Here is a 71,860-nt window from a genome sequence, read left to right as displayed (position 1 = left end):
ATCAAAAAGCATGTCTAATCAATTGAATTCATAACTGTAACATGTAAACAAAGACACAAGACGTGTCACTCGTATTGTTTTGAATGGGAGAAAGTGTAACGCGCAATATGGCGGAATAAGTCCCGCCTTCAAAATAAGAGCCAATCGCTGACTGGTAAAGTCATCGCGTCACTGCAGCGACCGTTAGAAGCACCGGTTTCTATAGAAACAGTCAGACGCTCGCCTCCGAAACGAGGCACAAGAGACGCGCATTTAGGTCTGCATGCGCATTAGCTTGATCCAGCCTAAAAATTAAAAAAAATGTTGTCATGATTCGAGCGTTTGGGGAAAAAAATTATGAGACAGTTGTTGTCAGATTTCATTGGTGATTTCAAATATGAAATTTAATCGAAAGCTTGGCAAACAGCTTTGGAGAATTTGATGTTTCCCCATTCAAAGAGATAGGAGCTGCACTTGAATGCCCGAGAGGCGTTTCAAAGATGGCCGCCGAGTGAAATGACTTGTCTTAAAGGGACTTTGATGTAAATAACAAAATAAAGCTGGCAACTGTGTTTGCCAGAATAATTCTGTAAAAATACAATAAAAAGAAACATACTTTTATTGCATTTAAAAACCCTTTTGAAGTGCTACACAGGGAATTCTAGGAATAACAGTTTACATTTTTTTCACTGTAAATTATAAGATGATTTGTTCTTTTTACTTCCCAAAATTGTACATTTAACAGTTTTTTTTTACTGTAAAATTACACGAAATGTAAGGTTAGATCTATTACAGGTTTTCTCCATATACAGTAAAACCAAAATTTATTTAGGCACCTTGAACATTTCATTAATTAATACAGTTTATTCACTATAGTTTAAAAAAAAATGGTAATAAAATATGACAATGTTGTGTCAGAAAAAAAATAATCTTAATTATGTCAGATAACACTTGGTCAGGTCAAAGTGTCTGAATAATTTTTGGTCCCAAATTTGTATCATTTTTACTGGTAGTCCACTGTATGAAAAAAAATTGGGTATAATATGTCACAGTTTACTTTATTTTGCTATCCTCAATTACATAAATGAACTATAGTGTCCTGCACCCACTAGTAAAAATATATAAAAAATTATATATAGTGTCTGAATAATTTTTGTTTTGACTGTATTGTACGGGACCTTACCGTTAACCATTTAACAGATTTCGCATTTTACAGTCTTTTACAATTAAAATTAATTTTTTTTAAATGTATTACTTAAAGTATTAGTTCACTTCAGAATTCAAATTTCCTGATCATTTACTCACCCCCATGTCATCCAAGATGTTTATGTCTTTCTTTCTTCAGTCGAAAAGAAATTAAGTTTTTTGAGGAAAACATTCCAGGATTTTTCTCCATATAGTGGACTTCAATGGGTTGAAGGTTTAAATTACAGTTTCAGTGCAGCTTCAAAGGGCTCTACATGATCCCAGACGGGGAATAAGGGTCTTATCTAGTGAAACAATCGGTCATTTTATGAAAAAATAAAAATTCATATACTTTTTAACCACAAATGCTCGTCTTGCACTAGCTCTGCGATCCGCACGCATTACGTAATCGTGTTGGAAAGGTCACACACGTGACGTAGGCAGAAATACCGTGGTAGGGCGAAAAACTCCATCTCATTTTCTCCTAACTTTTTTTTTTTGTAAAGGCCATTTGACTTAATCTTTGCACATTCACTGTAGACACTGTGTAGACACTGGATCGGTACTTCTGTGACCGTTCCAACGTGATTACGTAATGCGTGCGGATCGCAGAGCTAGTGCAAGATGAGCATTTGTGGTTAAAAAGTATATAATTTCTTCTTTTTTTTTTTTTATAAAATGACTGAGCGTTTCGCTGCAATTTGCACATCTTAGATGACATGGGGGTGAGTAAATTATCAGGAAATTTTAATTCAGAAGAGAACTAATCCTTTAATAATTTATTACATTTATTTATTTATTTTTTTACAGCAGGGCCCTATGAAATGTTTCATTTTACTTTTTACAAATTCTGTGTTTCATTTTTCTGGATTTATGGTTTAACACAAAATTAAAAAAAATCCACATGGCTGAAACATCTGAGGAAGTTTGCTGCTGCTTTCAAGTTAACTCGTTTTATTTGAGTCAAAGTCTTAACTGACTGAATAAAACATCACAGCATACTGTCAAGAAGGGTACTTTTTAAAGGGTCAAATCAGGCAAAATTGGCTCCTTGTGGTGTAGTCTGCACACTTTCACTTTACAACACAGAAACATTTACCTGGAAGAGCCTGAGGAATGTGGGAAGAGCTGGCAGATATAAGTGAGTGGGCAAATTCTTCAGAAGTAAATAATGAAGATTGGACATGCCAAAACGCCTCACTCCCAAGCATTCCCAATAATTTCGAAATCATTGCTGAGAATGGCTTCTGATGCTGATCCATGTGGCTTGATTTGGCAGCAAAGTAGAAAAGGAAAGTTTGTTTAGAAGTTTTTTAGATGGGCTTAAATTGTCCACAGCAGCTTTGCACTGTGCAAATGGCAGATTTATGAGGGTAGGATATACCACACAGTGTCTTCATTGTGTTTTGAGCATGTGTTGAGGCATTCTGGGTAGCTGAGGTTAGATGGGAATTTCATCATGTTCACCCAAGAACAAATGAAACCCATAACTTTCACACTTGTTGAAAAGCACGCAAATGCAAACACAACTCTTGCTAAGGCTTTTGCTCATGCTTAAGGTTAGTGATGATCGGAACAAACACCTAACCTCAAGTAGCTATTGAAGTTCAGCATGTAACTCATCCCGAAACATTTGTGCTAAGGTCAAAAATGATACCTCAGATATTGGTGTACTATTTTTTGAAGTAGCCTTTGGTGTACTATTTTTTGAAGTTACAGCTACAATATCATCAAAATGTGCAAAAATTGTACCTCTAATGGTACACGGAGCATTCAAAGGAACACCTTTCAGACCCTAAAGGGTACATATTAGTACTTTAAGGTGCACTAGTGAAGGATAAAGATATTATTATTGCACACTTTTATGACAGAGGCCAGAAAATGAAGGGGGTCATTGCCCTTGGCCACCAAGCTACCACCAAAACACACTCGCAACTGTCATTATTATTATTATTTTTTTAACATAACTTGCTACTTAGAGCTTTTTTCAACTGCTTACACACATTTTCAAAACTTTGCCTCTTTTTTTCAAAGCTTTACACACAAATCCAAGAATTGCACACACAAAATGCCCCACATCTCTTGCAATATGAAGCACTGCATTCAAAGTATCACAAACACATCTCAAAAGCAAACATTTGTCTTACATTGCAAACACCTTTGCCATAATAATCTATTTTTGGATATATCATATACACACAGTTATTCAAAACCTAAAGCTCTTCTTTCATGAGCTCCTGGGTACATTTCTGTACAAGATTGAAAGTAATTGGCAGAGAGATGGTGAAAAAATTCACAGTAAACACGGAAGTAAGATTGAAACCAAACTATTTATTTTTTTACTGTAAGCATTTGTGGTTGTGAATACAGTATTACACAGAACAAAAGAAAAGAAATACATCAACCATGTGTAGTACAGAAACAATGGTTGTGTTTGAAAAAGGAAATCAAGACACTTCCTGTTAGATTTGTGTGTTAAATAGAGAATTGTGTGTTATGTTTTGCAAAAAGTGTTTTATGAAATTGAAAACCGAGTCAAAGGCCGAGAATTAGCGTATGGTTTTGCAGATTTGGCATGTGGTTCTAGTGTTTGAGTGTCAGGTTTCAGAAATTGTCTGACAAGTAAGGATTTTGTGTGTAAGCAGTTGAAAAAAACCTGTAAATATTTAATAACAACATATTTTTTTAATGTCATATACTTGAGTATCAGAAAGAAAGAAAAAAATCACATTTTCACAAATATAAAATTTTACATTTCACATTTTAGTCATGTTGTACTCAAATTCCTATATTTTAACTAAAATGCTCAAACATAATGCAAATGTAAAGCAAGTACTGCCTTTTCAAAAATAGATTTTGTTGGCAAATATGGCAGATGTGAAGTGTGTCAACATTTGACTTCAAAGTAAATACTGGAAATGTGAATAATCTCTGAATCAGGTGAATAACTGTAAATGAGTAATATGAGTAATCAGCTCTACGAAAACTCTTTAATATGCATGACGCAGTATTTAAATACTGCTATTGGCGCTGAACAACTCTTGCACCATTAACCCTCTACTGCACACATGTTGATGGCAGATAAAAAAAATATTCCACATCATTTTTTGGTGCGTTTGGGAACATTTTATTGATAAAACATTTTTTTGACCCACCCTCCCCCCACCCCAAAATAATTTTTGTTGTCTCACAGCAACATTGTGCAACAATAGTACAGAATCAGAGAGAAAATTATCATAAGACAATGCTCAATGTATCATGTAGTGTGTCATGCCATATAATGTACTTCATGTAATAAGATTTCACTCCGTACGAAACTTCAAAAAGCACTTCTTCTCTGCTGTGAAACAGTGGTGTACGTTACAATTTTAGCACATCACTTTGGGTGTTCCTGCACACCCAGGAACCCTGCATCTTCCCTTCATATAACACATTATGGCCAATGTGAGGTATTGTCCAAAACATCCTCAAAAAGTACCCGTTATCGCACAACGTTGCCCTGAGGCAACAAAAAGAAAAACTGAATTTCTGAACATGCAAAATAATAAAAAAAAAAAAAACTTCATAAAACCTGATAAAAGGCTTCTCTACACCTTCATACACACACATATTTTTTTATGTAGAGTTCATTTTAAATAAGATTACTAAAGCAAATAATCTTGCCTTCTACTCACACCATGTGCTCCTGTGACTATGTGTCAAAACAGGACATCCCACCTTTAAATGGTGCTTGATAGTGACTCCCACACCTTACTGGACTGTTCTTTGGTACTTTTTTGACCTTTCTAATTGGTTGTAATCATTTAACGAAAAATGTACTAAACATAGGGCTAAAGAAAACTTTAGCTGGGTAAATGAAATTTCTGTCATTAATTACTCACCCTCATGTCGTTCCACACCCGTCTTGTTCATCTTTGGAACACAAATGATGAAATCAGAGACACGGTCGCTTTATATTATGAACTGATTGAATTTAGGCTTCTATTCACATATAAATATTCATCAACTCACACATTAGTTATGGTAAACGGAAGCTGTTTGTTTGAAATGTGCGAGAGCCAATGTGGTTCATTCTTGTGTGTTACGCAGCACGTTTGAGCTTCTTCAAGAGTTTTTTTCTTGCACGTCAATCATGTTCCGTTGAGCTTATGTTTATGTTCACTGATCAATGTTTATATGTGAATAAAAGCCTAAATTAAATCTGTTCATCATATAAAGTCTCTTTAGAAAATTTGGACTAAACCACTCAGTTCACATGGATTAGTTTTACGATCTCTTTATGAACTTTTTGAAGCCTCAAAGTGGTAGTTGCGTAGCTGTAAATGGAGGGACAGAAAGCTCTCAGGTTTCATCAAAAATATCTTAATTTGTGTTCTGAAGATGAACGAAAGTCTTACAGGTTTGGAATGACATGAGGGTGAGTAATTAATGACAGAAATTTCATTTTTGTGTGAACTAACCCTTTAATGCCACAGACATGAGTGACACCTCAAACCGTGCAGCTTATTGAAAGGTGCATTATTGCTTTTCTGTGATAATATTTACAGTATTTGCTTGGATGGTGATAAAACAGGAGAAAATATCTCACTGAAGGAGAGATCTAAGCCATAAAATGTACTTTTACATATAATCCAGCAGTTTCCAGTTGAAATGAACACTAGTGGCAGTAAAACATCTATGCATTTTATTAATTTTCATGCAAATTATGATTACAGGGGCAGATTATCGATTAATAAAGACTTACTTTCGTGCAGTTCCTTGCAAAATGCCCTCAAAACACAAATACATTTTGACACTTGCATTACATTACCAACTCCATATGTATTATTGTTTTTGTGACAGTAAACTGTTCGTTAGCTCATCTGGTACAGCGTTGCTCTTGAGATTCAGAGCGCTTGAGAATGAGTCCCATGAAACATGACTCACAATAAAAGAGCTCAAAGACTTGTAGAAGCAGCTAAAATTGCATAGTTGCGACAGCAAATGTGTTATCTCACGTATGCTTTTGTTAACACTATTGCTTAGGTTTAGTGTAGGTGATATGTTAATTTCAAACACGACAGAGCAATAATCTTTTAGCTCCACTCACCATACATTTCATTCCTGAACTGCCATTACAAAAAAAAAATAATAATTTTGAAACCATGAAATCGATCTAAGATCTACTTTTATAACTGATGTTAGTTTAACATGGAAAGGGCAGCCAGTAGCTCTTTGGTAAGCTCTGCTGGTGCTTATAATTCTGTCTTTGAAAACAATCATTGGGATTGGTATGACAAATGATTTGAGGATTATTTTACACAGAAAAGCCTGATTCATGTGGATATGGGCGCCTGTCCTAAAGTCTGAAAACAGGGAGGAATTACATCAAAGTCTTGAGAATAATGACTGATGTTGACCAGTGAGTTTGGTAGCTTTCCTTGGCAGCTCCGCTCTCCTTCTTTTCTCTTTTTCTTTATTACTCTATCTTTTTTCTTTCTCCATCCACCCACACATCCTTCCACGTGCTTCCCAGGCCTTGGCAAAAAGCAACTACTGCAAAACTAACAGCCTGGGCCTGTTTGTCTGCCAGTAGGGTAGGAATCATATTTCCAGAAAAATGACAGATGAAAAACTGCCTCGGATACACAAACACTCAATTCTATTGTGTTGAATGTCTGAGGTTCAGGGCCATATCACTCAAGGAGCTGCAAAAATATTTTAAATACGGGAGAGCCTTTGCTCCAGGGTTGGCCGGAGGCAAAGCCGGCTGTAGTGCACAATGATGGTGGTCTAGTTACTGAAATTATAGTAGATACACATTATTTGAGCTCTGTGAGTTATTTGTCTTTGGATGAGTTGGTTTTCAGAAATAGGTGAAAATTCCTGAACCTGCATGACAAGAATTTAAAGTAATAGTTCACAGAAAAATTAAAAGTTTTGTCATTTACTCACCCTCATGTCGTTCCAAACCTTTAAGACTTTATCTCATGCATGAAACACAAATGGAGCTGTTTTGCTAGTTTTAATGGGGATAAAAAAGGGCACAAAAGCATGTTAATAGCATTGTTTTAGCACACTCACATTCAGGATTGGCACCTTTATAGAACAAAACGCCCACTTTTCACTGATCCAATCAGTTATGGTGAACACAAAGCCCCGTCCTACATTACTTTTCTCACTGAATACAGTTTCTTTTACTTGGAAACATGTTACATAATGACACTGAGGTTACACTTTATTTTACAGTACATACACTTACATTTTAATTACAGTGTAGTTACCCAAAAAGTACTGGTAACTACATGAGTTAAGGTTAGGTTTAGGGATAGGATCAGGGTCAGTACCTAGTTATAACCCAGTTATTGTTATTGTTATAATAAGTACATTATAACATGTGGAACAGGACTGTAAAATAAAATGCTAACGAAATTGGAATAGGTTGAAATTATTAGGGAAGAGGTCAAAAGATTTTGGAGCCATAGCCATAGCCTTAGTTTGATTTACTTGATCCTGTTAGATCTCCTCTCCTATTGCTTCTTGCCTACACACGCACAAACAAAATATAATTTATTACCTGTCAGCATCATTACTCCAGTCTTCAGTGTCACATGATCCTTCAGAAATCATGTTAATATGATGATTTGCTGATCAAGAAACATTTCTTATTATTATCAATGTTGAAAACAACAAAAAACTTAATGTTTTTGAGTAAGGCGTGATATTTGTTTTTCAGGATTCTTTGAAGAATTTTCAAAAGAACATTTATTAGAATTCTTTTGTAACTGTCAGTTTAAACATGAAGAGGTGTTAGAATCAGAATTTAAACAGTTCTTTTTCCCACAGTTATTCTATAAGTGTCTGTCTTAGTGGTCAGCATTCCTGAGCGAGGCCCCAGGCACTGCGCTCACATTCCTCCTGACCACACTTGGTTAAATCCTGCTGCTTCCCTTCAGCTCTGCGTAGAGCAATCCCAGAAGCCAACAGCTGACCGCAACAGAGTCTTTAAAATGTGTCCGGGTTATAATCAAACTAGTGCTTGGGGGGTCAAAGGGCAAATCCAAGTCTTAAAAATGACGCTGCAGAGGTGGGCAAAAACTTTCACATTCACTCTATAGAGAAAAAAAAAGATGTCACAGATCTTAAAATAAATATAGGCTACTGTAAATTTCTTTTGAGTTTAAATGATTTGAAAAGTTTGAGCTGAGCATTGATTACAAGGCCTCAAAAAACTTTGACTTAACGCCTGACCACCCAGAATGTCCAAGCAACCACAAAGCAACAAGCTAAAAACCACTCAGAACACTATATAGCAATGGCATCGCAATCACGCACAATTCTGATAATATCATAGATGGAACCAACAAGTGTGCTATATTTAATCTCCAAACCGTTTCCACTATCAGCCTCACTTTCAGTTTTACTGGTCAGGAAATTCTGTTCTTATTTATAGTGCCTAATGTAACTGCACATCATGTAAAATAATAAAGTTATTATTATAATAAAAGTGCTTCTCTTAACTGTCTCTTTAGTGACATTAGAGTCATTAGATTTGGGTCATAAAAAAAAACTCTTTGAATTTGTGTTAAGACATTAAGTCATGAGCAGTTGTACATTAACATTTAAAAAGTGTGAAACTGGGAGTTATAATGTTACAAAATTAATTCTGTTCTTTTGAACTTTCTATTCAAACGTTTGGAAGTGTAAATAAACAGAAATAGAATAAATAAAAACTCAGAGAGGAAAGCCCTTGTTTCAACATTAGTGGTCTATGACATGGGTTTTTCAATATCTGATGATATAATGATAGCCTATATAACACAATTTAATGATAACAAATGAGAAGATTTCTCAATTATGAAATACCTTTTACAATATTTACTCAACACTGAATTGCTTCACAAGCACATTGTTAATTGGCTAAGTGGGCAAACATACCAGCTGATACAGATAACTTCAAAACAGTCAAAACTGTCTCATAAATTGGCCTTAGTCAGCATCACTTGCCATCACAGAAAGCTTTGCCTGTGGTCTGAGGGTGGCAGCACCTTCTTTACTCAAGACTGTCAGAAATCTCAAGTGTGTGATTCCCACACCAAAATGTGAGCAAAATCTTTCTTACCGACAGCGTTTAAATTTCCCTTGTTCTTATAAGAACTGATCACTGAAAGGTTCTTTTCGGAACCCAAATGGTTTCTCTATGGAATTGATGTGAAACCCCCCTTTTGGAACTTTTATTTTTAGTCACAGTGTTTTAAAAATATAAACAGTGTTGAAGATGCACAAGATCTGTGATGTCAAAATGGCAGGACGTGACGGGGAAACTCAAGAGTGCTCAGCTCATTTCCAGCAAAGCAGCTGTGTCAGATCCTGACGCTCCACACGCACTTGAGCATCCACCGTGTAACTACGTGTTCCTCCACGCTGGCACTGCGCCCACCGAAAACACCCCTTAACCCCACGACTTCTGACCTTATGACCTCTCTACCACTCGCCTACAACCACAGCTGCTTCCCACAGATTGGATAAGATTGTATATTTGTGTAAATTGCAGAATTGTTTCTTTTTTCCCCCCAGCCCTTTATGATTTGAATTACTCAGGATGCAGGGTGCACAAAACTGCAGAGAGCAATGAAAAATAAATTCTTTCCTTATACTCAGAAGCAATTTCTTAGTTACTCTAACACTACATATATATGTTTATATGTATATATATATATGTGGTTTTTTTTATAGATAACTGAGGAACTGTGAACATTGGAAAACATTCCTGAGGTAAATGTAAATTATGTGACATATGTGTTATGTGTTTTATTTTTCCTGCCCTCTTTTGATTGACAGAATATATATTGGCCCTGACTATCGGCTGTTTATAGTGTAAAAAATTGCTTTTATTGGTCAATACTGGTTATATTGGCCAATATATCGGTGCATCTCTAATATGCATCTCTAGTATATATATATATATATATATACCCTACACACAATCAAGTCGCACCTTCTGCAGATACTTCAATTTAAAGTGAAAGTTTATTTGCATTATTTGCAGACAGCTTCGGTCATGTTTTATTTTGCCTTGGGGCGGAGCCAGGACTGATTTAAAAAACAACTTGGTGCATGAAACCCCTACTTTTACCAGCAGAAAACATCTATCTTTTTCCTCATCTGTAAGTGTGGGAACATAAAAAAAGGCTATGGTTGGTTTGTATTCAACTTTTCTTCAGGGACAATGTGATGATATGAGTATTTGATAACAAAACACGATAAGATCCGGTGGAAGACGAAGGGTTTGGTTGAATGTGTTCAGATATTGAAAACCCAGCTATGGATATCTCTCTATGTTGTGACATGCCTGAGATTATTAATGATAGCCGTGTCCATGATTGTTGACAGGAGAGCTGTCCAGACAAGATTTCAGAGCATAATGCAACATAATAATATGACCTACATTATTATCCTAACAAATAATATACCTGGATTAACAACATTAAGATGTTTCCCTCAATCTTATACTGACTGTAGGATTTCTCATTACCAGTATTTGGCATTATTTACACTATACATGAATATTTGCTTCCTCTAAATTAAGTAACAGGTAGGAATTGTTGGCTGTTGTTTCTTTTCTTTCATTTTTCCAAAAATACTTACTACAATCACAGAAAGCCAGACAGCTGCCTTCCACCTCAGATCAAAGGAAGTAAACTCAAGTCAAGAACAATCCGTGTGACCGCTGGTATCCTGTGGCAGTACTGTCACACAGCTGTAGGGGAATTCACAGATAAAGAGCCAAAGACCAGATATGATGAATAAAGGCCCGGAGTCAGAGTTTAAAAAAAAAATGAATTGAAGAAAATTGTACTAAAGAATAGTTTGGCGTTTCATCCACAGAAGTCAGCTTCAATACTCACAAGGAGTTCGTAGGCCGCTCTGCATACATTCACATTTCCACAACAATACAGAGTCCACTAACTACGTCATTACCTCAGGTTAAATGATTCTGACTGGTTAAAAAACAGATAAAGTTAGAAATTGTCCTCACAAGGAGTAATAGAAATAAGCATGTCTCCATAGATTATACAGATGACAACAAAACCCTGGTTTAGGCACGGAGTGACCTCCGAGGTCATAGAACTGCTCTTTTATGTGCCAATTTGTTGATGATGAAAAATCATCCAGGGTGCAAGTTGTCAGTTGTTAATTTCACCAATGCTGATCTGTAACAAAGGATATTAGCACACAGATACACAGCTACTTTAAGGTTGAAGTTGGTTGAGCAGGACATTTCCCCAAAACATACTGATAACATGTTCTCAACACTCAGAGTAAGAGGTACAGACACTCTGTTTGAAGATGAAAAGTAAAATAAATGCTTTAACATACGTTGAAGAAGTCATTCAAATAATTAGAAGGATAAATGTGGATTAATAACTTGGATTAATAAGTTATAACTTATATATATATATATATATATATATATAGAAGCAGCAGTGAATTCCAGAAGCCACCCCGCTTCACAGCTCATATCCAAAAACAAGAATTTTATCAGTCTGCAAACTCATCTTTTCCTCAGCACAATGCATTCTGGATTCTTGCTTTGTCAATTGAGGATAAGGAGCAATTTAGATAAGAGTATCTCAGGATCTGTGGAAACAAGCAAAGGCCTTTGAAAGTACTTGCTGAAGAGTACTGTAGTTCAGGGGTATTCAATATACAATGTTATTTCGACTTAACCAAAGAATGAGGAAGTTCACAGTAAAATTCACACTGCTTTGAAGTGAGACGTTAAAGGTTTTCCATAAAATGAAAGCGAAAGCGGATATTTGCTGTCAAGGTTAAAAAACAAAACAAATAGTATTGTATCTCTTCTGAAGCTAAAAAAGCAAATGAACAGACCAAAATTTAATGTCATTTATGAAAATTTTTTGGATTACATGCCCAAAATAATATTTGGGCATATAATCCATATGGCTCCAGGGGGTTAATAAAGGCCTTCTGAAGCAAAGCGATGCATTTTTGTAAGAAAAATAACCATATTTGTATCTTTATAAGAATCACTGGCTTCCATACACGAGTCGATTCAGGGCGAAGAGTAAACTTTGACTCCACGCATGGCGTATTGACGAACACGGAAGCACAGAGAATAGAGCAAAACAAAACAAAACACCAGTCACAAATTAGAAGTCTAAAACGAAAATTTTTAAAGAGAAATGTTTGAGGATCTTGAGTTTGTTGCCCAGCCCTATTTGTTTGAACTGCGAGAGGCATCTACTCTCAAGTAAGCTTACGCTACTCCTACATCCTACGTCATAAGCCGGAACTCAACTCTCTCGTGAACGCGTGGACGGACGTTACCGGAAGCTAGTGATTATAATCTATAAAGTTATAAATATGGATATTTTTCTAACAAAAATGCATTGCTTCGTTTCAGAAGGCCTTTATTAACCCCCTGAAGCCGTATATGGATTACTTTTATGATGGATGGATGCGCTTTTGGGCTTCAAAATCTCGGTTACTATTCACTCCCATTATAAAGCTTGGAAGAGCCAGGATATATTTTAATATAACCTGATTGTGTTTGACTGAAAGAAGTCATATACACCTACACTGTAAAAAAATATTTCATGATTTGTTATCACAACATTTTTTCTTTTGCCAAATCAACTTAGATAATTAATGTGGTTCAGATACCATAATATTTTGAGTTTCTGTTGATTAAACCAATTGCCTTCATTGTATTAGCTCAAATTTTTAATTTCAGTGAACTAAAAATTTTAAGGCAACCAGGTAACTTACTTTTTTAAGTTAAACCAACAATTCTTTTTTTACAGTGTAGGATGGCTTGAGGGTTTTTTATTGGATAATTTTCCTTTTTGGGTGAACTAGCCCTTTAAAGTTCATACTTATTTTACAAAACAAAACAAAACAAAAAAAAAGCTTTCATGTAACTTCAGAAGACATGGAATATAGTGCATGGACTACTTTTACTGCACCATTTCTTGGTCACTAAAAATTGTATGGAAAAGAGCTCCATAAAGGGGAAAAACATTGCAATGCTGATGATAATTTTCCAATATTGTGTTAGTGTAGTAAAACAGATATATACAGAATTTGAAAAGTAAAAAAAAAAAATGGCACAGTAGAAACAGTCTCTCTTGTTGAGCCATTCAAGATCTCCTTCAGATTGTGGCTCTGGAAATAAACAAAGCAAGTACAGGAATGTATGTGATGTGGAGCGTTTGGTTTTGTGGGTGTGTGTGTAATGGAATAAGTCTTATTGGTAAGTAAAAGTTTTCTGCGATAAAAAAGCGACACAGACATCAAAGCAATATTTCTATACATATTTTCAAAAGAGCTTCCTGTTGTTCATCCAGGCTTCCATATGTTTCAGAGTCATCTCAAAAATAAAGGAAACAGCAGGGATTGGTTTCTTAGAGACCATTAGACATCATGTAATGACAGGCCTCATTCTCCAACCCCCAAAACCAACAGAACAGACGCAAGGCCAAGAAAAAGGAGGAGAGCGCAAGAGGCCGAGAAAAGGGAGAACAAAAGAGGGGTGAGAGGGATGGGAAGGGTGGAGAGGTTTGGGAAATTGCCCCATTAAAGACAGAGATGAATCTCTGGTGGATCCCGGGGTCTACCAAATTACTGGCTACGTAGAGGTTAATGCCAGAATAACGTTGAGAGGAAATTAACTGATGTGTGGTTCTCACTGTAATTCGAACATTTAGTGTTTAGTATATGTATAGCTAAGCACCGACGCCTTTCTCTAACACATCTGCAGTTCACAATGCATTCTGTATTTATAAATATCTCCATGTGTAGACACATTAAAGAGCGTGCACATTTACCAGCACTTCAAACGATGTCACAAAGGCGGCTGTAAAACATTACACATAGAATGCAAATCTATTCCATTATACTCATGTTGCCTACACTGAATGTGGGCTTGCATGCATGACTGTTTTCAAAGCTGATTTCAACAATATGCAAATCCTTTTCTCTTGAGATTTTATCTCAGTACTGTGAGAAAAGGTTGGTTTTTTGGTTATGCTCATTTGAATGAAATCGAGTGCCATGTTTCTGATTTTTGAAAAACACCATGAATGATGCCAAAATGTGAGGAACATGAATGTTCTTAGAGCAGTGCATTCAAAAAAACATTTTTTTATGAACTGAAGAAAATGTGTGTGTTGCTTGCCTGTGCAAAAGCCAACATCATGATGCTAGAGTGTTACAAGTGGTTGCTAGGGCATTGCTACACAGTTGCTAAGGTATTTTGAGTTTTCTAGAGTGTCTTTTCAGTTAATAGGCTTTTGGGTGGTTGCTAGGGCATTGCTATGGGGCTATCTCAATGATTTTTAGCGTGTTGCTGTGAAGTTGATATAGTGTTTTGGGTGGTTGTTAGGGTGTTGCTATGCTGCTATGGTGTTCTAAGTGATTTCTAACATGTTGCTATGCAGTTGATATAGTGTTTTTGGTGGTTGTTAGGGTGTTGCTATGGAGCTTCTAAGGTGTTCTAAGTGATTTCTAGCATGTTGCTATGCAGTTGATATAGTGTTTTTGGTGGTTGTTAGGGTGTTGCTATGCTGCTAAGGTGTTCTAAGTGATTTCTAGCGTGTTGCTATGCAGTTGATATAGTGTTTTTGGTGGTTGTTAGGGTGTTGCTATGGAGCTGCTAAGGTGTTCTAAGTGATTTCTAACGTGTTGCTATGCAGTTGATATAGTGTTTTTGGTGGTTGTTAGGGTGTTGCTATGTTGCTATGGTGTTCTAAGTGATTTCTAGCGTGTTGCTATGCAGTTGATATAGTGTTTTTGGTGGTTGTTAGGGTGTTGCTATGCTGCTATGGTGTTCTAAGTGATTTCTAGCGTGTTGCTATGCAGTTGATATAGTGTTTTTGGTGGTTGTTAGGGTGTTGCTATGGAGCTGCTAAGGTGTTCTAAGTGATTTCTAGCGTGTTGCTGTGCAGTTGATATAGTGTTTTGGGTGGTTGTTAGGGTGTTGCTATGGAGCTGCTAAGGTGTTCTAAGTGATTTCTAGCATGTTGCTATGCAGTTGATAATGTTTTGGGTGGTTGTTAGGGTGTTGCTATGCAGCTGCTAAGGTGTTCTGAGTGCTTTCTAGCATGTTGCTATGCAGTTGATATAGTGTTTTTGGTGGTTGTTAGGGTGTTGCTATGCTGCTAAGGTGTTCTAAGTGATTTCTAGCGTGTTTCTATGCAGTCGATATAGTGTTTAGCCTAAAACACAACATCAACTGCATAGCAACATGCTAGAAATCACTGATAACACCTTAGCAACTGCATAACAATGCCCTAGCAATCATCTAAAACTTTCTGTGGTTGCTATGTTTTAACCTAAACACTATGTTGACTGCAAAGCAACATGCAAATATGTTATAAGTGATTTCTAGCAACACCCTAGCAACCACCTAAAAGCTTTTTTGTGGTTGCTAGAGGACTGGTATGCAGTTACTAAGGTGTTTTGAGTGATTTCTAGCATGTTGCCATGTAGTGTTTTGGGCAGTTTCTAGGACATTGCTATGAGGTAGCTATTGTGTTCCAAGTGATTTCTAGCGTATTACTTTGCAATTTATACACTGTTTTGGGTGGTTGCTAGGGTGTTATTATGTAGATGATAAGATGTTTGAGTAATTTCTAGCATGCTGCTGTGCAGTTGATATAGTGTTTTGGGTGGTTGCTAAGGCATTGCTATGGTGTACTACATGATTTCTAGCATGTTTGCTATGCCTAAAATCTTTTGGTCTTAGCAAACATCACAATTATTCAATATCCAAGCAAAACTGACTACTTTTAGTAGAAATTCCCTGGAACTATGGAACAGCATTGAATAAGTCTTGAGGAAATAGCCTTTTATGCGCAGGAGCCTAAACAAGAGGTCAAAACATAATCAGCAAAAGATAAAAAAGGAAATAAAACAAATCTGAGAAATAACAGGATGTTCTTGATTACAGACTCGATAACAGTGGTGTATGGAGATCCTCACTGTTAGCGCTATCAGCTCAGACACTGATAGCAACTGACCCCCTGTTTCCCAAATGCAGATTGGCACATTTTTAATACTGTCCAGTATTAAGGAGTAGTTTTCTACATCTTAGTAGTAGTATTTCATGTTATATTAAAACATAAAACAATGCTTATGCTTTTCATATCCAGAAGGGCCAGTGTTGCTACAGATAACATTATCAAAGTTCCTGAGAATTGTAACTTTACTACCATCTAAAATAGTTAGCCACAGAAAGGGTGCTGAAAGTCACAGATACTCCACCCTGAAAACCACAGTTTCAAGATGCAATAGTTCACGTTACTAGCAGCAGCATAATGCTGCAAACACAAATGTGAGAACTGTGCTCAGTAACAGGTTGCATTTAGTGGAACACAAGCGCATTTACAATCTAGCTAAGCCACTGTAACACCTACAGCACTTGTGTTGGGCTTTTGCAGAAGCTGTTAAACAACAGTGCATTTATTTCTGTCAGAATTTCTCAGAAAGTTTATACAGGGTAAAAAAACAACAAAAAACCCTGCTTTGGCCGCACTCTTGGTGATTACTGCTATATGCTGTCTATTTAAATCATTCAAATATTTTCATTTGAAAATCTGACTGGTCAATCATTGGTCGATATTTTTACATTTAATATTTTCACTGATTTCACATATAGCTGTGCTTGTTTCATGTCTCTTGAATCAATATGTGGTCTTGTATAAGCATAAGGTGCCTCATTATAAATGGTTGCTTTTTATGAACAGAGCAAATCTAAACAATCACCATGGGCAAAAATTGGTGTAGCTTTTGCAAAATGTATCTTTAACAAAATGAGGATGAACTGGATGGTCAGATGACACCATATGTGTTGGATCATGGACAATATGGTTTGTCAGTTCCTCAGCGTGAACTGGAGGTGGGAAGGAATTACTCATAGCAGCTAACTTTCACATATGTGATAGATTTCACATCTAAGTTCACCTGTTACACCTGTGAATTGTGTTTCCACCTGGAGCTCACTGGTCACTGCCACTACTATTCGCCTACAAACTATTAGTTGGTACGTCCATTGGCAACTAACCTGATGGAAGATGTTTGCACAATTTCGCTTTATAACACCTGAGCTGAGAGAAGAAAGATCTTATTGTTTCTGATTTTTATAATGAGGCGCCATCTGAAAAATGGCCAACTATCACAGCCAAACTTCCATTTGAGAAAAAAATGGGAAAACAGCCAAACTTCCATCTGAGAAAAAAAAAAGTGAGAAAAGACACCATAAGGTGAGAGATCAGTTTCAGGTAAAGTGTGTCTGTTTTTTGTCGTTTTTTTTAGGCAATTGACAGATTCGGTCAACAGATGCCACAAAAAAAAAAAAAAGAAAAAAAAAAAGGAAAACAACAAACTCAGTGACCCTATTTCTCTCTGTTTCCTCAGGAAATCCTACAGGGCCACTTCTGTCTGCTCACTTTAAACATGTCTGACTGCCATTTAAATCCCTAAAGACAAAGCAGAGATGCTGGGAAAAGACTTGGGTATAATATAGAAAAATTACATTTGCTTACATACTACAGTGAGGCATATACTGTATTGCACAGATTGGACTAGTATTACTAGTGTCAGTGAGTCCATTACTATTATTGCTCATTGAAGGTTTATCTTTGTCATAGTGATTATAACTTTGAGGAACAAATTGAGGATAAGGCTGTGATTCTCAACTGGTTTTGCTTCAGGACTATTACAATGGACATCAAGTGGCAACCCAAAACATAAAATTTGTTTATCGTACAACAGTAAAGAAAAATGTCTTTGGTCAAACATTAAAATGTATTATGATTTTGAAGATTGTCAGATGACCTTCTCGTGTTTGACAGATCAGTTTGCATTAACATACTGTAGTGTCTGGCTGGATGCATGACATTTGACATCAACAACAAAAGATATGGAATATTATTATTATTATTGTATTTTCTCCTCCATTTTAAAGCCTGTTTATTTTATTGTACTAACTATGCATGCTTATACTGTTAATTTTTTTTTTTAAATTGTTTTTACTGTGCTGTCTGTAACCCCTTGAGAAAAGACCCGTGACCCACCAGTTGAGAACCGCTGATCATGGAGATAGAGAGGGTTTGAGTGATGTGGTTCATATGAAAAAATAGGTCATCTATTTAGAGTCCCAGAAGAAGTCTGGAGGAAGATGAGAAAGAAAGACCAAAGTCTTGGGTTCACATTTTGGTATAAGGCCCCCATCATCACCATTCACATGTGTATGTAAGCAAAGGCCAGCTGGTCAATTAACTTAACACAGTCCAGATCAGCTTAAAAACCACTATACAATGCAAGAAAAAAAAGTTAGAAAGACATTATAAACATGGCATGTGGCCAGAGGAAGTCTAATGCCAAGACAACATTCAGAGACATTTTGATGGGAACTATACTGTATGTTTAAACTAAATTTCCGTATAGGCATACCTTCAAATAGGCATTAAAGCAACTGAATGTTTTCGCAACTACAATCCAGGAAATTTAGTAGTGTTTTATTGGCTTTTTAATGTTTTGTTTTTTTTACCCAGCATGATTCAAAAAGTAAATCAAGCATAAAACTATGAATGTAATAGCATAAAATATAAATGCTAAACAAAAAAATATATCAATACTTTAATTTAGAAATGCGTGACATCTCGCCCATACATATCAAACAACTTCTAAAAAACACACATTTGTGTAACTGGACTTTTGACTCAAAAACTTAAAATAAAAGAGATATCATTTTCTTGCCCCAGTCTGTTATTCTACAGTATACCATGTCCAACTGGTTCTGTTGTTTACTTCTTTCATAGAATCAATAGGATCTATCGTGGGGTACGGAATTTATTCAAATAAAATGTTAGCCTCTCAGCTAATGGAATTTGTTTATATTCCATCTTAAAGCATGTTTGACATAAAGACATTATGTGAAAGACTTCAGCATTCCAGTGCTGTCTGCCAGCTGAGTATATTTCCTAATTCGCCTCTGTACGAATGTAAACACTCTGACAGCAGTCACAGAAAAGCACATCTGCTCCTAATGAACAATGAAATAATATCTTTATATATTCCTTTTGTCTTTATTGGTGGCAATGAAACTGTAAGTAAAGTACATGTTATGTTAATTTAGGGTGTAATTAAATTTGGTTATATATTATTTTGCATTTGGCAATGTATGCTAAGCTACTAGCATTTGTTAGCCCACTGTGGTTTCAAATACACACCGGCTAAAGCTTAGCTGACAGGGTACGTTCTCAGAACTTTAGCTAATGTTCTGGCAAGGTTCTCTCAAAGTTATGAACAAACGATCTTCCAGTAAAGTTAATAGAACGGTTGTTCAAAGCTATCTGGTCTTTAGCTAGGCTAGTTATCTGGTCGCTAGCTAAAGTTAATGTTCAGAGAACATTCAAAAGTAACATTTCCATAACGTTTGCAAAATGATAAAGTAGAATATTATTTTATAATAACAGAATATTTTTATTAGCTGGGAGACCACAACGTTTCCTTCCTATGACGATCAAAGGATAAACACTGTGTTAAGTTACGCAATGTCACCACAATAAATCACTGCAACCAGCATAATCTCTGGATTTAGCACAGATTAATCCTTGGGCTTGTCTTAAAAAGTGTGCATTGTGAGTGGCCTGTGTATCACTTTTTAACATATAAAAACAACTTTTTTTAAGATTTATACAGCCAAGCTGGATCTCTCTCTAGTGTAGGGCAATACTCCAGTTTTAAAGCCAAAGAACTCCCGAAAAGGAGTTCAGAAAGAGTACACCTTTTGAGTATTTTACAAAAATTCCCCACATTATCCTCGCCTCAGAGTTTTGCCAAATAGTAAACCAACCAAGCTATTTTTTTCTTTGTTAATGAACAGTTCCCTCAGACAACAAGCTTTAATGATTTCCAGAGGCACACTTGAGTCAGCCAATAACAACAATGCCACCAAAGGAAGAGTAATTCACTTCGTGTTGCTGCAGTCCCGTTGTGACCGGAGAGAGGTCCATAGTCCACATGAGATTTCTTACACAGAGTTCATGTGTTCACATAATCTATGAAAGGGTAAAGTCTGGTCGTACAGATCAGCGGGACACAAGCTATGTATAAATCCAGTGTTCCACCCAATATTAAAGGTGGAATTGGGTAATGGAGGGTGAGGTAAGCAGCTGTTTAAGGTGGGAATACATGAACACGGATTTTCCAAACTTTCATTTGGAATGGCAACTGTTATTAAAGAAGAGTCTTTACTACTTTCGCATTATGTAGGCCTTTGACTGCTTAGTTTTGAAAATATTTGTAAGGCTTAACTCAAAAATGTTATATTTTACGATCCATCAGATGCAGAATGCGTTGGAAAAAAAGTGTTTCAATCTGCGTTAATGTTTAGGAATATCAAGCCACAGCGTCTTTCATGAAACCCTATAAACCGTCCTTAAATGCTTTGAAGAGGTTCAGAGCAAATAATGAAACTCTCTTGTGTAATAACTTAAAGCTCATCTTGTAATACCATCCTTGACTGGAGTAAAATGCATCTTTATTAACCATCAAAACGACAAAAGAGCGACTAAATTAAAGATCATGCACTAGTCCATTCTTTAACCATTTAGCATTCCTGTCGCCTGTGGACATAGTTAGTTTCTAGTGATGTAACTGAGTCAAATAATGGATGTTTACAGTTGTTTATATTGAGTAATTCATGCAGTCATCCTAGAATTACCAGCACTGAGTGTTCTGAACCAACCACAACTTACCAACCACCCCATTTCTGCTCCACTCAAGAATCTTTATTACCACTTTGAAGAGGTTTTCATCTTTTAACTGCCAACTTTTTAAAACAAAACAGGATATTTGGATGAGAATAGTCTAAACATTGTATTTTAGCTCCATCTATGGCCCTTAATGTTGTGTGAATTTATATTCACAGGGCTTAAAGCTGCGAACGTTTTCTACGTCACTTTGGATCTTTGTTATGACTTATTTCTCGTTCCTCTTAGCAAATAAACTCTAGATTACAATGTGTATATACGATTCCTCTCAAGAATGTGTTTATATCTGATCTTTTTACTACACCAGACCCCCCTAGTTGTCTTCTCGAATTAAGCACAACTATTTTTTAGAAATGTTTTTGGTCATTGGAGCTGAAACAGCCTCAAGTGCCAAATCATTTGGCGTCTGGATCTGATTATGAGGAAATTACTCAAAAAAACGAGAAGGACCATGTGTGAACATGTGAACTTTCAAGCACTTCTGTGGGGGTGGATGGCATTAGTAACTTAAAAAAAATTGTGCACTGGATTTTTCCCATAGTTCGTGTCTTCTCTTTTTCCGTAAGCAACATACATCACACCCCATGAAGAGAAATTTAGAGATTAGCAGGACTACAGACCACGACAACGGTTGCAAAGGTGACAAAAAAAAAAAGTAAAATCTAGCTGATCAAACCTGCGCCGTTAAAGCCCAAAATACTTTTTTACGGGCACGTTAGCGTATGCATACCGTCAAAAGCGTAGCTTTTCAAAACAGTCTATACTCCATTTGATAGCGTGAGCAAGCGCAGGAGGTGGACACATGCACTCTAGAAAGTTTCATCTTTGTTCAGTGTCTGCGCAATTTTTCTCCAGAAGTTATGACCGGAAAAATGTCTTATATTTTTTAAACTAAAGTTGCGGCTATCTCATAAACCCCTCACACAAGCGTTTGTCAATTCTGTTGTTGATGCAGTCTTCTGTATTTTGTTGTTGTTCCATCTCTTTATTTTAGTTTTCTACTGTGAAACAGCGGCCCGGGCCAGTGTTGCCACATTGTGGAACAACTGATTAGTGCAAAACAAATTCAATGCGTATGTGCGACGGTTACAAAAATTGGCCGGTGCATGTACAGTACATCCGTACTATTCTGCTGACAAAATTTGCATCACGTACACTGTACGCAGACGTATAAGCTTAAAAGGTTAAAAATGAAAATTCTGTCATTTATTACTCACCCTCATGTCGTTCCACACCAGTAAGACCTTCGTTCATCTTCGGAACACAAATTAAGATATTTTTTATTGCAATCCCCAGACAGCAATATGGTGTGGCCCAGATCCGGCCCACATCTGGTACATGTGGATTACACGCGGACCAGATGTGGGCCGGATCTGGGCCGACACTATGTTGCTGTCAGGGTCAGTGAGGCCTCCATTGACAGCAAGATAATTAACACTTTCAAATACCCAGAAAGGCACTAAAGACATATTTTTAAAATAGTTCATGTGACTACAGTGGTTCAATCTTAATGTTATGAAGCGACGAGAATACTTTTTGTGCGCCAAAAAACAAAAACAAAATAATGACTTTATTCAACAATATCTAGTGATGGGCAATTTCAAAACACTGCTTCATGAAGCTTTGAAGCTTTACGAATCTTTTGTTTCGAATCAGTGGTTCGGATCGCATATTAAACTGCCAAAGTCCCGTGAACTATTGAAATTTCGAAACGTTTTGAAACACTTATGATGTAACAAAGCCTCGTTTACTGAAATCACGTGACTTTGGCAGTTTGATACACACTCCGAACAAGTGAGTCGAAACAAAAGATTCGTAAAGCTTTGAAGCTTCATGAAGCAGTGTTTTGAAATCGCCCATCACTAGATATTGTTTTTTTCTGGGCTTTTGAAAGTGTTAATTATCTTGCTGTCAATGGAGGCCTCACTGAGGCCTCAAAAATATCTTAATTTGTGTTCTGATGATGAATGAAGGTCTTACGGGTTTGGAATGACATGAGGGTGAGTAATTAATGACAGAATTTTCATTTTTTGGGTGAACTAACCCTTTAAGTAAGGCTTCATGTGCTTTTGTCAGATGTCATCTCTCTAGAGCACATGCCAGAGTTTCCTGTACGTGACAACGAACACATAGGAGGCTGTGATGTCTGATTTGCAAACAAATGACTCTAATGAACTGGTTCTTTTTAATTAGTCAGTCAAAAAGATTCACAAAATGTCCTTGAACTCTTTTGCGATTTAGCTTTTTGAATCAGACTCAGTGAATCGTTCAAGGCCGTTACTGTTCAAAACTGACTCCCTGATTGAACCGTGAGTCATTTTTCAGTTATTCAAAATTAACCCGCAACCAGTGTTGCCAAGTTGGGCTTCTATAATTGTGCTACTTTTAAATTGTTGCCGCTGGTTGATTTTTTTCCCCACGGGTTAAAGGTTGAGCCCCCCCCCCCCCCCCCCCCCCCCCCCCCCAACACCTCTGACTGTTTTTTCATACAACAACATATAATTAAAGATGCAAATTCAATTACAACAGAATTTTGTTTTAAATGTCAAGATTAATCGACTGTAAGAAAAAGTTTGTCTGGGTACCATAGGCCTATTTGAACCATAACCCAGACAAAAATGTTACTTTCTTTCCAAACAGACCAAAATATTCATAAAAAACAGAATGCTGTTATTTGACACAAATACAGTACGGTGACATCATCAACCTGAAACTAATGTATACTTAATACAGCTAAAAAACCACCACAAATTCATAAAATGCAACTTCAGAGGCAGGCATGACTTTTGAGAGGGGTTTATAGACTTCTTAAAGAGGGCTTTCACATGAGTCACAACCATCCCACTTTTGTAATCCCCCGCTTTGAATGTGGGAAAAGTGAAATTTCCCTCCATCTTTTGTTCATAGGACTGAATCCCAGACTAATGACTAAATACAAAAAACAGCCTCAGCCCCCAGATGTGTGTGAGGAGCTGTGGGGTTACTGGACTGCACAGTGTCATAAACCACTGCCTTAGTGTCGTAGTTGAAGTCAAAGAGTATGTAAATCCAAAATGATAATGTGGTGGAGAAATACTGGAGAATGTGAAACTATTTTGTCAATGGAGAGGGCGGCAATTGTATATGTACGGGAAAAGAATGACGCATTATCTCTAGTGACTTCCAGGGCTTATCAGAAAATGCGTCAGATAGATAACAAAGCAGAAAAGAGGAGAAAGAGAAAGAATGGGGGAAGGTGTTGAAGGAATAGTTGACCTAAAAATAAAAATCCTGTCATCATTTACTCACACTCTTTTCCAAATAATTAAAGGGAATTGGGGCCATCAAACTCCAAAATGATGTCTGGTCATGAGAAATGTGAGAACCAATGGTGTGTGCCATTGGAATCTGTGCGCTATTTTTGTAATGCATACATAGTCCACTCCAGAGAGTAACAGTGAATACCGACAACACTGGGATGAGCAAATGATGACAGGATTTTTCCCCCATCTCTGTTGGGTCTAAGACTGTATCTGACTATGTTTAAAACATTAATAAAAGAATGAAAGAGGAAACAGGAGGTTTATGTTGTTCCAATTCAAATCTCGAGCGAGAAGAGTTGGTCAAGAAGTTCATGCAGGAAATGACGAGGTTTGTAGCTCCATATAAAGTCTATAGTATACATGTTAGCTTTCAGTATAATCAAAATGGTCCCAAATGGCCGTTTCTTCCTGTGTTTATTTGTAGCAGAAATCCCTGCTGACCACAACAACATCCATTGCCGCAAAACGCTCTATTCTGTCTCCCTCTGTTTTGCATAAACGGAAATTCCGATTTGGCAATGAAAGCTGCACATTGGGATGCATTCAAGTGTAATCTAAATTTTACAGCTTTGAGACTTATCAATACAAGCTGTCTTTCTCTCGAATGCAAACTTCTTAAGAAAGTTTGCTTATTAAAGCAAGGCAATTCGAGCTATAGTTTAGAAAGCTGCAAACACTAAAAATGACTAAATCAATATATTCCCATACGGGGTTTGTTTTTGTGCATTACTGTCTGTCAAACAGAATCCCACCACTACCAGACGACGACTGAGTGTCACGATAGGGGGCAAATTCGAATAACAAAGGACCCATCATTCAAAGTTTGTTGTGGCTGTGATAGGCTCGCTGTGTCTAACCAGCATTCTGGCCAAGGGCTGTTTACCGAATACAAAATGGTTGAGTCGCTTTGGAGACAGACAACGTGGCCTCAAAATGAGTCCCCAAAGAGCGAAAGACGACAAGCAATGGAAGAGAAACCAATCCAAGATTTTCTTTTAAATAATAGCGTGTCAATGTTAATCGCTGTTCTTCTGAAGCACCACTGAAACTAATTTTTAAACAAAGAAAAATAATACAATCTTATCTTGATTTATTTTGATCTCTTCCATTCCATTTGGAACTTCATCTAGGCATTCAAATGTTTCATCTAGATATGTATTGCTTTAAGAGTACAAGTTATGCTTACTTGCAAGAACATAATAGATCAGGTCTGTCGTTATTTCTGGTATCCAAGGCTTTAGACAGTTGGGCAGGGTCAAACCCACCCCCTCGTAGGACACAGGAAGTCTCATGACCTCATAGGTCCAGCCTTTCCAGCAAGCCGAGGACAAGAAGACACAAATATATAACGTCTATTCTGAACTGAACTCTCTCAACCAGGAAACCTAAGGAAACAATTCACCTATTTTTATTGACACTATGATAAGCATTGATTACACACAGATGAGATCACAGTCTTCTGAATTGGTAGGGAGTATCAAATACATAAAATGCATCACAACGCCAAAGTTGGAAAAACCTCCAGGATGGGTCAAATAAGGGCTACACAGCTTGAATTAATTGATTTAATGGTCATCTAAAAGCTTGTTGGTTTGACACAAGTTCAATAATTTCAGTGACCAATGAGTCTCTTTGTGCGACAACACTGAGTTTAATTACTGAAATTTACTGTTTTTTCCCCCCACACCACCATAGCAGAATTTAATTAAGGGAGTTTCTTTCCATTACTCTCAACCACAAATAACAACAATAAAATGAATTGAAAAAGAAGGCTGAGCTGTTTAAAGTTTGTGTATTCAGCTAATGCGATTACGCCTGAGAGAATGAAGTTAAAATTGATTGATTTGGCAAAAGCTTTGTGATCTCTGTATGCGCTCGACAGTTAATTTGGATCATTTGGGTTAAAACTTGTGATTTCAAGCTTTTTAACACTTAACTGATGATTTGAACACTTAACTGATGAAATTTCAGTCAATTGAATAAGAGAGTCATCACAACAGTAAAGAACTGAATGGTCCATTGAAGTCAATGACAATGCATGAGTGATGAATAAAGACAAAAGAAAACACAACAAACAAACAAGATTATACATGTAGTTCAACTGTAGCATTGCAGTTTCACCAGTTGAACCTAACAGAGCGTTCATGAGGGAGTTTTTTAAATTTTGTTACATTTTAATTTAATTTTATATTTTTAAAATGATTAGAGGGAAGAGGGATTGTTTTCACGTTGTTTTAATAAAAACAAAAACCTAAAAAATAAATATGGTTTTAATTTTTTACTTGAAACAAATGTTTTTGGAGTTATTTATGGAAGCTTGTTTCTGCCACTGAATAAAAAAAAAAAAGATAAATATGACTTTTTTTTGCTGACTTCTTTTCTCAGAATTGCAAGATATAGACTTGCAATTCTGAGTTATAATGTCAGAATTGTGAAAAAATAATTCTGTATTACTCAGAATCTCACAATTGCGAGAAATAAAGTCAGAATTGCGAGTTATAAACAGACTTTATAATTCGCAATTCTGACTTTAAAACTCGCAATTGTGAGTTTATATCATGCAATTTGGACTTTATAGTTTGCAATTCTGACTTTAAAACTCGCAATTGTGAGTTTATATCTCGCAATTCTGACTATTTTCTCACAATTGTGAGATTCTGAGTAATACAGAATTTTCTCCATCATACAATACGTTTTAAAATTAATTGCATGCTATCGATCTAGTTTACTGCAGCGTGCAACAAGTATCTTACAGCAGCCACCGAGCAAACACACAGAGTAACGTTATAACATAATTTTCAATGCACTCAAATGTATCTAATATGATAAACAGAGCTGTGTTACCTCATACTCATGACCAGAAAAGCAGAAGCGGTGCCGGCGACTGTGACATAATAAAAGTTCCGCTGCTCGCAGCGTGTGTTGTGCAATCGCTCCAGCGGCCTCGTTCAGCTCCCACAACACTCGGTCCTGCTCTGCTTCATACTACAGTAACGTTAATAATCGCATCCATGAACATGATTTCTTCCCGAGTCCTATCCCAATTATTTCCACCGGCTGTGACATGAAGACCACATGTCCCAAGATTCCGTGCTCAAACTTGGCGTCATCAAGCTACGCCTTTGTTTTGAATAGGCCTCTAGAGACTTCTAGCGGATAGAAAATCGTACATATTGCACCTTTAAAACTCGTAATTGTGAGTTTATATCTCGCAATTCTGACTATTTTTTCGCAATTCTGACTATTTCTCGCAATTGCGAGTTTACGTATCGCAATTCAGACTTTATAATTCGCAATTCTGACTTTATTACTTGCAATTGGGAGTTTATATCTTGCAATTCGAACTTTATAATTGGCAATTCTGACTTTAAAACTCACAATTGTGAGTTTATATCTCGCAATTCTGACTATTTCTCACAATTGTGAGTTTATATTGCAATTCGGACTTTAAAACTCACAATTCTGACTTTATAACACGCAATTGTGAGTTTATATCTCGCAATTCTGACTTTATAATTCGCAATTCTGACTTTAGAACTCGCAATTGTGAGTTTATATTGCGATTCTGACTTTATTTTTCGCAATTGCGAGTTTATATCTCACAATTCAGACTTTATAATTCACAATTCTGACTTTACAACTCACAATTGTGAGTTTATATCTCGCAATTCGGACTTTATAATTGGCAATTCTGCTTTAAAACTCGCAATTGTGAGTTTATCTCTCGCAATTCTGACTATTTTCTCGCAATTCTGACTATTTCTCACAATTGTGAGTTTATATCTCGCAATTCTGACTTTATAATTCGCAATTCCGGCTTTAAAACTCGCAATTGTGAGTTTATGTTGCAATTCTGACTTTATTTCTCGCAATTGCGAGTTTATATCTCACAATTCGGACTTTATGATTCACAATTCTGACTTTATAACTCGCAATTTTGAGTTTATATCTCATAATTCGGACTTTATAATTGGCAATTCTGGCTTTAAAACTCGCAATTGTGAGTTTATCTCTCGCAATTCTGACTATTTTCTCGCAATTCTGACTATTTCTCACAATTGCAAGTTTACGTCTCACAATTCGGACTTTAAAACTCACAATTCTGACTTTATAACTCGCAATTGTGAGTTTATATCTCGCAATTCTGAGTTTATATCTCGCAATTCTGACTTTAAAACTGCAATTGTGAGTTTATATTGCAATTCTGACTTTATTTCTCGCAATTGCGAGTTTATATCTCACAATTCGGACTTCATAATTCACAATTCTGACTTTATAACTCGCAATTGTGAGTTTATATCTCATAATTCTGACTTTATAATTGGCAATTCTGGCTTTAAAACTCGCAATTGTGAGTTTATATCTTGCAATTCTGACTGTATTTCTTGCAACTGAGAGTTTACATCACACAATTCTGACTTTATAACTCAATTGCGAGTTTATATCACAATTCTGAGAAAAAAGTCAGAATTGTGAGACGTAAACTCGCAATTCTGAGAAAAAAGTCAGAATTGTGAGACGTAAACTCGTAATTGTGAGGAAGAAGTCAGAATTGTGAGATAAAAAGTCGCAATTACCTTTTTTTATTTTTTATTCAGTGGTGGAAACAAGCTTCCATAGTTATGCATAATGTTTTGGTAGTCTCAACAGGGGAAAAGCAATTGCTGAAATGACCACTGTATGTAAAAAAAAAAAAAAACACTGCATATCAACTTCCACCTGGAATTGCACCTACTTCTTCTCGGGAACCTTCACATTTGTATCACAGGAGCTCCAGACATTCAAGTGTCTGAAACAGGAGCCAAGAATCAGGGTGAGCCAACATTCTCTGTGGGGAGTATCAGAGCAGAGTGCTTGATTATCAGGCCTTTGTGTGTAAATGTAGGTAACATGCTGAGCCCAAGATATCCAGACACAGCAGGAGTGATGAGTCTGTCTGCTGGCTGGAGCTTCTCGTGAGGAGGTGGAGACCCTCTGATATCGCCATTAGCGGACCCTGAGGGCAAGAAGCAAAAATGACTGATAAAGCAACTATACATTCATTTCTGGCACTCTGGCCACCCACTGGAAAGCACCAGAATGTGCAGAGCACTGAAAATGTGTGCCCTTGTTGCCCTGTGAACAGGTGAACAAGACAGACTTCTCCCATGCGCTTAACTTCTGCCAGGAAAAATGAAAGCATGCAATGCTTGGTACAACTTTTTCCTATTTCATATGTCATAAAACAAAGAATCCATCTTCCATATGTTTTCATCATCTCTGTAAAGTCATGGTTACATAATGCACACTTCAAGTGATTCTGTTCAGAAAACTACAAGTAGTGGCTATCCTATTTCATAGTTTGCACAGAGGGACACAGTGTTCCTCTTGAGTGCTTTGTTCGGCACGGCCCAGTATGACCTCATAGGTGGTTCTCAAGGAAATCCCTCTCCCTTCGAGGTACAATGACAGAGTTTCCTGTTTAAGAAAGCAGGATCCGGCTTCTGACTTACTCACACTCTCCACTGCCTTATGTAATTCCAATGCAATTCCAAGACCACTCATGTTTTACATACTTGTGCATCAATTACTTATAATGACTAGAGTTATTTATGTATTTAGTCACACATCTTGTTTGTGTGCCTGTTTGCACGTCAGAATTAAGGAAGGGAATACTGTAGAGGACAATATAGCTGCATAACATCCTGCATTACAAGTTTTGTGACTGAGTATTTTCAAAGGATGAAGACTGGAAACAAATTTCAGTTGCTAATGCAGGTTTAAAAAGAGAGAGAGAGAGAGAGAGAGAGAGAGAGAGAGAGAGAGAGAGAAAGAGAGAGAGTGAGCAAGGGGTTTTAAATTAAACCAAAACAAGAATTATTAATGTTAACTGTCTATTAGCAACAATTTATGGGTCAGTAACAAGGATGCTGGCCTCAGATAAAAAATAAATCTTTTTTAATAAAATAAATTTTTGTACTGTAATCTTGAAAAACATGTAAATAAATGTCAAGTGGTCTAATCACCAAATAAAAATTATGTAGTCTTGAATCAAGTTTTTCCACATTAAATTCTTCACATAACATTTTTGTTTATTAAGCCCAAAAAAACATGTATACATGTTTCTAATTCACAAAAATAAAATATTTTTCCACGTTTGTTGAATTGTGTATTTTTATAAATCTGAAAAAAAAAAGCGTCAAGCCATTGACCCATATAAATATCAACGTACCTCCAAGTTAGCAGAGCAATTGTGCTGCATCAGCAGCCGCAGCAAGCAGAAGAGGAGAAAAATGCCAAGACCAGCCCACTGCAAGACAAGTCTTGATCCAGGCTTCAACTCTCACATCAGCTGCTGGCCGCCCCGGGTGTCAGTTGTGCGCAGGACACGGGGGAGAGATAGTGAAGCAGAGGAGGATTTGTCATTTCCAGACACAGCTACGAACATAAAAGGTACGTTAATTTACGGTGGTTACTTGTGAATGTAGGTTAGCGCGTCTATTAAAGTCAGTTTAGGAGAATTGAGCATGTAAACTCGCGTGGTTTTGCATAGACCTTTCGGAAACTGTTGCTTCAAGTTTAGTCTGACCATATCGTAGTTTGTAAAACTACCCATATAACAATATAGAGTAAAGCTTCTGTGTACGAATGCGTAAACGATGTAATTTTCGCGCTACGCGGAACAGTATTGCGATCATTTAACGAAATAATTACGTAGAAAAAGTCTGATTGTCCGACTACGCTGTAAAAATGTTAATAATTTTAACGGTGGAAAAATGCTACTGTAAGCCTGTTAATTCGTTAACTAGGTTTCCTTGCCATATACTATAAAATATTAACATGTGCATGCACTGTAAAAATATGGAAAAAATCGTTTGTAGAAGTTAAAAAAGGTATGAAATAACGTATGATGGAAATGTACAGCCTATTTAACGCTACAAAATGTATATTTTTTTTACAGTAAAATATGAAAATTATGTTTTTATATTTGCAACATTTAAAAAAAAAATTAACAGCACAGTCAGATTGGTAGGTTATATTAACATTAAACAATTTACTGATATATATACAGTCCATATCTGCAACAATACAACAGGCATATATACAGACAATACTTGCAACATTGTCACTGTTTTAGCTTTATGGTAAAAGTTTGGCAGCTATATTTTTTTTTGCAGTACTGTTACTGATTTTTACAGTCTACTAATTTTAATACTCCCATGATCACACATTCCTGTGATACTCACACAATTTACTTTATTACTTTTTATTATTACAATTATTTCTGTTTTCTTCCTATTCTACAGTTCTAATAATTTCAGATCAAAATGTCTATTCATTTAGATAAAAATTGGTCTACTGTCTACACCAAAATAAAGTATTGGCCATGAAAGTATCAAAATTTGAAACAATATGATAAATGCTAAATATCCTGTTTATCTGCATGGTTTAATCTGTGACCGTTTTGTTTTTACTATTAAATTATGTTTACCAAAATTATTTGACATTATTTTCTAACGCTTTATTTCAGCTCCCTCTGGTGGCCTTGGAGGACATAGCAAAGCTGTGATTTGAACATCAAGAAGGAAAGAAGTGAATATTTCAGCACAAATGAGCCTGCAACACTTTAAGGATATATTATGTTAAATCCTCCTGAGAGTTGTTTTATGTGCTTTGGTGGAATATGGCAATAACTACATGCTTAACAGAGATTCTTAAGTAAAGTTTTTAAGGACAGCAATAAGAATGGAAGCTTCATACGCTGCTAGTGCTGCCGTTGCTCCAACTCTGCCACCGATGACCCCGTCTCCAGGTTACCTGCTCAGAATGTTCCGGGAGTATCAGAGCAATGCCGTCATCATGGCCCATTACAACTTCACCGGAAAGCTGAAAGAGAACAAATACCGGGATGGAATGAAACCTGAGGCCATTGTGTTTCTCATCATTTGTCTTCTCATTGTGGTGGAAAATGCCATCGTTCTGGTGGCAATATGGAAGAACAAAAAATTCCACATGCCCATGTACTACTTGCTGGGCAACTTGACGCTCTCTGACTTGCTAGCAGGCTTCGCTTACATGGTGAACATCATAACTTCGGGGGCAAACACTCTCACAATGACTCCAGTACTGTGGTTTCTTAGAGAAGGCGGCGTGTTTATCACTCTTTCTGCGTCTGTCATCAGTCTCCTCGCTATAGCTATAGAGCGGCATGTCACGATGGTCCGGATGAAGCCGTATCAAGGGTCAAAGCGTGGCCGAATGTTCGGTTTGATCGGTGCAAGTTGGGTCCTGTCGGTGTTCCTCGGCATTCTCCCCATCATGGGCTGGAATTGCATAGGAAACCTGGACGAATGCTCCACCGTCCTGCCTCTTTACGCCAAGAGCTTCATCCTCTTCTGCATTACTGTGTTTACCCTGGTGCTGCTGGCCATCGTGGTGCTCTACGTGCGCATCTTCCGCATAGTGAAGTCTAACACCCAACGGTTAGGCTGCGGTTCTCCACGTAAAGGTCTGGCGAGGAAGTCCCAGAAGTATCTGGCTCTGCTGAAGACGGTCACCATCGTTCTTGGGGTCTTCATCGCCTGTTGGCTGCCGCTCTTTGTGCTCCTTCTGCTGGACTTCTGCTGCCCTGCTCAAAGATGCGAGGTGCTGTTCAAGGCAGACTACTTTCTGGGCATTGCCATGATCAACTCACTTCTAAACCCCATCATTTACACCCTAACTAGTAAAGACATGCGGAAAGCCATTCTGAGACTTGTCTGCAGCTACTGTCTGCTAACAAAAGATGGACAAGTGAAGAAGTTCGGCATGCCTTTCCTGGACTGTAGCACCAGTAAGGCAGAGGTGCCATCACACAGACTGGAGGGCCTGGAGACGACGGTCTCCTCTGGGAACTTCACACCATCTACTATAAAAGCTATCTACCCGAGGATATTAAAGAGCTGAGGAAGAAGAATGCAGTAAGTTCCAGTGGACTCAGTCCAACTTCTCTTGGTTCAGTTTTTAAGTACACAAGTCTGATGTGCTCAGAAATGAAAGCAGGAGAAGTTAGAGAGATGGAACTCAAAAATGTCATGTTTCGGACTTGGTTTCCTCCACATGCATTAAAGCAAACCATGAGGCTGCCTGAGATCATGGTAGACCAGACAAGTGGAATTTTCTTACTGTGATGAACACCAGTGTTTAAAATGGATCATCTGCAAGGCAAGAGCTACAGGCTCTTTTTAAAAATAGGATTTTAAACAGCAAATAACAAATGGTTATACAGCTGAACTGAGCAAAAGCGATGAACTGCGCAAAAAATGCTTTGAAAAGAACTCTTTTGATGTTATACAAGTCTTGTATGTGCATTTCCAGACATAATGAGCTTGTGTAACGAGTCATTTTCACCTCCAAACAGCAGCTGAAATAGCAGACTTTGTGGTGAAAAGGCGCAAAGAAAATGATGGGTTGATGTCTCCACACACGAGCATGTTAGTCCTCGGGAATTTTATACATATGCACACAAATACAAGCTACAAGGCAAGTGACTATTTTTAATTTGTAAGATGTTTCCTGTTACAATGGTATTTTTGGGAAAGAAATGGTTCTATATAGAACCTTAAAGGGTTCTGTCAGGCGCTTCATATTTAGGGGTTCTTATCATGGGACCATTTTAATTACTTTTGTAATTAAATTAATTTTTAATTTCAATTAAATTTTATGAATTAAACAGCTCAAACATACTTTATTAGTAGGAAAAGTGAAATAACCCTTTAAACATGAAAGTTTAATGCAATAATTTTAGAACAGTTTTGGCATAAATGGTTCTTTAAAATCAAGTTCCCCATTGTTTTATATTGAACCCCACTGAACCTTTTTATTTTTTTTCAAAGTACTGTTTTCATGTTAAAGCTCTAGTGTGCTATACGTGTTTATATTTTCCTATATAGTAAATCTTGTTTCAGCTGACATTATGTGGAACAAGCTATATAAATATTGAATGTTTTGTAAATATTATATCAAAGTTTTGTATGTTATTGTATGGAATGCTGTCATTTATGTGTGGCACTGACATTCAAGCAATATTGCATTTCGGTAAAAACGTGTCTGTGTACTGAAAACAATGCATTAGTATGTGTTTAAATGTATTTTTTCTTGATCCTAAATTATGAGCCTTAAAAATCTTTTATACGTGCATTAATTAAAAGCTAAGTGTTTTCTTGAATGTTTGCTATTTGTCTCGTTTTTGTTTAGTGATGAAACCCATATTCTTAGCAAATGTGACTTATTTCACGCTACATCGTATTACATTGTTTCCCATGAAAAATAAAAATAGAGGATGACAAAATATAGATATGTAGGTGTATGTGAAAACAAGAATGCTGCAGTGAAAATGAAACAATTTTCTCAAAGTGAGTCGAGCTGATTTCCAGCTTCCTCAATCACACCCACACCACATGTTAACCAAGCATAAACTAAACTTTACTGTGGTTTTGTCTTTTGACAAGGCATGAGCCGCACACAAAATTTCTCACTGCTCTGTCTTTGCAAAAAACCCCTACAGAAAAAAGGCCTTAAGCTCGTGCCAGTCCGGATGTTTACTGAAGCTGAAAAGGCTTGTCTGTGCACCTCAAGGGCACTGTCTGACTCATTTTTGAAGTTAGACAAATAAAGGTTAAAATGCTCAAGCAAATAGAGTAGGATGACTAGACTTTTGAAAGAATACCCATCCATATGCACTGACAGAAATATCCCAAAGTAGTAAAATTAAAAACAATGAAAGTAGTGTAGTGAAAGTAAAGAAAGAAAAGAGGAGGAAAAAATGTGACTAGCACAAAGCTCAGCGATACTGTATAAAAACATTCTGGATAAAACCTTCTCTGAATAGATGTTATATGTCCTACATCTTTACACATTATATATTTAAAAATATCTATTAAAATATTTAAATTGACTTGGCAGGAGCTTTACAAAATGACTTATTATTAATTCTGAACAAAATTGTTTCTTTAAGCAAAAATCAGTATGTAGTGTGACCTCCTGGACTTTCTTTTTCTCATTTTCTCAAACTCTGAGAAACTTATCATCATATTTTGAAAGTTTTCTTGAACTTCCAGCCCTTTTCTATTCCATTTAGGTTTAAAAGAGCCAGGTTCCTGCTATTGCCCAAGTGTAAGGGGAGGTCACTAAATACTCTGATTTTTTTCTTTTTTTTTAATACTACATACAAATTTACTGGTTATGTTCTAATAAAGAGAAATAATTATATATGGTCATTACATCATTGCTAAAACAACATCTAATGGTGGCCTAAGACTTTTGCACAGTACTGTATATATATAATATATATATATATATATTCAGTACTGTGCAAAAGTCTTAGATTTTATATTATATATAAATATATAAAAAATCTAATATTCCTCCACAGTTTCTGCTCAATGGTTGTTCATTTTAAGGGTTCAACGATGATTGATTACCTTTTTTGTTGGCACGTCAACACTATTACATGTACAAAAAATGCACAATAAAACCACTTTTTAAGGATTAAAGGGTTAGTTCACCAGAAATGAAAATTCTGTCATTAATTACTCGCCCTCATGTTGTTCCACACCCGTAAGACCTTCGTTCATCTTCAGAACACAAATTAGGTTATTTTTGATCGAATCAGTGGTTCAGATCACATAAACGAAGGCTCGTTTACTGAAATCACGTGACTTTGGCACTCCGAACCACTGATTCGAAACAAAAGATTTGTAACACTTCAAAGCAGTGTTTTGAAATCGGCCATAGATATTGTTGAATTTTTTTTTTTTTTTTTTTTGGCACACAAAAAGTATTCTGATCGCTTTAAAATATTAACGTTGAACCACTGTAGTCACATGAACTGATTTAAATATGTTTTTAGTACCTTTTTGGACATCTGAAAGGGTTAATTATCTTGCTGGAAATGCAGGCCTCACTGAGCCATCAGATTTTATCAAAAATATCTTAATTTGTGCTCTGAAGATGAACGAAGGTCTTACGGGTGTGGAACGACATGAGTAATTAATGGCATAATTTTCATTTTTGGGTGAACTAACCTTTTAAGCACCAAGATTGAAACAAAAAGGCAGTACAAATTACAAACAAAATTCCTATTCACACCCAAAGAGACACTAAAAAGCACTCCCTGTCATGTTAATGCCAGATACAACCCATCTACCCGTGTGTTTTTAAATATGCTGCCCTTGTCAATTATTTTTTGTCAATTCTGTCAAAAAGTGTCAATTATTTTTTCTTTGTAATACTTTTCAGTGTAATGTTTCCACCAGTGCTGCGCAATGTCTGCAAAAAAAGATTTTAAATTTCATAAGATCAGAATCTCTGCTCTATGGAATTAGCAGGAGATCCTTATAACAAGGGATGAATAAAAACAATCATAAAATGCTATTCTGGGCATGTAAAAAGCGTACTTTTTCAGTCTGTGGGGGGTAATTTTTGAATGCATAGTGACATCTTGTGGTGTGTGACGCAAAGGTAGCAATTGAGGCCAATTTATTAACAGACTTATATATACAAACACACACATAAAAACAAACAGTAAATTAGCGAACACTGTTCATGTGCACCAGGTCTACCATTCAGTATTGACCAGGTTCCACAGGTCATTGCTGACTTCGCAGGGAGAACGGGTGGATGTGTCTATGTTGATGGGGGTTGCCACATCCGCACCGTAGTGAACTGCCAAGAAACAAAGGGGATTTCATACAGTCTAGAACATAAAGCTACTATGTTGATCATCAGCATATACAGTAAATGTGTCAGGATTACCTCCCCTCAGTATGTGCGGCTCTGTGTCCACCTCCAGCTTTATCTTGGTAACTTTATAATAGAGCTGAGCAACATATCTAAATCAAACGGACAGCAGGAAAAGAAAAATTTAGTGGACATGATTTCAATAATGTATACTGTAAAAATGTCTAAGACTTTTCTGAACTCTGAAATCACAAATTTAAAATTCCCTGATATTTTCAGGTTTTCCATGACCATGTGAACCTATCATACTGAGGTCAGTATGATTTTTTTTTTTTTTTGCAAAAAATGAATACTCTTTTCAGCAAGGTGAATACATTACATTGATCAAAAGTGACAGTAAAGACATTTATAATGTTACAAAAGATTTCTATTTCAAATAAATGCGGTTATATGCATCAAAAAATCCTAAAAAAAAATTGTCATGGTTTCCACAAAAATATTGAAGTCTGCATGAAACAGAAGTTGCGCTAATCTTTTCTAAACAGCTTTTGGAACAAGAAAAAAAATGTAGGGCGGGACTTGATTTTGTCCACGGGGAATTGATTGGATGGTTGTGATTTGCTATTGGCCGATCTCATGTGAGTGACAGGTTGCCCCGTCCTCATGCCAGTAAACACATCATCAGAGAAGAGAAGAGCTGTCGCTACAAGAGTGAGGCGAAGTTATTCTGATTAAAGATTACGAGGGCACATTAATTTTAAAAAATAATGATGATTAAATCATTTATAATAAATACTGCAATATTTCATTAAAAAACAAAATTTTCAATTTTGATTCCCTGGTGACTTTAAGGAGCACAATCGTTTTCAATATTTATAATAATACAAATATTTTTTCTTGAGTAAATCATCATATTAGAAAGATTTCTGAGAGATCATGAGACATTGAAGACTAGAGTAATAATGCTGTAAAATTCAGCTGTCATCACAGAAATATTATTATTATTTTTAAATAAATATTATTATTATTAATATATTATTTTAAAACTGAAAACAGTTCTTTTAGTTTGTAATAATATTTCAGAATATTACTGTTTTTACTGTATTTTTGATCAAATAAATGCAGCCTTGATGAACATAAAAAAAATGTAACTGACCCCAAACATTTGAAGGGTAGAAAACTGGACAATTTCAGCAGGTAGAGCTTGTATTATCTAGTCCTTTATCATTATAAACATACATCTTACACAATTACCCTTTTTGTCCCAACTATACCAAGATCTTAAGAGATCCACTCTTATAAGGTAAACTAAAGCCAGTCCAGTGCTTACATGGCTGAAGGAATGACCTCAGTTGTGTCCTCATCCACTTCCTGTTGCAGGGTTTGAATTTCTTGCTCGGCATTTCTGAGTTTTTCCAACTCTTTCTGTAAGAATCTGACCCACCAGTTAAGGGGGAAAACAACACTGAACAACCAAACAAACAACGTGCATGATCGAAAAGTAACTGAAACAATACTCATGCTTTGGTAAAAGAAAACAGATCTTATCTGTATAACATTCAGCATCTAGAAAATCTCTGTGTATCAAATTTACAATGCATCTTGGTCACCTGACATCTACAGTAATGTAAATAAATATGGCCTCTCAGTGGTTCTACTGAGAGCAGGTTCTGGTTCAGGTCTTGGGAAGGATACTCCTGCTCTGAGTCAAGGATTTGGCTTTTGGACAGACTTCGCTGCACTTCCTGCTCCATCATCTCGATCTCCTGCAATATCTGGCTCTTCTGCCGCTCTAAATCCAGAAGCTTGTGGCCGACCACTTCCTCTGCATGAACAAGATCTTTAAAGAGAGGACAACACAGTAAGAAACATTTCAAGTTTAACATTTTTTTAATATGCAAATGTTTTGTGCATGAAATAGCACGATAAACACCTACATTTGCCAACATGTTCAGTATTGTACTGGGATTGTGCAATACAGTATCCCACAATGCATCGTGCTTGACTTAACCTTCCATTTCCAGTGAGGTGTAATATTTTATCATCTTTCCTTGATTTATTATTTATTTTGACCAAAAATTGCAATTTTTTTTTGCAAAAACTAGATTGAAGTCAGCATGAAACAGAAGATGCGGCACTCTCTTCTTCCCTTTTGTGACATATATCTGTGTAAAATGGCTTCTGGAACAAGAAAAAATGTAGGGCAGGACTTGATTTTGTCCATGGGGAATTGAATGGATGGTTGTGGTTTGCTATTGGTCGATATCATGTGAGCAGAGGTCACGTTAACCAAATATTTTCCATCATTGACTGATTTTTTTTATTTTTGCAGTGACCTTAAAATCTGAGGGCCATCCATCATTTTGACAGGTCACACTAAGTGGCCAAGACACAAGACACCGTTTTCAACTAAAAAAAATGGTTTGGGCCGTTCATTTACACATCAATGGCGTTTTGGGGACCTGAAAATGCAAACTTTTGAAAACAGTTTTCAAAGTGCAAGTTTTTGAAAACAATACCGTTATTGTCTATTGTCATGTAAACTACAAAAACATGAATTTATGAAAACAGTAACGTCATGCGCATGCGTATTACATGTTCAGTCTATAGGCGCGTAGTGTTTCTTTACAAAGTTACATCGCCAACTACTGGCCTGGCATGAATAATACAGCATTTTTAGTCATTTTCATGGTCGTTTTGTTCATATTATAATCGGAATTGTATTTTGTAATATTGCGTTGTTCATATTTGTCTGTTCAGGCACAAAGGTCGTGTTTTAGTGGCCTCCGCTGTCACTGCGAGGGAAGAAACAAACATTCATCTACTTCGTGTGGCGCTGAACATGAAAATCGACAAACGGTCTCAGTTCATCTGTTCTCTTCTTAAATAAATGCTTAATATAGCCTATATGCTCGTCCTGTAAGTTCATGATTAAAACAGAAAATGTGAACAAAAACAAATCTATTAAAAGTCTTATTATCATTAAAATATGAAAATTAAAATGGCGGGTATTAATAGATTATGACAGAATTTTTTTGACCCTGTCCATCAAAGTGACAGACAATGAGAAAGTCTAATGCGACCTCTGCATGTGAGTGACAGGTTGTCTCGCCCTAATGCCAGTAAACACGTCATCAGAGAAGAGATGTCACTGCAAGAGGGAGGGGAAGATATTTTGATTAAAGATTAAGAGGGGCCATGCATTTAATAAAAATATAATGATGTGCACAGATAAATCATTCATAACAAATACTGAAACAATCCATAAGAAATGTCAATTCTGATTTCATGGTGACTTTAAAAACACAAAAGAACCATTTTTATTTCTGATAACTGGATGCCACTTGTAGAATTAAATATGTGACATGATTGGGACATATGTGACAAAGTTGTCACTACAATATAGTCATTAATTGCTTTTTAATGTTTATCGTATACAGTTAATATTGATTAGCAAGTTAAAAGTTAATATTAGTACTAAAGTAATACCATTTAAGAGCTCGGTTGTGGTCTTCTTGGTCTTGATGTGGTGGTCAAAGAACTCCTGCAGTTTTTCTCTGGCTCCTCGAAGTGCGCTCTCTGCCTTACTGCTCTTGATGAACTCGATCAGTGCTTCCCCGGATTTCTCAAGGTCGTCATCATGCATCGTTTCATTCTGTGACATGTCTGCATGAATTATATTTCTGCAAAAAATGAAAAGGTGACGCTATAGAATGCCATGACAGAACATTTATTCATTTAGCAGACCTAGCAACTTACAAATGAGGAACAAAACAAGTAATATGTCACAGAGTCAACTATATTCATAGTATACAATCAATACTATGTTTAGAAAAAAAAGATCAGTAAACAGGCTAGAGCAGAGGTGAAATAGAGAAAAGATCTCTGATATACTAAGAATAATAAATGACTAATTTTGAGTATTTGAGTATATTTGAGTAAATGCATTTTACCAAACCATTTTTTTTTTTACTTAAACAGTTTTGATATAAAAGCTTTTTTTTTTTTTGTTTACAGTTCCTGGCATTACCACAAAATTAATGTTTTTACTTTTAGCAATGTATTTTTGTTTCTTCAGAAACAAAACTTTTCTCATAAAATCTGCAATATGTTGGAAATTCTACAGCTATAATTTAACTGTATAAAGTGTAAAACATTACTGGCTGGATTGTAGTTTTCAACATAAGAGTATGTTACTCTTATAAGGCTTTAGATGAATTAGTAAAAAATGACATGTCATTTTTCACAAATTCATCAAAACCCTTATCTATGTTAGCCTGCTAGACTATATTGGTAATAAGTAGAACTTGCAAAAACAATGTAGTATAACGTTACATCACAGAAACCAAACATTTAAGTTTGTAAGGCATAAAAATGGATGTACAACATCAGTGAATGGTTATATAAATAAATAAAAAACACTGCAAATCATTAGTTAGAAGCTCTGTTGGCTGTAAAATATATTTTAGTAGGAAAGTTGTGTAATTAATATTAAAATCAAATCACATAATGTTATTGAGCAAACATAAACAACTCAAAACAAGCCTGCCTAAAACAGCCACACAATAACGCATCCGCAAATACATGTTTTCTTTATTCGGTCAGCCTAGCTTTTTAAAACACTGATCCAAATAACGAATAACAATGAAAATGTACAATATACCGTGTACTGGAGTGTATTTCAGAGCAAATAGTCTCACCCAGTGCGTGCGCTGTTTATCCGGATTTCAAATTGGCGGCTGTTTGGCGCGCTTTCCCGAGTCGCGCCTGAATAAAAACCAGCCTCAATACTTCAAGCATTTGTTCTCATCCTATAAGGATCATTGTTTTAATATAGTACATCCTATATAAAATTCATTGTGCGCTAATCTAAACTAGTTAAGGTTGTTTTTCAAAGCGACTCTAGAATTTCAGTCAGGCAACTATGAGACACCTAAATATCGCTTGTCAAAAGTCAAATCCACCCAAGCAAGCCGCTTTCTCTCGTCTGTCTACTGCTGTCAAAGCGATGTAGGGATAGCCAGTTACAGCGGCCTTTTGTTTTTCCCTAATCAAAACTGATTTTATTTCTCATTATGACTTCAAAAAGCTGTTTTGAAATGCATTCAATTTAAATAAAATTCAGCGTCATCTTAAATCTCTTTACGTCATCAATAAAGCGTTGATCTTTGTATTTTAAAAGGGCCTGGAATAGCTCAGAAATGATAAACTAAGGATGAAGACTAAAATGCAATATTTTTCCATTTGCAAAAGTAAAGTGAAGAAATATGAAGAAAATGAATGAGAAAGAAGTGTCTTTATTTATAACAACTGCTTTTTTAAATTTTTAATAACATAGATAAAACATTCAGGTAACAATGGTGAACCGAAATTTTTTAAAATGAAAGCAGTGTGTTAAAATTAGAAATACGTTTTCTGGTCCCCCTTATTAACAATTTTTCAATATGCCAAACTTGTACTCAAACTGGCATTTATTTTCAGCATCACTGTTTGCTCTTTTTCTCCTGCTTTTCCTTTTTTTCTCGTTCTTTTCGTTTCTGTCTGTACAGCTCTCTGAAGTAAATTCTCTTTGGATTCAGCCCATAGGCTTGGAGTCTCTGTCTGCTGAACTCTCGGCCAGCCAACTTCACCGTCATGGATCTGGACAGCAGGCGTCCACCTGGCCGCCTTGTTTTCTTTTTAGGCCATTTAGGTTTTTCAGTCTTTTTACTGGCCACCTCCTCTTTCGGGGTTACTGCAGTTTCTTCCTGCTTCATCTTTTTCTTAGGAACAAGGAACTCCTCGTCATCCTCCCCTTCATCCTTTGCAGCGACTTCTTTGAGGTCCTGGATGTCTGCTTGCTCTATGCTGTCTGCTGGAAGTCTTTCAGATGTCTCTTCTGTCAGATCTCTCGTCTCCATCTTGACCTCGGCCTGCTTTAGACGATCCCTCCTCTTCTTACCCACCTTCCCCTTAGAATCCATCAGCTCCTCCTGACCGGCGTTTCTGGGTAAAAAAAAGCAAAAATACACTAAAACACAAGTGCTCATATGATGGGGAGTGGAAATGGTTCTCAGAAAAGCATTTTCAAATGTAAACTGGTGCAAAGCTCAGTATCATTTGTATGAGGTTCATTTTTTAAAACATATTCGTTACTATGATGTTTAAAGGGACACTCACTCATTATACAAAGACACAAACACTTGCTGTTTCTTCCTGGTATTCCGTGCTTTGATCTGGAAGTTCTTCACGTCACAGTGTTCCTCCTTCTCAGACCTAAACAAGGAAAAATGAAGCAAAATGAAGCAAAATTTATTCCAGGACAGAGGAATAATCAAAAAAAATAATAAGAAAATGCACTCAAAATGTTCATGAGCTATTTTCCCTACATAATATCACTATATATTCCAAAACTTAACAACAGTTGTGGCTATTTATAGCAAAGGCAATTTATATGAATCACAAACTACTGTACGCTACCTGTACATGCAGGTCTTCCTCAGTGAGCACCAGCGATTCAACTCCTTTTCTTCTGCTTTCAGGATCTATGGAAAGAGGTTCAGGTGAGAATAACATGGAAATATTAGCCAGAGGACTTCTGAAGTTTTTTTCCCTTAAGAAAATACTAGTAATTAAGTCACAGACAACAGTTTATGATAAATTATCTATATTAAATCATACACACACAAAAAATACATTAATACTACCATTCAAATGTTTTGAAAGTCTCTTTATGCTCACCAAGGCTGCGTTTATTTGTCCAAAAATACAGTAAAACAGTTATAAATGGAATATTTAAAATCTCTTTTCTACTTTTACATTTATAATTTATTTTAAAATATAGTAAACACAGCAAAATAGCGAGATATTATTAAAAATAACTGTTTTAATTTATAATGTAATTTATTCCTGTGATGCCAAAGCTGTATTTTCAGCATCATTACTCCAGTCTTCAGTGTCACATGATCCTTCAGAAATCATTCTAATATCATGATTTGATGCTCATGGACCACAGAGGGCCTCTAAGATTTGCTTTGAATGTACGATCTAAATGTGAGACAAACGCTAATCTACACTGGTGGTCTTTAATGAAGATCTGCTCAGAGAGAAGATTACAGTCCTCAGACCCTGGTCAGAGTTATTCCCAAAGGAACAGCAATACCAGGTCAGACACAATCACAGCTCATCAGCACAGAACTCAGAGTCAATCATCATCCAGGTATTACTGTTGCTCATAGCTCCTCACCTCATCAGTGGACAGGCCGAAGTCATTCGGTACAACTTCTCTGTAGCGAAATCTGCATGGCAAGTCATCAATGACGTCCTCATAATCCAGTTTATAGTACTCGTCCAAGTACTGCTCAAAGGTCTTCTCCTCTGGAAACATGACAAGGACAAAGAAAAGGTTTTAGGATTACACCTTAGATTATGCATGAACACAAAAGTGTGAATTTTGGGTGGGATTTTCCTTTTGTTCGACCAATGACAGAGTGTCCTTTTTGAAAACAAAAAATTGACATACTTCAGTTTTAAACATCCAACACTCACTTGGATCAAAGACAGGCTTGTTTTTGGTGATGATCTCTGCAAAGAGGGACTTCTTCCTCTTCTTTCCCATGAGAGGGGCATCCTCTTTGGTCTTCTTTTTCTTCTCCCCTTTCTCTTTCCTTCTCTTCTTTTTAGAAACGGGCTGTTGACTTGGGTCATAGTCAGCATCCATCTATCCAAAAGATTTCAAATGTGATTAGAATATAGCAGTTCACTGTTGCATTTGTGCCTCAATAATGAGAAAACATCTTACTATAAAGTCAGGATCTTCACAGTTGGGCTGATTTTCTTCCTCTATAGTATAATCTTCCTCTTCCCAATCCTCTTCCTCATTCGCCTCGTTTCCCACCCATGTATCCCAGTTCCAATTTTCTAACAAATCACAACATATTCACATTATCATCAAAAAAAGTAAAGTTATATATGAAACAATTATTTAAAATAACTTCTATGTGAATATATTTTAAAATGTAATTTTATGCGATATCAAAGCTGAATTTTCAGCATCATTACTCCAGTCTTCAGTGCCACACGACCCTTCAGAAATCATTCTAATATGATGATTTGATGCTCAAGAAACATGATTATGATTATTATCAGTGTTGAAAACAGTTGTGCCGTTTTATATTTTTGTGGAAACACTGATAAATTTTTTTTACGATTTAATAAATAGAAAGTTCAAAAGAGCAGCATTTATTTGAAATAAAAATCTTTTGTAATGTTATATGTCTACTGTTGCTTTAGATCAATTTAATGTGTCCTTGCTGAATAAAAGTATTATTTTCTTTCTTTTATGTTTGGTAGCGCATGTGAACATCCATCCAAGAGACACAATGTTACCTTCTAAATCATCGTCACCATCAAACTGTGGTTTCTCTTCCTCTTCCCCTCCATAGTATTCATCCCCAAAGAACTTCTGCAGATGAGAATGAAGAATGCGAGTAGTCAAATCCATGAAAGTATCAAATAGCTAAATACAAATTTCATCATAAGCTGTGACTCTGAATGACTCTTGACATGCAGTTTTGTTCTATTTTTAATGGGTAATTTCTGCCCCACCTCCATAAGTCTGTCATGTTGCTGGGGGTCAAAGTCTCCCTCCAGGTCAACATCATTGAAGGCCAGCTGCTCATTTCCTGTCAGCTCCTGAAGTTTCTTCAGTTTGTCCATGATTTCTGCTCGCTTCAGGTTCTTCAGTTCCTTCAGCTGTTGCTGCTTCTGTTCCTTCTCCTACAGGATGTTAGGAATGGGAATTGTAAGGAATTAAGCAAATCTGGTTCTGAGTCCACTTAAATGAAAAGTTCACCCAGAAATTAAAATGTGCTGATGATGTTGTGTCATGTGACATGTGAAAACCAATGAGATTTGAGAGCTGACGTTTTGAATTATTGGTCCTAACCGCAAAAGTTTGGGGTCAGTACGATTTTTTTTTTTAAAGAAATTAATAGTTTTATTCAGCAAAGATGTATTAAATTAACCAAAACTGACTTTTGAACTTTATATTCAAAGAATTAAAAAAAAAAAAAAAAAAAAAAATGTATCATGGTTTCCACAAAAAATATTAAGCAGCACAACTGTTTTCAACATTGATACTAATAAGAAATGTTTCTTGAGCATCAAATCAGCATATTAGAATGATTTCTGAAGGATCATGTGACACTGATGACTGGAGTAATGATGCTGAAAATTCAGCTTTGATCACAGGATCATTTTAAAATATATTCAAATAGAAATCAGTCATTTTAAATAATAATAAAATAATAATAATATTTATTTAATTATAGTAATAATATTTCACAGTATTACTGTTTGTACTGTATTTTCTATTAAATAAATGCAGCTTTGGTGAGTATGAGACTTTTTTTTATTTAAAGATTAAAAAAATATTACCGACCCCAAATTTTTAAACGGTAATGTGTATACGTAACATTTTCAAAATGTTAGTTTACCTTTTTCTTCCTCTCTTTCACCTCCTCTCTCTTCTTCTTTCTTCTGTCGTCTTTGCTTCGGACAGATGTGGCAATGTTGCGTGGATAAGTTTTGATCTGTGGAGGAATAGAGCGTTGATGGGTAATGATCATAAGACAGAAAACCTGAACCTACAACAGAACCTGAAGACAAATCATGCTGATGTTGACGTCCTTTTACCTTTCCAGCATCAGGCTCCTCAAAGCGGAAGTTGTAATGCCTCTCAAAGTCTTCCTGTTTATGCAGGAATAATTCTCCTTCATCCTCTGAGTCATCCACATCATCCTGCATCAGCTCATTATAGGAGGGGATCCTAAAGCCAATCACAGAAAGAGATACTTACACTACCGTTCAAACGCTTGGGAACAGTAAGATTTTTTTAAAAAGAAATTAATACTTTTATTCAGAAAGGATGCATTAAACTGATTAAAATTGGCAGAAAAGACGTTTTATAATGTTAAAAAAAAAATGCTGTTCTTTTGAACTTTCAATTCATTAAATAATATTAAGCAGCACAACTGTTTTCAACATTGATAATAAGAAGAAATGTTTCTTGATCATCAAATCATCATATCAGAATGATTTCTGAAGGATCACGTGACACTGAAGACTGGAGTTATGATGCTGAAAATTCAGCTTTGATTAAAAGGAATCATTTTTAAAACATTAATATACAAATTAGTTATTTTAAATTGTAAAATACTGCTTTTACTGTATTTAAGATCAAATAATTGCAGCCTAGGTAAGCATAGGCGACTTCTTTGAAAAACATTTAAAAAAAAAATAAAAAAATTCATACCGACCCCAAAGTTTTGAACGGTAGTGTACATTTACATAGAATTATACAGAGCTCACAACTGATAGGCTTTTTGTTCTCTGTCATCACTTACTGACTCAATTCTGTAATGCTACCAACAAAACCCACCTCTCTTCTTCATCCTCCTCCAGGTATCTCTTGTTAAGCATGTAGTCTCGCAGGAAAGACTCTTTCTCATCCAGCTGGGGGTCATTCCAGTAGTCTCTCAGGTATTTCTGGATTTATATCAACATTAGCCAGGGCAACATCCAATCAAAAAAAGAGCAAGAGTGAGTAAAGCCTGTAGTTATCTATTATCACATCCTAAAATATCTTTATTTCAGAGCAAAACACTGACCATGTCCTGAATTTCCTCCTGCCCCTCCAGCTCTGCCTGACCCTTCAGCCATTCCACGTAGTCAGCTTCCTCTTTGTCCTTAAGAGAGCAGGAAAAAACAAGCACAAATAAAAGTTTATGACTGGACACTGTTTTATTTTACACAATTATCCAACTTACTACTTTAATGTCCAGAAAATCAGCTACGGCATGTAGGTGAAATTCAATTTCAGCACCTTCTCCTCTTGTGTTTTGATCCTCCGCATCAGCAGCTGTCCGTCACCATCACTGTCCTCTTCATCACTGTCTTGCACAAACTTTCGCAAACTGCCAAATGAAAATACAGACTCAAGTAAAACATATTGTAATGCTATCAAATGTTAATATGAATGGGAATATACTTCAGAGATTTGACTCATAAAAATTTCAAGGTGTGCCAATAATTGTGGCCAACATGTATTGGAGAAAAATATTTATTTCATAATGTGAGTTCCCCCCACTTTCAATTGTTTTACTTCAATGAAATGAGGAATGAATGAAACATCTGTCATCATTTACTAACTCTTGTGTAGTTTCAATCCATATGTCTTTTTTTTCTCAATTTCCATATGGGAATTAATTCATACAGGTTTGGAACCACATGAGGGTAATGTGTTGGAAAGTTACTTTTAAAAGTAGTATTAATATTAATATTTCATTGTAAATTTAAAAGTAATGCGTTACATTAATAGTTACTTAAAAAAGTAATCCCATTATGTAACTTATATGTACGTTACATGTAATGTGTTACCCTAAACACTGATGATGACAGAATTTTCATTTTGACTGAACCACCCCTCTTTCTGAAAATTGATAAATGACACATAAGCTGCTTTTCCACCGAAATTACCTGGAACTATTTGTCCCAGGAACTTTCTTCCCCCAGACCTGTTGCTGTCTGCATTTCCATCACGGTCTAAATTACTGTGAAGATTAGGCAAGTGAAGTAGGACTGTGTGCGACGTTCCAGTTCCCACTGGATTTTGTCCTCCACATATAAGCTTAATAAAGCCTGAACCTCATCGTTGGTTCATCGGTCGTATTTTTTTTTTTTAACTCCATTGTTGATTGGAATAGCAAACAACTCTTTTAAAAATGGTGGTTGAAATAAAATGCTGCGTGAATTTAACCAATCAGCAAGTTCAGCACAGAAGTCCCACCCCCGAAAGTTCCTGAACTTTGAAAAAGTACTACCTCATGAGCAGGGACTTTCTGAGGGGAAATTTTTTACCCGGAACTTCATTTATACCCTGGTTCCTGCGGTCGAAACACACCGAGTACCAACCCAAAGTCCCTAGTTCCTGGGGAAAGTTCCTGCGGTGGAAACGCGGCTTTTGACAGCTAAGTTATTGCATATGGTATACATTAAGTAACTTGATCCAAACAGATAATGGTGCAAAGACAATCTCCAATCTACCTTTCCTGCAGCTCCTTCTGTTCTTGAATATAGGTGGGAGATGAAGCTCTCTGTAATACAAATGCAAACAGACAGTCTTAGATGTTAGTCATGACGCAGTTTCAGATACTGAAGAACCCATTTGAATGAGTGGAAAAAACATCTTAAAAACCAAGTCCAAAACCATTAGAATTAATTTTTTCTGTCATTCCACAAGACTTTAAAAAACTTAAAGGGTTAGTTCCATTAAAAAATGAAAATAATGTCATTAATTACTCACCCTCATGTCGTTCCACACCCGTAAGACCTTCGTTCATCTTCAGAACACAAATTAAGATATTTTTGATCAAATCCGATGGCTCAGTGAGGCCTCCATTGAGAGCAAAGCCATTCAAACTCTCAAGGTCCATAAAGGTACTAAAAACATATTTAAAACAGTTCATGTGAGTTCATTGGTTCTATCTTATTATAAAGCGACAAGAATACTTTTTGTGCGCCAAAAAAACACAATAACGACCTTAACAATATCTAGTGATGGGCGATTTCAAAACACTGTTTCATGAAGCTTCTGAGCTTTATGAATCTTTTGTTTCGAATTAGTGATACGGATCTCCTAACAAACGGCTAAACTGCTGAAATCACGTGACTTCGGCGCTCCGATTCACTGATTCGATTCGTAAAGCCCCGAAGCAGTGTTTTGAAATCGGCCCATCATATTGTTGAAAAGTCGTTATTTTATTTTGTTTTTTTTGGTGCAGAAAAAGTATTCTTGTCGCTTTATAATATTAAGACAGAACCACTGAACTCACATGAACTGTTTTAAATATGTCTTTAGTACCTTTATGGACCTTGAGAGTTTGAATGGCTTTGCTCTCAATAGAGGACTTCGTGTTCTGAAGATAACCAAAGGTCTGGTGGGTGTGGAACGACATGAGGGTGAGTAATTAATGACATTATTTTCATTTTTGGGTGAACTAACCCTTTAAAATCTTCACAGACACTTTGACACAAACTTGAATGTCAACATGAAACTGCATTCACAACCTATTTTGCTTTGCAAAATTAAACAATTTTAAAATAAAACATTATTCAACCAGAAAAAAAAAAATGCTTAAAAATGATAGTTATCATAATAAATCATACTTTATCATATCATATGTAATCAAATTTAAGTTTTTTTTTTATTTGGAATAATGTGCATAGATTAATTGTGCTCAATAAGACCAGGAACATTTACATTTTAAAAAAGTAAACAGGATCAATTTTCATTCTGTGTTAGCTTTTAACATTATACAGTGGGTACGGAAAGTATTCAGACCCCCTTAAATTTTTCACTCTTTGTTATATTGCAGCCATTTGCTAAAATCATTTAAGTTCATTTTTTTTCCTCATTAACGTACACACAGCACCCCATATTGACAGAAAAACACATAATTGTTGACATTTTTGCAGATTTATTTCAGTTTTTCTTTTTTAATATCACATGGTCCTAAGTATTCAGACCCTTTGCTCAGTATTTAGTAGAAGCACCCTTTTGATCTAATACAGCCATGAGTCTTTTTGGGAAAGATGCAACAAGTTTTTCACACCTGGATTTGGGGATCCTCTGCCATTCCTCCTTGCAGATCCTCTCCAGTTCTGTCAGGTTGGATGGTAAACGTTGGTGGACAGCCATTTTTAGGTCTCTCCAGAGATGTTCAATTGGGTTTAAGTCAGGGCTCTGGCTGGGCCATTCAAGAACAGTCACGGAGTTGTTGTGAAGCCACTCCTTCGTTATTTTAGCTGTGTGCTTAGGGTCATTGTCTTGTTGGAAGGTAAACCTTCGGCCCAGTCTGAGGTCCTGAGCACTCTGGAGAAGGTTTTCGTCCAGGATATCCCTGTACTTGGCCGCATTCATCTTTCCCTCGATTGCAACCAGTCGTCCTGTCCCTGCAGCTGAAAAACACCCCCACAGCATGATGCTGCCACCACCACGCTTCACTGTTGGGCTGTATTGGACAGGTGATGAGCAGTGCCTGGTTTTCTCCACACATACCGCTTAGAATTAAGGCCAAAAAGTTCTATCTTGGTCTCATCAGACCAGAGAATCTTATTTCTCACCATCTTGGAGTCCTTCCATGCGGGCTTTCATGTGTCTTGCACTGAGGAGAGGCTTCCGTCGGGCCACTCTGCCATAAAGCCCCGACTGGTGGAGGGCTGCAGTGATGGTTGACTTTCTACAACTTTCTCCCATCTCCCGACTGCATCTCTGGAGCTCAGCCACAGTGATCTTTGGGTTCTTCTTTACCTCTCTCACCAAGGCTCTTCTCCCCCGATAGCTCAGTTTGGCCGGACGGCCAGCTCTAGGAAGGGTTCTGGTCGTCCCAAACGTCTTCCATTTAAGGATTATGGAGGCCACTGTGCTCTTAGGAACCTTAAGTGCAGCAGAATTTTTTTGTAACCTTGGCCAGATCTGTGCCTTGCCACAATTCTGTCTCTGAGCTCTTCAGGCAGTTCCTTTGACCTCATGATTCTCATTTGCTCTGACATGCACTGTGAGCTGTAAGGTCTTATATAGACAGGTGTGTGGCTTTCCTAATCAAGTCCAATCAGTATAATCAAACACAGCTGGACTCAAATGAAGGTGTAGAACCATCTCAAGGATGATCAGAAGAAATGGACAGCAGTTAAATATATGAGTGTCACAGCAAAGGGTCTGAATACTTAGGACCATGTGATATTTCAGTTTTTCTTTTTTAATAAATCTGCAAAAATGTCAACAATTCTGTGTTTTTCTGTCAATATGGGGTGCTGTGTGTACATTAATGAGGAAAAAAAATGAACTTAAAAGATTTTAGCAAATGGCTGCAATATAACAAAGAGTGAAAAATTTAAGGAGGTCTGAATAATTTCCGTACCCACTGTACATCTTAAGAATAATTACCTCCTGCATCTGTTTGGAGACTTCTTCATCAGCACTCTCATCCTCATCATCATCATATTTCCTAAAATGAATTATTTTCAATCATTTTATTATATACACCAAATCAGAACACATTAGAAAGACTCAGTTATCTAAATACTATAGTTGATTGTTATAATGCTTCCACCATTTGAGCTTTCTAAAGATATATAAATACAGCCACAGCTTTCATCACTTACCCTCCTCTCTCCAGGATGACCTTCCTCTCATAGTCCTTCAAGAACATGGGTTTCTCTGCCTTTTTCGAAGTGGACGGTTGCTCGTCGCTGCCTGATCCAGATACTGGTTAAGATAAATCACAGTGTGCTGAAATAAGTGCAGTCTTCTTTAACCAGATTCAAATAATAAAATGAAGCTGCTTTACATACTGTCCTCTGTGTAGAACTTGGCATCATTCTGATAGATCTTTGGATCTTTCTTCTTCAGAAGCGAGAGTGTTCTGTAAAAATCCCTGTCCAACTTTGGGTCCAGCTCCTATACATTCATTTATCAGAGTATTAGACATGGACATCTTGGTATGATGTTGGCAAAAGGGTTTCAAACAAGAAAGTGAGAGAATATTTTACCACTTCACTCTCATCAGAGTCAGAGTCTGAGGAATCAGATGAATTCTCCTCATCCTGGTCTCCGTAACGGTCCTTCACTGGAACATTCAAAATAAACACACAGATTTAACATTTATTTGAATTAACAGATTTAAAAGCAGATTTAAAAGTTCACTCCAAAGTTAAATGTATGATTGCCTGTATGACGCAATTGTAGATATGCAGCAAAATGTCCTAGTTGTGGGAAATGTTTTGTCTCATGTCTCAAGAATCAGAGTCTGCGAAAATACTACCTACACTGTTTGTTGTTACTGCAAAATAATGACACAATAACAATTTACCACAGTTTTACTGTAGTAAACTAACGTTATAGTAATTATAGTTTCCATTGTGAATTTTCATATTTGAAGAGTAAAATAATTGCCTACTTAGATTATCTTTATGAATATAACCAAACATTAACCGTTATAAGCCTCTCGACAACAAAAATAAATGATAGCACATTTAATGTTTAAGATCGATATAAGGAGCATTCACCATATTCAACACATAAAACACATTATACACATTATACATATAATAAAAAGCAGATTATTAATATTTGAAAGTGCAGTAAACAGCCCGTGCTTGAGGTTCAAGTAATTAACTTATAGGTATCATAACTTACGTCTCTGCAGTTCTTCCTTCTGACGATATTTCTCATATTTTTCTGCGAACTTCTTATTAATCTTGAGGTCCGACATTATCGTTTACAACTGTAGAGTATCTTATGATTTGAGATTAGATTAATATCTCAATGAATCGAATAATTCTCACGTTAAACATGTTACTCTGCTGAACAGCATGGACACGTGACCTATGACCCTCCTACGTCATAGAGTTCAGGGTTTAAATATCTCTTCCGATCGTGGATTGTTTTTTAACTAACAATTTTTTCTTTCGTAGAAATTAAACAGTCTATTTTGACCGTATATTTTGGATTTTTGGCTGAAAACGTGCGTCTTTGTTCTTCCACGTGGCTTCGTTGCAGAAAAGCAGGGTCGTAGTTCAGTCAGACCTCTAGAGGGCAGTATATCATCTCACGTTAATAGTAGCGATGGGAGAAACGAAGCTTTTCAAAGCTTCGAATCAATTGAACCAATTGCTTCGCAAAATGATTCACTGCTTCGAAGCGTCCGAAACACCACACGCTGGTGATGCCTGCTGGTCAAAACAGTGTAAATGCAACAAACTCAGGCCAACCATGCATGAAAACAGCTTTTTACAAATCCATAGCAACTATTTAATTTAAAGTATTATCATTTAACTAATCATTACCATTAAATATTTATAATATGTGTTCTTTTATCAATTTTCAGGGCTTTTTTTGTTGTATGGATGGCTCAGCTAAACAGGCCAGTAAGAGAATATTAACTACTATTATTCCTTTTAATTATAGAAATGTCTCATTAAAACGTCTACGAATTTATAAAACTGATCAGAGATCAGGTAAAAAAAAAAAAAAAAACACAAACACTTGTTCAATGGTTCGCCGCCGGGGGGCGATTCGTGCGTTCACAGCGGTTCACAGAAACCATAACGAAGCCCCGTTTACTGAAATCACGTGACTTTGGCAGTTTGATACTCGCTCCGAACCACTGATTCGAAACAAAAGAATCGTAAATGTTCCGAAGCTTGAATGAGTGTTTCCACAGCGCCCATCATATATCGGTGTTTTGATCTCGTTTAAGTTTCATTTTATAAATCTCTCTAATCCTTTTTGGTCTTAATCTGATTTTGTATTATCTGCACAACCCAGATTTACTAGTAAATTGATTTGTTTTAGTATTTATTGTACAGAAGACACTGATACAAGGTTCTGTTAGACACTTGAATTGGTGGTCTGATGAAACATGCCTTTATATGCTTAGGTCTACAAGCCACTGTCTCAGACAATACGTTGCTTTGAGAAAGTGTCTTTAGTAACAATATTACCAGTATTATTAGCCTGATAATAATAATATATTAACATACCAATATATATTAATGTAATAATGAGCATAATTATATTAGTAATATTAATACACAAACATCTATCATATCCTCTTAAGCGGCCCCTGTTTTGGCCTCTGTATCTGACTCAATGTCCCACTGACTGCGATTACGGAGAAAGGTAAACAATTCCCTTTACTACATATAGGTATGGCAGGAGGCCAAGGTACATAAAACATATGTAGAAGTTCAGAGTTCAGCTTTTACCTATTATTCACTGCTTTGATGTTCCTCGTCAGCATTCAGTGTTGATTAGGCACTGACCTTCTTTCTTTAAACTTCCAGCTATGGCTAAGAGGAAGAAGAAAGTTGTAAATGTAGAGTAAAGAGTTAAGTAAAGAGTAGAACCCCCCTCTTTGCATAATTATTGATCAAAGCTGATGTTTAAGTGGCCAGAGAAAGAAATTAAATTTTTGCAGGTAAGTCTCCACTCACACGTACCTGGTTGGTTGACAATTAGGCTATACATTAATTTATTAATATTAATATATATATATTATACACACACTATAATATATATATATATATATATATACACACACACACTATATTGCCAAAAGTATTGGGACACCCCTCCAAATCATTGAATTCAGGTGTTCCAATCACTTCCATGGCCACAGGTGTATAAAATCAAGCACCTAGGCATGCAGACTGCTTCTACAAACATTTGTGAAAGAATGGGTCGCTCTCAGGAGCTCAGTGAATTCAAGCGCGGTACCGTGATAGGTTGCCACCTGTGTCAGCTGTTAGTGGTATCATAACAAAGTGGAAGCAATTGGGAGCAACAGCAACTCAGCCACAAAGTGGTAGGCCACGTAAAATCACAGAGCGGGGTCAGCAAGGTCGTGTCAAGGTGCAGGTCCTCGATCTCACCTGGATACGGCCCGGATCCGGCTGACTATGGTAAACCTCGGGATAAACAGAGAGACTAATATTAGCATAGATGCCATTCTTCTTCTGATGTAACGAGTACATCTGGTGTTATAGGAAGTGTTCCCGGTTCCGGCTGACCTAATTTATGCAGCCTAACAATCCTTTAACGGATTTGAAAACATAAATTGATGTCCCAAAAAGTTTGCCAATATAGTGTGTATATATGTGTGTATGTGTATGTATATGTAACCCCACACCCAGGTCCTCAAACCTGGGTGTTCGGCATGGGAGTCGTTGCTTTAACAAAGAGTCTAAAGGCTTCAACCTCTAGCGTCAGTCACTAGAGCATCTCTTGAGATCAGAGGAGTGAGGTTTACTCGCACAGCGACTACTAACTGGCCTCTGTTACACTCACCCCCCTAAACCTCACTCCTATCTAGGTCACGGCACCAATGCAACCCCTCTACCCAGGTCCTACTCGCCCTGCTCTGTGCGGGCCTCGAGCCTGGGTTTCCGGCATACTCGCACAGCGACTACTAGCTGGCCTCCGTTACATATATGTGTGTGTATATATATATATATATATATATATATATATATATATAAATATATATATATATTTATATTTATATATTATTCTGCCAAACAATTTTCTCTGTCTCATACACTGAGTAGGAGATCAGCTGTGTAAATTAGAAAGCTGAGTGTATTTAACTGCTAAGACCAGCAAAGATGTTAAGTGAATGACTGGCCATCACTAAGTCCACTGAATTTTGAACCCTTAAAAAAATAAATCAAAATTCTTCAATCACTGAACTGTTTTGCGAAATTTTTGACTTTGACTCTGGAAGATTTTACCTCATAGAAGTAAAAGAGAAGTTAAAATGATTAAATCTAACAAGCAATATATAAATATGAGGAACCAACCCCAAACCTCCCCCCACCCACCTCCTTTTTTTTTTTTTTTTTTTTTTTTTTTGCCAAAGCAGAGCCACAGAACAAATATGCCACACAAACATTGTGAGTAACAGAGTGTCCAGGTGATGTACGGCTGATTCTGGGAGATTGCTGGAAAGAAAACAATTACAGGCCGTTCTGGACACACTGTGATATACGGCTGCATTGCTGCCGAATCCCAAAAAAAAAGTGTCATGGTTTCCACAAAAATATTAAGCAGCACAACTGATTTCAACATTGAAAATAATAATAAATGTTTCTTGAGCAGAAAATCAACATAATAGAATGATTTCTGAATTATCAATATCACTGTTTTTACTGTATTTTTGATAAAATAAAAGCAGCCTTGGTGAGCATAAGAGACTTTTTTTAAAAACTTAAAAAAAATCCCACCAGCCTCAATCTTTTGAAAGGTGGTGTAAATAGATAGATTAGATAGATACATTACAACAAATGATTGTGTTTTTATCTAATGTAACCATCCATAATACAAACCTTGAACTTTGCTTGTAAAATAAAGCTGCCATACACTCATGAACTCCCACCCACCTCACTTCATGCCTCGTTTTCTGGTCGCCCCACACAGTACTCAAAGGAGTGCCAGAAACGTGAGCGATAACAAAACATTTTGGAGGTAGAGCTGTTTGCCCAGTTGCCTTAAGTCAAAAACATGTACAGGTCACAGAGGTCCCCCCTACCCACCGTTTCCAACTAATCCGTGGCCTACTTTTCCCAGGATGTCAGTAAATCATGGTGTCATCCCATGGGGCAAGTGTGTTTTGAAAACTGAGACGAGGGGCTGTGTGGAGCCTTTCCTAGAAATAATTTTCCTAGAAATCACTTCCTTTCCTAGAATACCAGAAGTCATGGCTTTATTATCGTTCCTTTGTGGTTTTAAAGGTCACTCTACGTGCATCCAGCAGAAAAGTGCTCTTATTTATAAGCAGTCAATTGTAAAAAAGAAAAAGAAAGGTCTTTAGGTTCACATTTACAGCTGCCTTTGTGATGTGGGTATTTTGCTTAAGTAATTTTAGTCTGGGCCTCACGTGCTCCATATGAAGGGTTACATTCAGCAGATCTCAAGGATTTGCTGAAACTGATCCTCATAGGCCGGCCGTTTTCATTCTAACTTCACTTTACTGAAGCTATTAAGTGTTTTATCTTTTGCAGCTCTAAATTGTACCGGAATATTGGGTTTAATATTAAGCAGCCCTGGAAAATGTTTGTGTCACAGCAAAATTACTACATGAAAAAAGAAAAAAATGGTCAAGTAAAATCTTCAAAATGTTTATTTCAAGTTATTATTCACTATAATAATCAATCAAAATGTACAGAAATATTATATAAATGTATATTTTACAAATAAACAACTGACATGTTGTACACAGCAAAGAAAGCCAATTATCAACCAAAGATTTAGATTCAAAATAAATAAAACACTTCTTTATATACAATACTGTATACTTTAAAATACAAATGCAATATATATGAAACATATTTACACAAATACATTATTTACACATTCACATTGAGAATGTAAATGTTTACAGTATAAATCAGTAAAACAGTAAATTCATAATACATTTTGTAAGGAATCACTGGCTGAGATAAAGAGGAACTTAACTATAATCGTGATTAAGAAAAGTAACCCCAATATCAGTACTGCATATGAGAAAGTCTTTTTTTTTTCATGAACTAGCAGTTTTATATAACATTGACCATTTTGGCACAAAAAATAACATGATGACTGCAAATGGTGTAAACAAATGGCATAAAACATTAGGAAAACAAACTTTGCACAACTTATGACAGTAAGTGGTCTATATTTGCATAAAAACATTCAAATGTACTGTATCGTTAATTAATTAACATATAATATGAACCAAATTATACAAATGTTTTGGAAAAAGTTTACGGTATGCAATGTTTTTTTTGATCCCTGCAAAAACAAACAAAAAAACTCTACAAAATATACGAATACATACCATATTTACAATAACTTATCATGGACGTCTCATGAGAATAAAACCTTGATTTGTAAGTGCTGTTAAAATCCATATTTATATCTCTACATATATTTTTTTATATTTTTTATATATAGTGAAGTGCTAAGCTGAGGTTGTTGTTGTTTGAGGTTTCTTTGTTTTAATTTTTTCTTAGACAAGTCTGTCCTGAACCATCAGCCCTGGATTGTTTTTGCAGTGAAAGCCTTGTGTGGAAAGGCGGTTTGTATCTCCATTGTTCCCCAAATGTTGTTCTGCTGAAGAACTGAGTAGGTAAGACATTAAATATGGCTCTAGTCTTGAAACGTTGTCAGTTTCAGCATGGACCTCAATGTCATCGTCATATTTCATCATCAAGATTCACAATGTGTCTCTGTAAAAGCCAAATAAGACCATCATAATTAGACACATCAGTTACCTTATATACCAGACAGTCATCCAAATAGGCTTATTAGTAAACTTAGATGCTCTAAGACATTAGCTAAAGCTAATATACTATAATGAATATTGTGTTCAGTAGATATTTTTTTAATAAAGTATTGAAAATATCTTACCTGCGGGTAAAAATAGCCATCAGAACTACGGTTTCTGCATAAGTGCACCTGGTCCTCAGTGGTCTTTTGATAAACCGGGTTGTCAAAGTGGATGCTGTTGGTATTTTTCTGACGCCACTTTCTCCAGAACAGCACAGCGCCACCCACAACCAAACACAGGATTGCTTTGAGAAGATAATAAGACATTCAAATTAGAATAGGAGTTTTGAAGCAATATAATAGATAAGAGAAAAGAACAGATACATTTTGAAGAGTATCTAGCCGTTACAAAACCAAGTGGGTTGCTTTACTGTCCAGGTAACCATCATGAAACCTCATCAGAGACTTATTTGGAATGTTATGCACATATATGGCAGCAACAATGTACACTATACAAACAGCTTTCCTTACAACTGATTTCAATGGAGTTTGCCGATAGCATGTCGCTAAACTAATACTCAAATATGCATTAAAAAAGTCAATCCTTGTCAGTAATGAATGAAATATGTTCATAATGAACATTTCTCTCGCTATGTTCACCATCTTGAATTCATGTTTTTTCTGAACTCATTTCAATGTTTTATAGAATTGTCTTCGCTGTTAAATAATAATAACATAAAATGGAAATTCATCCTTAATTTTCTAAATGCATGTTCTTGATCTTTTTGTGAATAATTTATTTGTGTATATGTTTCATTATGTATATGTAAGTCTTCTCTCTGGTGATGTATGCTGGACTCCTCCAATCATTTCATTTCCATAAACCCCACCCCTTTCTTTCAATCTTTCATTAAGATTTGCCTCCATCCAATCAACAACCGATGAATAGATGAAAGTCCCCACCCTATATTTTTTTCTTTTATATAATCCGGTTTACCCTGGTGGTGTACATCATAATGCAGAAGAAAATATCTGTTGATACTTCTGTTACATCGTGACTTTAAGTCGCCTACCTTTTGGAACAGCCTCCGTGTCCAGAGCGCATCTACATAATGCCTTAAAATTTGTAGGTAACTCACTAGGTTTCATAACACAGCATATCTTTACTTTGCTTGTTTAAGCACTCACCAAGAGGAACCACAATGTACAAGGCCCACGGTGTGGAAGATGATGGTTTGGAGACTTTAACATTATTGTAGTGGTCATCTAAAGAGAAAATAATAATAATTGTAACAGTTTTCACAAATTTCAATAAAATATCATGTTGAGGAATCTCTGGGGTCTTGAGATTATGGTTGGGTTTGTGTGAATTTGCTATGAAAAGGAGAAGACAGGGACAAATTATAATGTCTGGGTGGATAAAGCAAGACGTACCTGTCTGGGTGGATAAAGGAAGTTTAGTTGTGGTTTGGGAAGGCTTGAAAGTGGCAGCTTGAGTGGGTCGGTTAGGGGTCACAGGAGCAGGAGTAGGTGAAGGTTGTGCATTGGTTGTGGAAGGGCCAACAGATTTTGGTGTCACCTTTGAAGTTACTTGAGGATGACTAGTTGTAACTATTTTGGGCCTGATAGGAGTTGCTGGTGTGACTACAGCTGTTCAAAATAAAAACACAAGTGTTGGATGAAGGAATCAGCAGGAATTACATTAATAACCTAATCCCAGTCCTGACAACAAGAACCAAATCTGACTTGCCTGGAATACATTTTCGCATGTCTTTGGCCAACATCATATTGTCTGGGCAGGCACACGTGTACTTGGGTGAGGATTTATTGATTTGAGGGGCAGCAAGGCACAGGAACTCACAGTGACCGTTGTTGGCCCCGCACCAGTTGGTTCCTGGGAGGACATTCAGAATTCAGGAGAATTTAGTTATGGATGGAAACTAGCTCACTGGAAGGTTCTATAAAAAGTCAAATTGATGGCTATATACCGGCCAACATACCACTGGGCTGTTTGAGGTTGTGGTACAGGACAATGTCCTCTGGGGATGAGAGGTGTTCAGCCACTTTTGTGATGTCTCCTCCAGTCACACGATTTGCACTAAGAATTGCGTTATTGCTCACATCCGTCCAAAACACTTTCTCCTAAAGATGAATTGAGTGAGCATTGAGGTAACCTCCAAAAAAGGTCTTTCAACAACAAGTTCAAAAGGAGTCTGAAAGTATTACCTCAAAAACAGTGAGACCCAGAGGGTGGGCAAGTTTGCCTTGGTCAATGATTAGAGTTCGCCGACCACCTCCCTGTACACTGATGCTGGAGAGAGTATGTAGTTTGGAGTCAACCCAGTACAGACGCTGGTTCAAAAGGTCTAGGTATGAGAAAGGACGAAAAAGTGGATTAGACCAAAGTTACCAAATGTACAATTTGTGGACAGTTATGCAAGTGGACAAGTTCATACCAAGGGTTATTCCGTTGGGCCATTCAATGTTATCTGTAACTAGGGCACTGCGGTCCCCTCCATTAAGACCACCTCTCTCGATCTTGGCTGGTGTGCCCCAGTCAGTCCAGAACATGAAGCTACAACAGAAGATTTAACATAGTAAATCACTTGCCCACATATAATAGTCAACATTTGAAGTGGATCACAAAAGTTTATCAAAGTTGTCCTAAGAACTAATCTATCCTAAGAAGAAGGTTTTAGGACAACTTTGATGAAAGGTTTTGATCCACTTCAAATGTCGACTACTGTAGTTTGCCCCTACATTTTAGAGTTTCTGGGACTTGACGTACTTCTTAATAGGGTCGACCACTATAGCACGCGGCTTGGCCAGGTTCTCTTTGAAGAGAGTCTTGCGTCTGCTTCCATCCGCTGTTGCCACAGATATGGCACCTTTGATACTGTCCGTCCAGTAGATGTTTCCGTGGATCCAGTCCACAGCGATACCTTCAGGTGCATCTAAGCCGCTGCCAATCACAACGTTGTGTTGAGAGGAGTCATCTGCAGTGTCCATTGGTGCTCTGGGAAAGAAATACAAAATATGATACTAGGCAAATGATCCTCAGAGACCCAAAACTGACCATGAGTCCAAAGATCCGCTCTTTACCTGTATATCTTTTTGAGGGATAAATCCGACCAGTAGATCTCCCTGGAAGCAACATTCATATCCAGCGCCACAACGTTCTTCAGGCGGGGAATGACACGTGCATACTCGCTACGATCCAGAGTCATCTTCCTTACCTCATGGCGATTAGTGAAAAATAAGTAGGCGATGGTTCCTGCAAAACCATGTTTGTGAGTATGCGTTTATCAGTATGTGACCATGGAAAAGGACCATTTGCAAGTTAAACTCTGTACCAATAGCTTTGCAGGCCTTGCTGGCTGGGTCCACCTGGTAGCCATCTTCGCACTCACACTTGTAACTACCTATCTGGTTGACACAAATTTGGCTGCAGGTGTCTGGGTTGGCGCACTCATTGATGTCTGAAGAAATCAAACAAAAATGCGGGCTTGAAGTCATTCTGCTGCATCATCATGGACTTACTGAACAAACTCTAACCTTATTTCAAGCTCAGAAAAAGCAAATAAGTTTGAAGTCCAAATTAAATCATTCTTTGAACTGGATCTGCACCAAGGTCTGTTATCAGAGGTGAAACATACTATGACCAGATTTTCAATATCTGTTTCATTATGGGAACCAATTTCAGATTCTTACCTTCACAGTTTCTCTTGTCCACCAATTGGAAGCCAGTGGGACACAGACACTCATAACCAATCTTCAGGTCATTACAGATATGAGAGCAACCACCATTGTTGTAAAGGCACTCATTAGAATCTGTGAATTTAAAAATCATGAACTGTAACACAGACTGGCTTTTGCTCGGAAACCATTACAAGAAGATCCAGGTCTACGAAGGCAATGTGCCTCCTTGAATGCTGTGATACTTACCACATTCTCTTAACGGCTCATCGGACCAATCTCTACAGTCCCGTTGCTTGTTGCAAACTTTTTCCATGCCGATGCATTCACCGCTGCGGCATTTAAACCTGTGTGGTGGATCACAATGGGTTGCTGAAATTCAGAGAGGAGAAATATAAGTGATGCATCTGAATAACACGTAAAGCATATTTTTTGCTTATCATTAATGTAAAGGGGCATAATTTGTATGGTTTACCATTGACACAGCCCAGCTCATCACTCATATCTTTGCAGTCATATATGTGGTTGCACTGCCGGCTGCCATGGATGCAAGATCCGTCACCACATTGGAACTCATCCGGTCGGCATGTGGGCAAAGCTGTTCATATGGAAAAAACAAAATAGTTCATTATGTCTTGAGGAAAAATGGCTACACGCTAATTAATAAAAGTGCCTGATGCTTTTAAAGGATTAAAATTACCCCAAGTTTTTCTCACCCTCAAGCCATCTTAGGTGTATATGACTTTCTTCTTTCTGATGAACACAATCACACAATATCCTGACACATCCAAGCTTTATAATGGCAGTGAACGGGGCCAACGAGTATGAGGCTCAAGAAAGTGCATCCATCCATCATAAACGTACTCCACACGGCTCCGGGGGGTTAATAAAGGACTTCCGAAGCAAAGAGATGTAAGAAAATTGTAAGAAAGTGTAAGAAAAATATCCATATTTAACAAGTTATGGAGTTGTTTATGATGGATGGATGTACTTGTTTGGGCTTCATATTCATCAGTTCCGTTCACTGCCATTATAAAGCTCGGATGTGTCAGGATATTTATTAATATAACTCAGATTGTGTTCATCAGAAAGAAGAAAGTCAAATACACCTAGGATGGCTTGAGGGTGAGTAAATCTTGGGGTGATTTTCATTTTAAAGTGAACTAATCCTTTAAGGTTATAGTAATAAAAGTGTGAAATGATAAAAGTAATCTTCCCTGACCAAGAAAAGCATCTAGACATTTCATCAATGGCTTGGTTCCTATTTCTGCTCTGTAGTCCCACCCACTGTGAAATCTCATTGGTCCACAATCCTGCTCCCACTAACTGTACACTAGACATCAAATATCTTCTGAATGACTTTGATTTTGCATTCATTGTGGACAGGCAAAGATTATCACTGGAAACGAAAACTGCATTTACAGTCATGCATTTACAGTGGAATTCTACGGGGAAGACATTTCTGAGGGCTTAAAAGCAGAAATGTGCATTTTGTTTTTTTGTTAATCATACAGTTACTCTTCTATACAAAGTGTGCACTGTGAAGTTGTCATTATCATCCTTTTAGTAGTAGGACTACTGTTCTAGGATGATTGAGACACTGGTTAAGCATTTTTATTATTCAATGTAATTCTTGTGGGCATTTTCTCTATGCAAATAGATTCTTCCTGGTATCTTTCTGTGTGCCATGCAAAGATCATCTGCACGCCAGTTCGACAGAGCTTAACTTATATTGAACCTGAAACATTCTTTTAAGAATAGCAGGATCAATTGTCAAATGTAATATTAACAAGTCTTATTTCTTACAGCAGTTTTTCTCATCTGAGCGATCCAAGCAGTCTTCTCCCCCATCGCATTTCCAGCTACTGTGTATGCATTCCCCACTGCTGCAATGGAATTCCATAGAGGAGCAGGGATTTTTGGTAGGTTTAGGTGTCCCTGGGCTGCATTTCTGAGGCAATTCATCGGAGCCGTCAGCACAGTCGGCATCTCCATCGCACACCCACAGCCGAGGCACACACTGTGCATTGTTGCACCTGAAGGAGCCGGAGCCACACGTGGTGGGCGGACAGGAGACTTCATCACTGCCGTCGTCACAGTCTGTTTCACCATCACACACAAATGCAGTTGACACACACTGGCCATTGATGCACCGGAATTCGCCATCCAGACACTTTCGAGGAGCTGTAAGTGGTGATGGAGGTTTTCAACACACATGCACACTGGCAGCATCATGAAGATATACATTTCAAGATGTCACTCACCACAGCCTTCCTCATCCGCACTATTCTCACAGTCTGCTTTGCCGTCACACTTCCAGGTCTTAGGCACACACTGGTTTAGTCGCCCACCACAACTGAATTCACTGGGTCTGCAGGTCTTCATCACTGAAAAAGAGAGAGAAACAAGATTTTATGTTTTTCCTTAGAAAGTGGTGCTAGCTAGTGGTGCTGCAGCCAATGTTAGCAATAGATGCTATTTAGACTAAGTGCAAATAGCAATAGATGCTACTTACACCAAGTAAAATTAGCATATTTTCTTAGTGATAGATGTTATTTACACTAAGTGAAAATAGCAGCATTTTCTTAGCGATAGATGCTATTTACACTAGGTGACAATAGCAGCATTTTCTTAAAGATATGCTATTTACACTAAGTGAAAATAGCTATAGATTCTATTTACACCATGTAAAAGTATCAGTTCTTTACAATAAGAGTAAATAGTAATTAGATGCTATCTATACTTTATATTGGCAGATACTATTTGCACCTCAGTATTTCTGTACATTAACAGGATACAATAATATTATAGAGTGTAAATGATTATATTTATTAAAATTATTAAATAGATGCTGCCTTATTGGGAGAATAAAAACCCTCCCTACACCTTCCCCTAACCCTACCCAATAAACACTTTTAATATTAATAAACACTCGTTCGCAGTTTATTTCCACTTTTAGAACATTATTTACATTTTTATTGACAACAAATGCATTTCTGATGTGATATGTGATGGGAAATGGAGAAGAGTGAGCTCGGCAAAAGGCGGATTTGAACCTGCGTCGATTGTGTTAAAAGCCAGTTCTGTGAGCCTTACTCGCTGCTGTTGCGCCACTGAAATCATTGAATTCCGCGCGTCTTTGTGGGCGGAGCTAGTGTAAATAGCGTTTTCCAACAAGGGACGCTATTTGCGCTTAGTGTAAATAGACACTCACGTTTTTGGCATGCCGGTCGATATTGGATATTTAATTGTGCAAGCTCTTTTCTGATTATTTTTATATTTAGATGACCTTTTTTCACTTAAATAACCTAGCGCTCACTTATTTTTAATAACACTAACAATAATCTCAAATGATAATCTCAAAAAGAAAATCCATTTCTTCAAACATTCAAAATAATGTTGCAATGCCAAAATCCACTTGTGGCATTTAAAAAAATATTCATTTTACTTTTAGCTTGCTTTAACAAAATAGTACAGCATTTTAAGTATCAAACATAACATCAAAATAATTATCAGCTTATATGCATGGGTCATAATCAGAGATAGCCCTTTCAAAACTCACTGCTACCTTACTTAAGGAAAAATTAAGCAAAATGTAGTTTCATTTCTTTCAGCAACCAATAAGAGTGCATCATTTTCAACTATAGATTATCACAGTTAACCACATTTAAATATTTTTACAATTTTTCCCCACACGATCAGTGTGGGAAAATTTAAAGGGAAGCTTGCAGATTCCATTTGCGCCTACTGTCAGTAATGTTACACCAACATACTTCCTCTTCAGGACAACTGACTTATCTTAGGAGGAACACTTACAGCAGGCAGCAGGAAGTTCATCAGTGCCGTCTCCACAGTCATCAGTTTCATCACATACCCATCTCGATGTGATGCACTTTCCATTGCCACACTGATACTGCGGTGGATCACAAGTCAAGACACCTGTCAGATGGAGACATAAGTGATGCTTCACATAAGTGACACATTATCTAATATCTTAAGCCTCCCATTTTAGTAATTTGTGGTCACATTAAAGATAAGCTAAAATACTAGAGGGCTAGGACTGAATGAATCACTTTTGCACCTTATATTAGACATCTTCCTTAGCCCTGCTGTCTAAGCATATCACAATCTAATGCTAAGACTGGGAGGGAACTACATTATCTATGTCCACCTATATATGATTTACTGATTTCAACAAGTATGGGCAAAGATGGTGACAAGTTTTTCCTGCTTTGTACTCCAAAAAAGGGTGTCAATGACAGTAGTGACAGGATGTGTGCACTACTGAAACAAGATGCTAACAATCTTAAATTCTTAAACTAACAAAACCGCTGTACGCACAACCTTAAATTCAATAAACAATGCATTTATTAATACAATTGATATTTTTAGATAAACATATATAGTTTTAAAATGAATAATCACAAAAAACAGCTATTATGTCTTCAGTACAGTTCATTAGCCTTAATGTAGGCTGTATATGGTTGCCAAGCAATGTAGCAACTTCACACGTTAATATAGAAAATATTAACTTTATATCGACCATTTTACAACACCTTCAACCTGGAATCATCCAATCAGGATACGGGGTCTGTTTAATAATGCAAATGTGAACATAAACTGATTAATGATTACACATTCAACATGTAGACAGGTCTTATCAGTATAGAAAGACAAAGCTTCCGTTGATATAAAACTTGGTTTATGATCTTGGTTTGACATTATACATCATCTCTCCAAAGCATAATGCAATGTTCATTGTTTACAGACACAGTTGAAGTCGGTGGCCACAGAATGCAACGTGGCTGTCTGCTTTTTTCATGGACATCTCTACACTCTTTCAGAGTGTCTAATTATCTAAACAGACTACTATCAAGATATCTTTCTAGTGGATCAAAACACACGACAGACAATCCAATGGTGTTATGACGGTGTTAAAAGCCATCAGTGCTGTGGTCTACCTATAAAATGATCTGTCAGACCATAACAGATGGGCCAGCATACACAGATCAGTCATAACATTATGACCACCTTCCTAATATTGTGTTGGTCCCCCTTTTGCTGCCAAAACAGCCCTGACCCGTCGAGGCATGGACTCCTCTAGAACCCTGAGGGTGTGCTGTGGTATCTGGCACCAAGATGTTAGCAGCAGATCCTTTAAGTCCTGTAAGTTATGAGGTGAAGCCTCCATGGATCGGACTTGTTTGTTCAGCACATCCCACAGATGATCGATTGGATTGAGATCTGGTGAATTTGGAGGCCAAGTCAACATCTCAAACTCGTTGTGCTCCTCAAACCATTCTGAACCATTTTTGCTTTGTGGCAGGGCGCATTATCCTGCTGAAAGAGGCCACAGCCACCAAGGAATACCGTTTCCATGAAAGGGTGTACATGGTCTGCAACAATACTTAGGTAGGTGGTAAAATGTGATTCATCAGACCAGGCCACTTTCTTCCATTGCTCCGTGGTCCAGTTCTAATGCTCATATGCCCACTGCTGGGGCTTTCGGCAGTGGACAGGGGTCAGCATGGGCACCCTGACTGGTCTGCGGCTATGCAGCCCCATACACAACAAACTGCGATGCACTGTGTATTCTGACACCTTTCTATCAGAACCAGCATTAACTTCTTGAGCAATTTGAGCTACAGTAGCTCGTCTGTTGGATCGGACCACACGGGCCAGCCTTCGCTCCCCACGTGCATCAATGAGCCTTGGCCGACCATGACCCTGTCACTGGTTCACCACTGTTCTTTCCTTGGACCACTTTTGATAGACACTGACCACTGCAGACCGGGAACACCCCACAAGAGCTGCAGTTTTGGAGATGCTCTGACCCAGTCGTCTAGCCACCACAATTTGGCCCTTGTCAAACTCGCTCAAATCCTTACGCTTGCCCATTTTTCTGCTTCTAACACATCAACTTTGAGGACAAAATGTTCACTTGCTGCCTAATATATCCCACCCCACTAACAGAAGCCGTGATGAAGAGATAATAATTTACTTCACCTGTCAGTGGTCATAATGTTATGCCTGATCGTTGTATGTGTAGTGCACATGTGTGAAGTTTGATTATATAGCTAGAGATAAGAAGCATATCTATGCCTTCATATCTACAATTACACCTGAACATACTGTAGCTACAGCTTCGGAAGCTAATGAAAAGTTCTATGTATGTTTTTTTTTTTTTTTTTTTTGCTAAAATAGAGAACGCCAAGATCAACATCTCAACATAAACATTCAAACAATAGCAATGCTATTCAAGAATATCTCTCCACAAAAAACTTGTCCAGTCCATCTCCACCGATTCCAATCCAGAAAGACCTGCCAAACCAACACTGAGAGACCAAACAACATAAGCATAGCCATTATGTCTCCCTTAAACCTGGCTTTGTCTTATCTGACAAAATGAGTAATGTATCTTTTTGGTAGAATATAAGTTTGAAGCCAGTTTTTACAGGTTTCTGGTTCAAGCCATGGATCTCTGCTACTACTGTCCTTGTGACATCATCCACTGCATATGATTTAGAACTTCTGGGAAAAGCATGTGTGCGAAATTACTATGGAATGAGGCCCCTATAGCAGAGCCATGGACGGTATATATACACATGTGGTTACTGTAAGGCAATACTACGTTTTGCCCTGTTTTAGCGAGGCTGGAGACTTCATTCATGTTGAGCAAAACAGTAGTGAATGAGGCGATGGTTAGTTTGCACTTAGTAGAAAGTAATAACACCTCTGAAAAGTATTCAATACAACATTTAGCATCATTAAACATAAAATTCTAACACATAATAATATAATCAGAATATATTTCTATATTTCTTTAAATATTTTAGAAGCCAATACGTAGGAAATAATTATGTAAACATCATCAATGCAGAAAGGGAAATATTGTTGTAGTTATTAATGCATAATATACATTGCCTAGGCTATATAAATTGTGGAAGGATAAAATAGTAAAACTTTTTAGTTAATCCAACCTTGCAGACCACCTCATCATAACTGAATGCATGTAGAATACTGAAAACAATTTCTTCTATATAGGTTAAAACACATTTATATACTGATAAGATAAGAAAAAAATAAGAAAATGCAATTCATAATCATTAAAGACCCCTAAAGAGTAAGTAAACCTGTTTACTCACCTGTTTGAACACCACAGAAGAAAGTAACTGCCAGTAAAAACATTAAAGAGATGCCCATAGTCTTTCAATGAGCTTAGCCCCTCGTGTCTCTGTTTATTGTTTTGGTTTGTATTGTGGATGCTTGTAATATATAAATGGCTCTGATAAAGCAGATGAAATCCTGTTTGTTTGACGCTGAGGGGAAATGGTTACTTTAGAAGCGGTGAACTCAAAGCAGGTAATTGTGTTATGGTGGTTGAACTTGAACCATTCGAATTTGAACGGGGTTCGTAGCGTGGGCGGGGCTTCGTGACGTGAGTCGGTAGGTGGTGTGATTTAAAAGTTTCACAACAGAGGGCGTGGTCAAACGCAGTCCACGCCCATCCCAAACAGTTCCACTCTGCACTTTTCCTGGTAGAGGAGGGATGAGAAATCTTCAGCTTATCATTTATGACGGGAAACAAAGTAATAATGCGAAAAACGTGATGACTGATCTGATAAGCGCAACGCTAATATATCTGGACTAGACTACAGCTGTATAAACTATTGTAAAAGTCGTAAAACTAAATAATATATCATAAATCTAAATCACATCCGTATTTTAGTTATCTTGACATATTTGATAACCTACATTAATGGTCATATGCGTAGAAACAGAGTAAAAGGAAACCTCAGTCATAAACACATTGTGGGCTCAATAATGGGCTGTTTGCTTGTCAGTAGATTCTTTCTCAGTTATCTTTGTTAAAAAACCTACAAGGCGTTTATGATTATTATACAGATGTATAGATTCTGTAGGATAAAAAACAAACAAATATCACTGAGACACCTTTTATTTAGAATCCTTTTTGAAACCATGGGTGCAAAGTATAGGCTATAGAAAAGTAATCAACATTTTTCTTATTAAAGATGATTTGAATAATGTAAGACTATTATGATTTATAAATATTGGGGACACATTATCGAATGTTTAACTAGACAAATCAGCAGCAGGGTAAAAAACACTGTGGAAAAAGGACTCGGTGTCTAGCCTTGAACTTGTGGTCCAGACGTCATCAGAACAAAGAGTCTTCTTAAACCTGCACTGGGACGTTTATCAAAACAATACAATGTTGTCCTTTCATTTAGATTTTTGGGAATGTCATGATGTTTTAGCTTAATATTTAGATCTATTTTATTTTTTAAAAGATTTTCTCTACAGCAGGCATGTTTGGTCCTGGCATGCCAGAAATAATGTTAAGTTACTGATAGCACATCATATAGTAGCCTATAAACAGACGTTCCCTAACCTTGCTGTAGGAGGAAAAATATTTGCGAGTTGGAGCCGGAGGCCCCTTGAACCAGTTCTGCTAAATTCTGTGTTTGACATCCATTGGAATCACACAGTGATCCTTCAGATCAAAGGTATACAAACAAAGTAGTAGCTTCACAGAAGCATCCGGGTCTACAAATGAAACCGTTGTGGCCATAAAAATGTAGTTGTATAAAGTCAGAATGAGTATATGAGTAGTCAAAAAAGCAACAGCTGATGTGGGAACATCCACTATTTAATGAGGCACATTCAAAAGTTTGTGGTCGGTAATTTTTTTTAAAGAAGTCAAGGCTTTTCATCAAGGCTGCATTTATTTAATCTAAAATACTACAAAGTAGTAATATTGTGACATATTATTGCAATTTATAATAACTGTTTTCTATTTGAATATATTTTAAAATGTAATTTATTCCTGTGATCAAAGCTGATTTTTCAGCATCATTACTCCAGTCTTCAGTGTCACATGACCCTTCAGAAATCATTTTAATATGATGATTTGATGACCAAGAAACATTTATTATTATAATCAATGTTAAAAAAAAAAGTTACAGGATCCTTTGATGAATAGAAAGTTCATTTTGTAATATTACAAAAGTCACTTTTTGTCAATTTAAAGCATTTTTAAATGAAAGGTATTGTAGTTTTAGTTTATAATTGTGTAATTCTGGTTAAGTATAAGAAAAGTTTATTGAAAAAATAAACAGTATAGAAGAAATGAACTACAAGACTATGAAAAGATGTTGTAAAAATTACTATTTTTTTGGCAGAATGGTTTGTGGTGCGCAAACACCATAGGGAAATAACAAGTGTGTATGCAAATAAAAAAAGTCCAATGTTTCTGTGGCGGGCAAGTGAGGTGAACACGCTTATCGGTTCTCTTTTTCACCTGAAAAACTGCGTCTCACCGCAATCGGAAACCAGATCCGTCACTCTGC

General features: G+C 36.8%; 4 protein-coding genes, 1 long non-coding RNA gene and 1 other non-coding gene across 7 annotated transcripts; 1 reads left to right on the top strand and 5 right to left on the bottom strand.

Annotated features, from left to right (window-relative positions):
* Positions 1-3,475: 3,475 nt before the first annotated feature.
* LOC127510161 (uncharacterized) lies at positions 3,476-12,135 on the bottom strand. The gene is made up of 2 exons (XR_007929495.1): positions 10,792-12,135; positions 3,476-8,255 (listed from the first exon to the last, which is right to left on the bottom strand). It is a non-coding gene; the product is annotated as an uncharacterized LOC127510161 (long non-coding RNA).
* An 18,298-nt stretch (positions 12,136-30,433) lies between these two features.
* s1pr5a (sphingosine-1-phosphate receptor 5a) lies at positions 30,434-34,433 on the top strand. Its single transcript, XM_051885675.1, has 2 exons — positions 30,434-30,679; positions 31,758-34,433. The coding sequence occupies exon 2, from the start codon at positions 31,973-31,975 to the stop codon at positions 33,170-33,172; it is 1,200 nt and encodes a 399-aa protein (XP_051741635.1). The 5' UTR covers positions 30,434-30,679; positions 31,758-31,972; the 3' UTR covers positions 33,173-34,433.
* A 2,295-nt stretch (positions 34,434-36,728) lies between these two features.
* Positions 36,729-41,811, bottom strand: spc24 (SPC24 component of NDC80 kinetochore complex). Of its 2 annotated transcripts, none has more exons than XM_051885678.1 (6): positions 41,647-41,811; positions 40,436-40,629; positions 38,642-38,786; positions 38,277-38,381; positions 37,022-37,098; positions 36,729-36,931 (listed from the first exon to the last, which is right to left on the bottom strand). In XM_051885678.1, exons 2-6 carry the CDS (start codon positions 40,608-40,610, stop codon positions 36,825-36,827), a joined length of 609 nt encoding a protein of 202 aa, XP_051741638.1. In that variant the 5' UTR covers positions 40,611-40,629; positions 41,647-41,811; the 3' UTR covers positions 36,729-36,824. The 2 variants fall into 2 exon arrangements, with proteins under 2 accessions (XP_051741638.1, XP_051741639.1); XM_051885679.1 differs by having other exon boundaries at positions 41,610-41,701.
* A 412-nt stretch (positions 41,812-42,223) lies between these two features.
* kri1 (KRI1 homolog) lies at positions 42,224-53,528 on the bottom strand. Its single transcript, XM_051885674.1, has 19 exons — positions 53,184-53,528; positions 52,538-52,614; positions 52,340-52,445; positions 52,151-52,253; positions 51,933-51,993; positions 49,031-49,080; positions 47,811-47,901; positions 47,596-47,673; positions 47,367-47,473; positions 46,622-46,754; positions 46,423-46,518; positions 45,533-45,703; positions 45,314-45,389; positions 44,727-44,845; positions 44,474-44,645; positions 44,172-44,302; positions 43,406-43,470; positions 43,106-43,201; positions 42,224-42,931 (listed from the first exon to the last, which is right to left on the bottom strand). The coding sequence occupies exons 1-19, from the start codon at positions 53,257-53,259 to the stop codon at positions 42,430-42,432; spliced, it is 2,310 nt and encodes a 769-aa protein (XP_051741634.1). The 5' UTR covers positions 53,260-53,528; the 3' UTR covers positions 42,224-42,429.
* On the bottom strand, positions 44,022-44,120 carry LOC127510329 (Z30 small nucleolar RNA). The gene has a single exon (XR_007929568.1). It is a non-coding gene; the product is annotated as a Z30 small nucleolar RNA (small nucleolar RNA).
* A 4,115-nt stretch (positions 53,529-57,643) lies between the features above and the next one.
* LOC127508081 (low-density lipoprotein receptor-like) lies at positions 57,644-69,873 on the bottom strand. The gene is made up of 18 exons (XM_051885673.1): positions 69,635-69,873; positions 66,306-66,428; positions 64,754-64,876; positions 64,296-64,673; positions 62,965-63,087; positions 62,739-62,861; positions 62,505-62,624; positions 62,147-62,272; positions 61,896-62,067; positions 61,582-61,809; positions 61,250-61,368; positions 61,020-61,159; positions 60,794-60,935; positions 60,544-60,687; positions 60,228-60,443; positions 59,982-60,059; positions 58,935-59,098; positions 57,644-58,753 (listed from the first exon to the last, which is right to left on the bottom strand). The coding sequence occupies exons 1-18, from the start codon at positions 69,690-69,692 to the stop codon at positions 58,721-58,723; spliced, it is 2,610 nt and encodes an 869-aa protein (XP_051741633.1). The 5' UTR covers positions 69,693-69,873; the 3' UTR covers positions 57,644-58,720.
* Between the last annotated feature and the right edge of the window lie 1,987 nt (positions 69,874-71,860).

The sequence above is a fragment of the Ctenopharyngodon idella genome, chromosome 3 (genome assembly GCF_019924925.1).
Source record: "Ctenopharyngodon idella isolate HZGC_01 chromosome 3, HZGC01, whole genome shotgun sequence".
In the NCBI taxonomy this organism is placed as follows: domain Eukaryota; kingdom Metazoa; phylum Chordata; class Actinopteri; order Cypriniformes; family Xenocyprididae; genus Ctenopharyngodon; species Ctenopharyngodon idella.
Note: the sequence above shows the minus strand (reverse complement) of the source record. Positions and strands in the feature narration are given on the sequence as shown.

What these genes read in the sequence shown, in the direction of transcription:
- s1pr5a (XM_051885675.1), top strand. Translation starts at nt 31,973, where the DNA reads ATGGAAGCTTCATACGCTGCTAGTGCTGCCGTTGCTCCAACTCTGCCA.
- spc24 (XM_051885678.1), bottom strand. Translation starts at nt 40,610, where the DNA reads ATGTCACAGAATGAAACGATGCATGATGACGACCTTGAGAAATCCGGG. An exon ending in CACAACCGAGCTCTTAAATG is followed by an intron (nt 38,787 to 40,435) that starts GTATTACTTTAG and finishes CTCTCTTTAAAG; the next exon opens with ATCTTGTTCATGCAGAGGAA. An exon ending in GAGGTCATTCCTTCAGCCAT is followed by an intron (nt 37,099 to 38,276) that starts GTAAGCACTGGA and finishes CGTTTGATTTAG; the next exon opens with ATATGTTGCTCAGCTCTATT.
- kri1 (XM_051885674.1), bottom strand. Translation starts at nt 53,259, where the DNA reads ATGTCGGACCTCAAGATTAATAAGAAGTTCGCAGAAAAATATGAGAAA. An exon ending in CAGAAGGAGCTGCAGGAAAG is followed by an intron (nt 47,902 to 49,030) that starts GTAGATTGGAGA and finishes TTCATTTGGCAG; the next exon opens with TTTGCGAAAGTTTGTGCAAG. An exon ending in AGGAGGAAATTCAGGACATG is followed by an intron (nt 47,474 to 47,595) that starts GTCAGTGTTTTG and finishes ATATAAATCCAG; the next exon opens with AAATACCTGAGAGACTACTG.
- LOC127508081 (XM_051885673.1), bottom strand. Translation starts at nt 69,692, where the DNA reads ATGGGCATCTCTTTAATGTTTTTACTGGCAGTTACTTTCTTCTGTGGT. An exon ending in CTTCTGTGGTGTTCAAACAG is followed by an intron (nt 66,429 to 69,634) that starts GTGAGTAAACAG and finishes TCCATCTGACAG; the next exon opens with GTGTCTTGACTTGTGATCCA. An exon ending in GTACATTGTGGTTCCTCTTG is followed by an intron (nt 59,099 to 59,981) that starts GTGAGTGCTTAA and finishes ATCTTCTCAAAG; the next exon opens with CAATCCTGTGTTTGGTTGTG.